Source organism: Macadamia integrifolia, unplaced genomic scaffold (assembly GCF_013358625.1).
Source record: "Macadamia integrifolia cultivar HAES 741 unplaced genomic scaffold, SCU_Mint_v3 scaffold559, whole genome shotgun sequence".
Classification (NCBI taxonomy): Eukaryota; Viridiplantae; Streptophyta; class Magnoliopsida; order Proteales; family Proteaceae; genus Macadamia; species Macadamia integrifolia.
The window spans coordinates 267,730-330,130 of NW_024870484.1; the positions used below are offsets into that span (position 1 = coordinate 267,730).

Below are 62,401 nucleotides of genomic sequence, written 5' to 3' on the forward strand. Positions count from 1 at the left end.
TTTTTTTTTTTTTAATGATACCAAAAAACCTCTTATTTTTCATAGGAGAAAAAGGTAACTGAGTGAAAGTACCTGAATCAATGGTGACATCAGTAGGAGAGGCTACAACACTGGTAGGTGAGGTAAAGTCATCATAAGTGATTGACTGGGCATACAGACAGTCAATCATCGTAGGTGATTGACTTATATAAATTGTATAAGTTGTAATATTTATTTCCTAATATGTCCCAATTGACCATTGATTGAGTTCTATTATGAAATTCAATATTTGATTTGATTGCCAATTAGCTTGGATTCTATTAAAGATACCCACCATATTAGTTTGGTTGCAAATAGGGAAGATTGCTTTCTAATTGATTGGCCTACCTTAATAGGAGATGGGCATTGTGTTATTAAAAGAGACTAGGTCCCCCCTTGTATGGTTATGTACTAATCTCACTCATTAGAGAAGTACATTGAGAAAATACCAAGGGGAGAAACCTACCTCCAACAAGAAGAAGAAGGTTGTTCATTCGTGCAAAGACGACATCAACGGCTGCATCAAGCTCCGCTGGAAACAACACGCCATCGACAGTGAACGGTATGTCATTTTTCCTCTTTTAGATTGAAATGGTTCATAGTGTATTGGCAAGATCCTTATTATGATTTAGGAATTATTTTGTTTTAAATTCCATTGTGAGATCGTGAGATGTATTTCAGACCTAGGGAAAGTTAAGGGACCATTTGCCCGTTTCCTCAAATCAAAGGGTATCACTCCCCAGTATACACTTCCTAGTACACCTAAATAAAATGGAGTTGTAGAAAGGCGTAATCGTACCTATAAGGATATGATTTGTAGTATGATAAGTAACTCATCACTGCCTGAGTTTATGTGGGGCAAAGCTTTGAAAACAGCTATGTATATCTTGAATCGGGTTCCCAGTAAGTCAGTTCTTAAAACTCCTTATGAGCTATAGACAGGAAAGATACCCAGTTTGAGACACTTACACGTATGGGGCTATCCAGTTGAAGCCAGATTGTATAATCCACATGAAAAGAAACTCGACCCTAGGACAAAGGTCAAAGGGATTCAGGTTCTATAAGCCCAAGCATAGTACTAGGTTTGTGGAAACTTCAATTACTAGATTCTTAGAGGATGGTGACATCAATGAGAGTGTCGAACCACGTAATGTGATATTTGAGGAGCTCTGGGTTACACTACCATCTCTTGTACATTATAATGACATTGTTATTCCATAAATTACCACTGGTAATGATCTTGTATAACAATAAACTACGGAGGATCTCCCACTCTATGAGGACGTTGTCACTGAGAACACTGTGGATTTACCTCCACCTCATCCGGAAGTATAGGGTAGAACTCAGAGAGTGAGGAGGTCTACTATTTTGGATGATTATATAGTGTATCTCCAAGAGTCTAAATTTGATATTGGAATCAAGGATGACCCCTTAAATTTCTCACAAGCTATGAATGATAACGATTCAAATAAATGGGTAGATGCCATGAAATACGAGACGAAATCCATGAGTGACAATAAAGTTTGGGAGCTCGTTGAACTACCTTCGGGATGGAAAGCGATTGGTTGTAAATGGGTATTTAAGACCAAGCGTGAGTCAAAGGGTAAAGTTAAATAGCATAAAGCTAGATTAGTCGCGAAAGGTTTCACTCAGATGGAAGGTATTGACTACCATGAGACCTTCTCTGCTGTTTCTAAGAATGATTCACTTAGGATCATTTTAGCATTGGTGACTCATTATGACCTGAGCTTCATCAGATGGATGTGAAGATGACATTCTTGAATGGGGATTTAGAGGAAGAAGTCTACATGAATCAACCAGAAGGATTTAGCGTACATGGAAAGGAAAGTTTGGTGTGCAAATCAAAGAAATTAATCAATGGACTTAAACAAGCTTCTAGACAGTGGTATTTAAAGTTCAACCACATCATTATGTCTTTCGGATTTGTAGAGAACACTTTTGACAAGTGTATATATATGAAAGTCAGTGGGAGCAAGTTTATATTCCTCGTCCTATATGTAGATGATATTTTGCTTGCCATCAATGATCTTGGTTTGTTAAAGGATACGAAAACATTCCTCTCTGAGAACTTTGAAATGAAGGACATGGGCTTGGCATCTTTTGTTATCGGTATCGAAATATTTTGAGAAAGATCTCGCCGGCTGCTTGGACTATCACAGAGAGCCTACATTGATAAAGTTCTTGAGAGATATGGTATGAAGACTTGCAGATCTAGTGTTGCTCCCATGATTAAGGGTGATAAGTTTAGTTTGAGCCAATGTCTATAGAATGATCTGGAGTGAGAACAAATGAAAGACATTCCCTATTCTTTAGCTATGGAAAGTCTTATGTATGCCATGACTTGTACTTGTCCAGATATTAGCTTTGCAGTTGGGATGCTAGGCAGATACGTCAGTAATCCTGGCATAGATCACTAGGTGGCTACCAAGAAGGTGATGCGTTATTTATAGGGAACAAAAGACTACATGCTTACTTACAGAGCAACTGATCTGCTAGAAGTGATCAGTTATTCAGGCTCTGATTTTGCCGATTACCTCAATAGCAGAAAGTCTACATCTGGTTATGTCTTTCTATTTGCTGGTGAGGCAATTTCTTGGAAGTCCAAGAAACAGACTTATGTCTCCACTTCTACTATGGAAGCAGAATTCATGGCATGCTTTGAGACCACATCAATGGCAATTTGGTTACAGAATTATATCTCTGGGCTTCGGGTTGTCGACTCCATCATGAAGCCACTGAGACTTTACTGTGACAATGTTGCTGCTGTGTACTACTCCAAGAATGACAAGCATTCTAGCAGAGCTAAGCATATTGGAGTAAAATACAACTTTGTGAAGGAAGTTGTTCAGGAACAGGAGGTGTCTATATCTCATATAAAGACAAGTCTAATGATTGCAGATCCGTTGACCAAGGCAATGGCGCCTAAGCTCTTTGTAGATATTGTATCTGATACTAGAGTTTGATGTATTGGTCACGTTTTATTATAGACACCCTCTATTATTTGTTATGATCATATTTATGGATGTTCCTGATCATTTCTCATTTCTATTTTTGTGTATACAATTATTGTGATATGAATGAGATATTATTGTTTGGATCGTTTATTAATTGTATCCCTATTTAAGAACCGGTTTGGGTGGGATTGTTGATACTGTGATTGTGAAAGTGAATGTGTCGACTAATAAATGATGCATAACCGTCATAGTTCTTATCAATAGTTTCGTTCATTCAAGGTATTATTGAATGCAACCAAGGATAGGGTGTTTTGTTAAAGTGGCCACATTGAGTTGCTTTCTAAAATGGTTGGAATCCAAGAATTGTCGTTTTAACAAACAAATCTTTTAACTTTTTTTTTAAATAAAACTTGGGTTGTTGTGAACTAGTCAAATGGTCAAAGTAAGAGATTGTAGGATTTATTTCCAAATATGTCCCAATTGACCATTGATTGGGTTCCATTATGGAAACCCAATATTTGATTTGATTGTCAATTAGCTTGGATTCTATTAAGGATACCCACCATATTAGTTTGGTTACATATAGGGAAGATTGCTCTCTAATTGATTGGCCTACCTTAATGGGAGATGGGCATTGTGTTATTAAAGGATACTAGGTCCCCCCCTTGTATGGTTACTTACTAATCTCACATATTAGAGAAGTGCATTGAGAAAACACCAAGGGGAGAAACCTACATCCAACAAGAAGAAGAAAATTGCTCATTCATGCAAGGACGGCATCAATGGCTACATCAAGCTCCGCTGGAAACAATACGCCATCGACAGTGAATGGTATGTCGTTTTCCCTCTTCTAGATTGAAATGGTTCATAGTGTATTGGCAAAATCCTTATTACGATTTAAGAATTATTGTGTTTTAAATTCCATCATAAGTCAGTTTGGTGCTTGAGAAGTACAGAAGTGCATAGTGTGTTAACTCTAACATGAAAGCCCAATCATGGTTGGGAAAAAGCTAACGATGTAGTTCTAGCTTATGGACCGTGGTGGGGGTAGTTTATTGCATACAATGGCCAAACGTTGTGCTCCTTCTTCACCATACATCCACCACATAACCAAGAAGAATGGCATCTTCTTCACCAATGACCTTTTGTTGACGGTGCTAGAGAGGCATTAACACCATCCCTCAGAGTCTTCCTACTACCCAAATCCTATCACATGATATGTTATTGGGAAACTATGAGGCTTTGTTTGGTTGTAAGGAGAATCAAAGTGATCTTCACCTTTGATTTCAAAAAATCTATATGTCGCTTTTACAGCCCGCACTACAGATCGTGTAGCACACCCCCCCACACTACAGACGAGCCAGATCCATGATGGATGGACATAGTTAAAATTAATTAATATTAGATGTAGAATCCAAAATAATGAGAATACTTACAAATTGGAAAGCTAGATTGGATTTAAGTATTCATGAAAACATGGGAGTTTAGAATTTAGTTGCAAATGGTCAGTTTTAGTTCATTCTTAATACAAGAATAAACTCGTATTTTAGCTCCCAGATTTTTAAAGAACAAATGTATTGGATTTTTAAAGAGCAACTATAATAAATACGTATTAAATGTGTATTGTATCATTGTCTAGGGGGTGGCACTGTAAATTTCTTTTTTTTTTTAAATACTATTGCCATATGGTCCACTTAATTGTTGTACGTATTCATTCTTGTATTATTGTTTCTCGAACTTGATTACCAAGTTGGTACTAGAGATAAACTTGTTAAGTTTCTAGCCGTGGATATTAATTCCCTGTGTCATATTGAAAATGAGTCACTCATGACATGTATTTTTCTCTTACTATTTCCAAACATATTTGGGCTGCCGGCCCATTAGGATTACGTACAGAACACCTCCGGTCTTCTTCTTTTATTCATCTCTTTGAGTATATAGTTGTTCACAATCTATCCCTTCTAAATATCTCCCTCGTGCTTTATCTGTTGTTGCAATAACTACGTATTTCATTTAACACTTTAGAAATAGATTTATTCTCCAGAATCAACCCTTTTTACCTTCTTAGGACAATAAAATTATTTTAAATTGGGTGGCAGATCATGCTTTTATTTCCTGATCATGTGTGTTTACCTGCATATATTAATGAATATTTTATGTCTCTTGTTGAACGAGTGATTATTCTCTGCAATGAGTGCGGTGGTTCAATGAGCATCGAATGATTGAGAGCATCCAGACACACTCCAAGATCTTCTCGACCATCCGATGCTCATCGCACCACCACACTCACCGTAGAGGATGTTTTTGTTTGCTGAATACTAAACTTTACGATATGGGGATCACCCAATTATCATTGTATCTTTTTCCTTTTTTTTTTTTTTTTTTTTTTTTTAAGAATCAAAATTTTACTATGTTTCCTTGAGTTATAGCTTTTCATGGAATGTGTCGGCATCATGCAAAGTCTGCACCAAGCAATGGCAAAAGGATGCGGGAAGATAGAAATGTTGGTGTATTAGTAAAAGGAGTCTAAGAAGAAAGAAGGATTGTTGAACTATGTTCTTGATTAATGCAGGGTAATCAAAAAGGATAACTGTTGGATTTATTTGATATTGTACTGAAAATTTCATTTTATATGACTAAACTGGATGTTATTGTACTTTGTAAGGTCAAGTATATGTTCTTGTGGCCACTGTTTTTATTATGTTTTCTTTTATTTAGCATTAAATATATGTGTGTGTGTGTATATATATATATATATATATATCTCAATCAGATGGAACCAAATTTTGTATACAAGCGTATTCAAAACAGAGTTTACCGAGTGGAAAAATAGGACATTGAAGAATCAAGACAATGGAAGAGTTCATAATAGTGGCCAGACTATGATATAAGAGGGTAGGGGTATATAATTGAATTGGACTAATCCGAACAACATCCTGTACATCATTGGTCTTTTTCCCTTTATCCAAATATGTTTTAGACAAACCAAACCGGATTCAGATCCTTTCCAGCCACACTGGGCAGACAGCATGCATCCGATGGCTGGGAACCCCTTCACAGGATGGGAAAAATGAACTGACTATCTAAAAGATAAAAGATAAAAGAAAAGAAAATGTAAACCTTGTGTTGCCTGAAATGCTGGATACACACCATTCTGGTGCTGCAAAAGAGCTTAAAAAGCTTCCAGCAAAAGTACATTCATTCTGTCTAAATATCAACAACCAAGCTCCTGTATATCATCACCCAACAAGGGTGCAAGGAGAAAAAGAAAAACATGGTGAAGCGCATAATCAGAGTCATGCATGTAAACATCCTGAATAGAAAGCAAAAAGATGGAAGCTCAAAGAAAAGAGCCAGAAGAATGTACAAATGCCTTCTTCACCACTGACAAGAAATTAAAAAGGAAGACTCCTTTTGTGAAGTTTGAATCAGCTAGGTTTTACCCAACCACCCAGAAGTTCAAGCTTTGTCACTGTTAGCTAGCATTTACTGTTGCTCTGTCATTTCCTCCTTTCTATCTACACAAAACTATTTCCTTCCCACTGCTCTCAAATGGACAAAGGGGGGAAATCATCATCATCTTTCAGATGGTACGACTGTACTGCAACCCTGCAGGTCCAAGCCAGAGAGAGCTCAAATATCATCCTGAATATGTTAGTGAATGCCTAAAATTTTTCCTAGGTCAGAAAATTCTCATACCTTTCCTGATTCATACTCAATGACGGTCTCAGTCTCTGTACTGTGGGTGATCGGAGGCTTGAAACTGAGCCCTGAGTGCTTGGAGAGCCAGGGTCTGGCTGCTGCCTGCCCACATCTGGCAAGCGCGCACCCAATGGCAGATTCCTAAAAGACCCAAATTCAAGTTTCTCAAAAGGGACTGAGAACCCATTGGCATGGGAGAACCCTTTCATGGTGGGGCGACCTGACTGAATAAATTCCAGTGTTCCAGGCTCCCCATGTCCAGGAGAAACCGGGATTTGTACTTGCAACTGCTCTTGAGTGCCTTTTTCAACCAAGTTTGTCTCACGCAGAGCTGCAGCCCAGTAATTGTTACGAGCTGGTCTCTGCAACTGATCAAGGGACAATGGAGTTGGATTATTTCCCCTCCCCATGGAAGATCTGTCCCTGTACGAACGATGATTCTGCAAAATTCCAAGCATAAAAGCACTTTGAGACAATGGGACCCCACCATCTGGGCAGTTCAACAAGAAACACAAGCTGCAAAATGAACCAATAAATTGACACAGAATTGCAGCATTACATGATTAAATTCAACATAATTCAAATTTCCAAAACACCCAAGAGCTTGAAGTGAATGTACCGTGACAGGAAAGTATGTGCCAGTTCCCCGTGGTTTAGGCACTTCAGCACCAAAAGCACCACCAGCCACCATGGGAGGATTCCCAGGATAGAAAGTTGATCCGGGGACAGCACCATTGGCATTAGGATGACAAAACATGTTTCTCTTAAACTGCAGAGACTGATGAAGGGGTTCCCAACCATGCTTATTGTGGAAAGAAGATGGTGGAGGAAATGGCATAATAGTGCACAAACGACCATATTGGAGACTCCTGAGGTGACTCTCTATGTCACCACTAAGATCTGCCAAAGAGACCATAGTTTCAGGGCTTCCAGCAGTGCCATTTGTATCTATAACCCTGCATCCAAGTGACAAATCTTCCAAGGGATAAACAATTGAGTTCACAAGTAGAATATCATTTGCCGAGCCAACATCAGTTGTATCTTCATGATTACCAAACGAGTAGCTTGAACTATTAGTGACTGTCTCACTCCCCTCCAAATCTGGCAGTAAAGTGGAGCTATTCTCTTCATCAGGAAAAAAAGGTAGCCAAGAAGACACCTCAGGGATATTTGTTCGTTCAGAACCTCCATTTCCAGACTTCACACTTCTTGGAGATGAGCGAGAGAAATAGAGGTGAGTAGCATGATGTCCTTTTCCAAATGGTGAAACACCAGTCTCACTACTTGGAGACATAGATTTAGAAGTCTCACTTGTGTTTCTCAGACCTAGAATTCTGGAGGTAGCAAGACCTTTTGCATCTCCAGCAAGACGATATCCTGAAACAGTATTTCCAGATGCAAAATTATCAGAGTCCAATGCCACTGGAGAGGGAGTCACTTTGATTGGGTATCTTTGTGGCTCAGTTGCAATTCGCATTCCAGGATTTGTCTCCGTCTCTGATATCTTGATGTTAGTGATTCCCTCACAAACAGTTCCCAGATTTTCAATGCTTGATTCCCCCACTGACCCATTGGAACTAACAGATGGTGATTCCGGAATTGTAATATCTTCCCTGCCTTTCTCATTAGATAACTGCGAGCATGTAGGACCGGGCCCATTAGCATCAAAAGTCGGAATAGAGTCCTGTACATCTGGCCTCTGTCCACTTCCAGGCCTATCCAAGGTGTTCATGAAAAACTTGTTGAGTTCACCCTCTATACTTTCCCCTGGTAGCAGAAGGACCCGACCAAGCTTTCGGGCCCCATATGTGAAAGCACTACGTATACGATAGAAATTGCCTACACAGGCAGTATGGATTAGGTAATTAGCAAACAGAAGCATCACAACCAACCACATGAATGTGAGAGACAGAGAGAGGAGGAGGAGGAAAAATGAACAGTTAGAATCTATTTCAAGGTTAAGCTCATTTTCCAAGATTTCCTCCTTGATCTTTATCCCAGGTGTTTTCTAATCTTTAAAAAAAATATCTTTAGATTTCAGTAAAATCACAAGGGAAAAAAAAGGGTACTTTTGCCTTCCAAAATTTTCAAGAGAACCAATGAATAGAAATGCAATTTTTTTTATGAGAAGACGGGGAATTTTAAATAGTACATCATGAATCAATGATTAGAAGATTTTAGTTCTCTAAAGCTAGCATACGTTCATTTCTTTTACTTAAATTTATCAGGAAAAAAAGGCTTAAAATCACCATAAGATCCTAGGATAAAATATTGCGCAAACATTTATATAGAATCAATGCACTAAAATGCAGCAAATCTTGTCACAAACAATAACTAAACCTCCCGGTCCTGCTCCAATAAAGGAGAAAAGCTACCTTTGCTGACACTACGTCCAAGGTTGTTATTTTCTTTCAATGGATCAATGATGTTAAGATGCTTCTGGGGAAATGTCCGTGAGTTGGTCTCAAACCCTCTTGGTGGCACTGAATACGAGTCCACACATCTCTTTAAAATTTCTTTACTAACCAACAAGTCAGCCCCACCATTATTAGGTGTCTCAGCTGCAAAAGTCACAAAAGGATATCAAGACACGAACAAGTGCACCCATCCAGCTTCATAAAGAAAAGGAAAATGTCTTACCCACTATTTCAGGCAGGGAAGATATGCAGACTGGACCATTTAAACTGATACAGTAGTTATCCCAATCAAACTTGCTGAAGTAGTCCAAAAATCTGTAAAGAACCTATAAAGAGGTAGCATGTTTAGTTAGCTAAATTAAGCATTGCGCAGGTATCATAAAAACTCTTATTCCCAACAAGCACTCACCGCTAGGGGCCCATTTAAGGACGAATGAAATAAATGGAAGATATACAAGACCAATGTTTCAAGAGCATATGTAGAAATTAGACCATGATGAGCACCAAGAATGCGGCTCTCATAATAGCACCAAGCTTTAATCAGTATAATACTGCGTTTGAAGAGATGGTCATTGCCAATGAGATGATCAATCTGCGAAAAAAGCAGCACAAATAATGTCAACATCAAAACGTAAGAAAGTAAAGATGTTGCAACCTTTATATTTGATGTGTATCCACCAACCCCCCCCCCCCCCCAAAAAAAGGTGGTCTGTTGCATAGGAACATACAGTAATCAGAATCTGGAACTTCTCTGAATGGGACTTCCAACCAAACTTAACAAATTGACTACAATCACGTCTATTTTCATTTATATCCTTGAGAAATTAACTCTAATTAAAGAACTCAGATTATTGGCACTGAGAAAGAAAAAGTTATAAAAAGCCAAAAGAAAGAGGGGGGGGGGCTTAAAAGTCTTTCCAATCACAAGGAATGAATTACTAAAGATGCAAGGTGACTTGGCTTCCTATAAGTTGGGCTGCCGTTTGCCTCCCTAAGGATGAGGGAGGTCTGGGCTTGAGAAGAATTAAAGAAGCTAACTCCCCTGGAATTCTAAAACTGATTTGGAAGCTTGCGGCTAAGAAGAAAACCATTTGGGTTGATTGGGTTTACTTTGGTCTCCTTCGCAATGATTCTACTTGGACAATTCCACTTATCTCTGATGCTTCTTGGGTGTGGAGAACAATGCTGAAACTTAGGCCTATCGCTCTTGGAGCAATTTCCTCTAAATATGATGATGGTGTTCCTACATCCCGTTGACCTGAAAATTGGCATCCTATGGCCATTCTCCTCCACCTTGTCGGTGCAAGAGCCATCTATAATTTGGGAATTAGCAAGCTGGCCCCAGTTGCAGCCATCACTCTAAACAATGATTGGGCTCCTCCCTTTTCAGTCTATCCCCTATTAGCCTCTGTCTAAAATGCCTTGCTCTCCATTCCTAGAATCTGGTCCTTGGTGTAAGAGAGACATCGTTGGTTGGTCAGCATTTTCTAATGGCATTTTCAGCTCTAAATCAGCTTGGAACTTCATTAGAGGTCAAGGCCCCTTAGCACCCTATACAAGATAGTTTGGTTCAAGGGTAGCATCCCCCGCCACAACTTCACCATTTGGCAAGCCACCTCCAAGTGCCTCCCAATGCAGTTATTTCTCATTCACCTCCAGATTCCGGTATCCCCTTGTTATCTCTTCCGGAATGCTGGGGAAGATGTGGACCACCTCTTTTTTGCTTGCCCCTTTTCTTTTACAGTTTTCGAAAGTCTTTTGGGTAAATGCTGGACTCAAAGAAGAAGAATCCTTTATTGATGATGTGGATATGGGTGGATGTGTCTTTTGCCGGCAAGATAATTTGCGACGTCATCAGTAAGCTTGCTTCCGGTGCCACCATTAACTATTTGGATGGAGTGCAACCTCAGAAGATGGTCCTCTAGCTCCAGATCCTTCGAGAAAATTTTCAAGTCCGTCTCTTCTGATGTTAGTAGAAAGCTATCTTTGGTCCCCCTCTCGGAGTGTCGTTGATTCCCCAAAGAATAGGCTTATTGTTGTTTCTTGGGACCTTCCCCCCCCCCTCCCTTTAGCAGCCCACTATGTATGCTCTCTCCTTGATGGCTAGGGTTTGCTTTGATCTGTATTGTTCTCTAGTAATGTCTTCACCATTTCCCCGTCTTTAGAGGCCCATCATATCCCTGATTCCCTTCTTTCTTTTGGTAATGAATTCTTTGTTCAGCCAAAACAAAAAAAAAAATTGCAAGATGAAAGAAAAGGAGGTATATACATTTTGAATAAAACAACTCAACAAATTAGATACATGTAAAAATATAAAATACGATATATATATATATATATTTCTTTCCTTTTTTCATTTGCAGTATTTCAAAAGAGTAGATACATAGAACTGCAATGTATACTAGAGGGACAAAGGAAAAAAGCTCACAACCGAGCAACAAGTGAACTATTAAAGAGAATAGGTTACAAATGATGCGTGAAGGAAGAAAAGAGGACGAGGAGCAAAAAATAGAAGAGGAGACAACTACAAAAACTATAAAAAATAAGGCGAGGGAAAGGAAAACCCTTCAATCTGACAACAAATGAATAACCATAATGCAGGAGTAGATTACAAGTAACTAACTCCGCAGTTTATAACCCCAAACAATACAAATAGGAGTAAGAAACAAAGAAATAATACCATCAAATAAATCCCCAAGGATACAATACCCATATAGGAACAAAACCAGCCCAAAACCTAACCCGATAGGAGAGAGAAAGACCTATTATAGAGCTGGAAAGAGAGAGGTGCGGCTAGGGCTGTAGGAGTCCGATTGAGTTGCACTCTTGCGCGTAGATAGTCCCTAGGGAGGGTACAAAAACCCCCAAAGTTAAGAGGATTCTGACGATTGGTTGTGAAGTTACAAGCTTTCTTGATTTTCTGACCTATAAGAGAAAACTGAGAAGAACCTGAACAACAACTGAATGCTTCCAACAGTGACTAGGTAAGGATCATGGGACCCTTATGAGGCCTGGAATACCCTAATTGAAGACCTGGTTGAACAGAGTACAGAAGAGAGAAAGAGAGGAGATCGATCTCTCTCCTATTCTCACTAGGATTGCTGATCGGTTCTGATTTCTACAGGCTTTTATCAGAATCTGAATTATATCTCTTGAATGTTACAGCAAATAAAATAAAAAAAGAAGAATAAAATAGATGGGGTGTTGAAAAGGGTGAAAGTGAATAAAGGAAGTGGCTATCTCAGCCTGGGCTTCTCACCCACAGCTATGTCAGCTGCTCTAAGCATTTAGTTGCAAACTTTCTTTCATAAATGCAAACTTTCTTTTATTCAAATCTGTCTAATAATGGTACATATGCCTCTCCATTTATAGAGGGGAAGTTTACAATCATACTAATACTAGGAGCTAGTTTCCCAATAGGACTAAACACTCCTACTACAAATAGGAGCTAATTTCCCAATAGGACTAGACACTCCTACTACAACTAGGAATTCAAAATAGGACTAGGACTTGACTTTATGACTCCAACAAGGAGTATGACTAACTAACTAATAGTCCATATAGGACTTTACAACCAACTAATGGCCTAATGGGCTTTTATTGAATTAAATAGCAACTAATTAAACTAATGAATAAAATCCCGTTTTCGTATCTTCTACCCATATTTTAGGTCTATTAAAGTGACCAATTTCAAAGAAAACCCATGGGATCAAAGGCCCAACAAATACATAACACAACCCAAGGCTTATTTGCAATAAAATAAGCCCAAGTGACTTATCTACATCAAACCACTTATACAAGTAGAGAGGAAATGAAAACACTTCGGCCATGATAACAAATGAACTATTAAAGATTGTAGAATATATTAATAACACAAGAAGAAGGAACCTGCAATTATACCATTTAGAAATTACCAGCTACAATAAATAAACCATCGAAGACAGATCACCAACAATGAAAGAAAAAGAAGAAAGGAAAACACTGAAAAAAACTGGCAATTATACCAAATGAAATATCAAGGACCAAGAAATGTTAATGATGCAAGATGAAACAAAAAAACTCCATTTGAAAATAAATCCTCCTAAAATATGTCCTCATGGTTGTAAGTGCATACAAGCTTCTACATGTGGACAAAATGGTTGTTTCTTCTGACCAATTGAGGCAATTGGAAAGCCAATAATGTAATGTTGAGACACAAAGGACCTAACCCCCAGGCAGGATATTGTCCAGCAGCAGATTTACTCCTCTGAATAATCTTTAGATTGATAAAATAAATAAATAAATAAATAAAATAAAATTCGAGAATAAGGAAAAGAAGGAGACAGGGTGGTCTCTCTCAGAATCAGGTCTCTCACCCACAGCCTTCCTAAGGACAATTGGGATGCACAAAGCAAACTTTCTTTCATAACTATCAAATTATTCAGGGACCTCTTAAGGGTCATTACATTATATAGGCATAAAACTTTCCTCACAAGAAAGAACAAAAATAGAAAACTAACAGAAAAGGAAACTAAGAAAGTCTCTCTAAAAAAGATCCTCCTTGTACAAGAAGAATCAAATTAAAAGGAAATTGGTAACTCTTAAAACTGGAAACTAAGTTGTTCGTCCTAAGAATAGACAAACAATTTTTTTACAAAAGGAAACAAATCTTTGGACAACGAAAGTCTTCGAGAAAGTCTCCATCGATAGCTTGCTGTCCAAGGCAAAACAGAAAATAGAAACTTGTTGAAACTAAACTAAATCAGAGATAAAAATGGACCCAAATCACTGTTCACATGAAGTCATGAACAATTCCTCATGTTACTGTTCATGTGAACAGTGTTTTCCTGAATTTTATTTTTGTTCTCTTCTTTTTCATGCTTGCTTTGATCTACACCAGCCAAGTTAGATTATCAGTCTCTTTTGGAATCCATTTGTTTCATTGGATAATCTTTATAACCAACCCCCCCCTTTTATTGTACATGACACGAAGCATATTTGGAAATGAGAGGTTTAGACACAAAAGCTTGATTTTTTTTTTTTTTTTTTTTTGGGGGGGGGGGTGTTGTCGTGGTAAATAGCATCCAAATACTTAATTGAAAGTTATTTTCCAATATTTTGTTTTATTCATATTTTTTCAAAAAAAATAAGAGCATCCCAGTGCACAAGGCTCCTGCTACTGCAAGGTCTGGGAGGGGCAAGTGCGTACGCAGCCTTACCCCCCACTTTACAGAAGAGGTTGTTTCCAAGTTTTTGAACCTGTGACCAACAAGTTGCAATAGTTCATATCTTCTTATTCCTACAAAATTTCCTTTTTCTATTTAGGCTAACTATTAAGAGAATCAGAATATGAACAGTTCAGTTCCTGTAAAATGTTATCCGTTGAAAGAAAAATCTTAGTGTCAAAGTTTCAATACATGTGTCGAACTCCAAGTAGTATGGTAAAATGAATTTTCAAGGGCTCCATTCAGTATAGATTTGGAACTGGAATGTGTCCAACTCCAAGTTAGATGGTAAAATGAACTTTTAAGGGAGCCATTCAGTAAAGATTTGGAACTGGAACATCAAGGTATGCACGGGTTATACCTGCTCAAGAAAGCATAAAGTACAGAGTCCTCCTACTTGATTGAAAGAGATGTCTACTACAATATTCTGTACCATGCATTTGACAAGTTTAACCTGCCACCAGAAATCCCAACATCTGAGCACAAATTAGATCAAGTTAGGAAAAGATAGTTGCTAAAAGGAAAAAAGGTATTTGTAAAATTTAAAACCTAAAGATTATCGGATGAGTAATGCTAGCAGCATCTTCAAAAGGTTGAAGAGGAAAAATGAGTTTCAAAAAGATCACATGAAGCATTGAACACATAAAAATACAAGGCTTTATAAGCAAATAATAAATATACAAGGCTTTTACAAGCATATAGAACTACATAAACACCTTAAGACCCCTTAGACAACACGATGTTGCAGCTGAAAGTCAAGGGTTTCAATAAGTTCATGGCTGGAAAATGGAACAATTTCGAGGTAGAAGCATCAGGAGCCAAGTTCATATGGTCAGGTAAGTCTATGACCAAGAAGTAAAATAAGAATGGTTAGGAAAAGTAAACTAAAACTCCACTAAGCCTTGTACCAACTAAATTGATTCAACTCTATATAGAACCATATTTGTTGTTAATCCTACACTATGCATGTCTTTTCCCCCCACTTCTACCAAAGTTACTGTAGGCCTACCACTAGTTCTCTAAGTTCCTTGGTCTAAAGCACATCTAATGCAGATAAGCCACTTAATGGACTTATTTTATTACAAATAAGCCTTAGGTTGAGTTATGTATGTGTTGGGCCTTTGATCCCATTGGTTTTCTTTGTAATGGACGACTTTAATGGGCCTAAAATATGGGTAGAAAGTAGGAAAACGGGATTCAATTCATTAGTTTAGTTAGAGTCCTATTTTGAGTTTATTTTCTTTGTTATTTCAATTTCCTAGTCAGTTTAGGTTTCCCAATTAGTTAAGGATTGGGTTAGGCCTTTCCTTTTAAGTGTTTGGGTCAATTTTGAGTCTTCTATATAAGTTTATAAGGGGCTACAACATTGTACACGAATTTGATGGGATAAAAAAAAAAACTGTGCTGGAGAACTGTGAGATGCAATGCTGTGAGAGACAGCATGCGTGAGATGCCCTAGGGAAGAGTGAGATGCTCAACCCAACCTATTCCCCTACCCCTACCCCCATTCTTCCCTTCATTCTATATTTCCTATTTTATTCATTCTATCGGTCCCTGAATTTGATTTTTATTGAATTTAGTAAAGATCCTACCCGGGATTGGATCACTTGTGACCCAATCTTATATCATTTGTATCAGAGCCAAGCCAGACCAAAGACAGAGCCACGTGAATTTCATGAGAAAATTTCTTCATACATATTCCTTGATTGGGTAAAGGAATTATACGTCTACTTTGATTCCTACAATTTGACAGAGGCACAACGACTTCAATATGCTTGTTCCCAAATGAGTGATTGTATTCGAATCAAATGGAGAATCTGTGAAAGGAGACTTCAAGCTCAAGGGCGTGAGTCTAGAACTTGGGATGAGATGGAATATGAATTAACAGGTATGTAACTATCTAAGTAAGAGCAAAGAATGCACTTCCCTCCACTAGATTTCCAAAAGCCACCCACAATTAACAAGAGCATGAAAGAATTATTAGCCTCTATTGCACAACGTATTACAAAGGAACAACAAAAGAAGACACCTCCGATCAATGAACCAAAGTCAGAAGTTGTGGTCAGTATTAACTCTTACTATCGAGGGAGAGTTAGTCATTGATGTTCCTATCAAAGAAATTAATGTAGACAGTCAAAAGCAATATAGTCATAGTTGTGAACAAGGAGATCGAACCTAAGGAGAATGATGCTTCAACATCTATGATGATTGTGAACAGCTAAGAAGAAGATCCTAAGGAGCTTGAGATTGAAATTGTGGAGGTCAAGAACACAGTGGTTGAAGGCGTACATATGGATGATCCCATACATATATCTGAGGTTGTTGAAGTTGAGCATGTGGAGTTCGTCATTCCATTAAAGAATCTGGAAGATCGAGCTCCTCACATTCTAGGATACATCCTTATTATCAAAGAGCTACCTGAATTTTTCTACAGCTTGAAGAGGGACGTATTCCATGCTATAATCACCCTCACACTCTACAAAATTCGAGGATGATTTTTTTCTAAGAGAGGGCAAATTGATGCAGATAAGTCACTTAATGGGCTTATTTTATTGTAAATAAGCCTTAGGTTGGGTTATGTATGTGTTGGGCCTTTGATCCCATGGGTTTCTTTGCAATGGGCCACTTTAATGGGCCTAAAAAATGGGTAAAAAGTAGAAAAACGGGATTTAATTTATTAGTTTACTTAGAGTCTTGTTTTGAGTCTATTTCCTTTGTTATTACAGTTTCTTAGTCAGTTTAGGTTTCCCAATTAATTAAGGATTGGGTTAAGCCTTTCCTTTTTAGTGTTTGAGTCAGTTTTGAGTCTTCTATATAAGTTTGTAAGAGGATACAACATTGAAAACGAATTTGATTGAATGAAGAAAAGAAAGTTTTGTGCTGGAGAACTGTGAGATGAAGTGTTGTGAGAGACAACTTGGGTGAGATGCCCTAAAGAAGAGTGAGATGCTCGACCCAACCTATTCCCCTACCTCCATTCTTCCCTTCTTTCTCTATTTTTGTTTTATTCATTCTATCGGTCCCTGAATTTGATTTTTACTGAATTTAGTAAAGATCCTGCCTGAGATTGGATCACTTGTGACCCAATCTTACATTAACACCACTCATCCTTCCCAGGTATTCAGAGAGAATGCTATCAAACAGTTAGGACACAAATGACAGTGTTGTCCGTGACACACTGTGTTTTACATTTTGGAGAGGGAATCGTTTATTGCGCGACACTAGACACAGAAAATCTAACCAAACCCCTACATTTTCCTCATAAAAAGACTATAGTAATTAAAAAAACTATAAAGTGCAATTAAAGCACTGTAATGTCAAACTTCTTGACCTCTTCTGGTGTTTATTTCAACAAACATAAAATAGAGTATAAATTTGGTGAGAAAGTTTTCAACTGTTCATTTGAACTTATAGTTTACATCCGAAAATAGGAAGCGTTTTTATGTACAAACTGCCTCTATAGTTGTTACAACCATACACCAAGAGTTTTTGAAGTGAACATAACCATTTGCTTGAGAGGTCTACCCTGCCAACACGGCTTTGAAAAGCTCATCTTCCATGGCTGCTAGCTTGGTAATGAAGACCTTCAAGGATTAGTGGAGTAGATTTGAGGGCCCGTTTGTTTAAAGGGGAGTTGGGGGTGAGGATATTGTCAGTATGGGACCCACATGTTAGTGAGGTGAAAGAAAAGGGAAGTAAAAGTGAGGTAAAGTTAATCTTTCCCACCCCAATAGCATTTGGTTAGTTTGGGAAAAAGAAAAGATCCTATAACTTTCCCATTCTGCCATTCTTATATTCGTTTGGTTGAAGGAGAGAGATGGAAAGAAGGAAAGAGCTGCCGGAGCACACACAGTCGGCATCATCTTCTTCTTCGATCTCATGGTCGTCACTCGAAACCCAAACAAAAAGTTCGCTTTCATCCACGACCCAACCAATGTGACCATGAGCTCCAGCGACATCGATTTCGGCAACAGAACTTTGTCGGCGTTTACCCACGAAACCAAAACACAACCGTTTTGAAGGAGACGGTGTCAAGTGTCGGTGAAAATCTGGACTTATCGGCATCGTCATTGAAGTCAGATCTGAATAAGGGTGGATACGAAGGTGAAGGTGAAGGTGAAGATGGGAGGTATGAAGACAAGTAAGGTTATGATTAGGGTTACGTGCAAGGGGCTGAAAGCAAATGTTCCTAAAGGGAAGATGCCGGCGACTTTGTCTTCTTCGTCTGAACAATATGAATTCCCCCCTTTTTCCCCCTTTTTTCATCTTTATTGTTTTGAACTGAAGTGGGTTTTCTTTTTCTTTTTTTTTTCTTTTTGTTGTTTTACGGGTTGAAGATCTAAAGTGTATGATTTGTAAATGGAGAAGAAATTAGAGACAGAGCAAAGAGAGAGTTTATAATTATGGTATTGAATTTGTTGTAAAATTCTTTTAAGAACTTACTAATCTTGGCCTTTTTTTTTTCTTTCCTTTTGAGATCTTTGTTTTATAACTCATTTAATCTTTTCAATCTCAAAGTTAGGAATTTCTGTGCCATTATAACAGAGAAGGCTATGACTCCTTGTGTTCTTTTTTCCTTTTTTCTTTTTTTAGCTTGCAGCCCAGCCACAAGGGCGGTTGAAGATGAAGAGCTGCTGGAGCACACAATTGGCATCGTCTTCTTCTTCAATCCCCTTTCTTTTTTCTCTCTCTTGAACCAGATGTTATTGTGTAGATTCAGGTATGAGAACATGCTTGTAGCAACTGATCTTATTCCTGAAGCAGTCTCTGCTGCAATGCATCGATCTGTGGCTGTCATGACCTCCAATGAAAGGGCATCTGGTTCGACAGCCTTCGTTTACGCTAGAAATGTGTTGAAGAAACATGGAAATTTGCCGATGGCAAGTTGGCAGCGGTAAGTTGCAGCGGCAGGGGTGGCCGGTGGTTCATGAATGCGAAGGCTGGGCATCTCCAACCGTTTTCCCTCAAAGTTTTCGATCAACGTCCTACCAATTTGGTGGGGCTTTGGGAGGGGTTGTGGTGGGAGAAATGCAGTGCCACATCAGCTGACAAGGAAAAAGTGATGTTCAGTGGCTGTCAACCCAAAATCCCACCCCCAAAAACCAAACAGTCTCAAATCACATTGGGGTGGAATAGTTCGTACAACTATCCCACCCCAGCAAATCCCCTCTAAACAAACGGGGCCTAAGTGATTCATCTTATCCTGGCTCAGCTGGAAAATAGCAATTAAATGAAGGATGATTGTGATGGGCCGACTTTAAGAGGAATTTTATCAAATATGATATGGACGGAACAGACAGATTACTATTGTAATTGATTCTAGGTCAAATAGAACCTTTTTTTAAGCAAAAGAGTTTAGATTTTTAAAGAACAGATAGCAGATCAGAATACAGGAATATTATGAATTTGAAAAAATCAAACAGCAGGCAATGTTGAATAGAACTGTAGATCAGCAAGTCCCATTCCAGCGAAGGTTTTTCAATCATCTGGTAGAAGAACAGAATAGTCATCATGTGATGGGAATCACTCATAGTTATCATGGCCAAGGTGATCAATAGACACCTTCCCACCCACTGCTCCCACCCCCCTGCTTCTTCTTTTTCCCCCGGGTGTGGTCTGGTCACCTTGACAGTCAAGGCAACTAGTCACTTTGGCCATCAAGGATTTCCTTATTGCCTAGTCAATGTCTTGACAGCTAAGGAGTCACTGAAAGAGACAGGTACTGACAATGGTAACAGAAACTAGAAATACAGAGGGAAAAAAATGCAAACAGTACCTGATTGATTTATATATTTATACTCGAAGTTTCATAGAATTAATGTGCATAATTGCAACTAAAGAAAGTAACCTGACCAAACCGTTAGCTTGTTATTAATATCATACTTCAGTGTAAGCGGGGAGGAAGAAAGAAACAGAGAGCATCCATACGAGTCAAAAGCTGGAGTATGATTTCCAACAATGTGTTAGCTAATCCCTCAAACTCACTGTATGATTACTAGCACACATTAAACAGTCTCAAAGGTTACAAATTCCAATCTTGAAACCATCCCATGGATTTTCTCACAATAAACTCCAAAGAATTATAGTGATAGCGAAGGTGTGGTTCATCCGGTAAGATAGAGTAGATGCCAAGGTTTGGATCAAAGATCTTCACGAGACTGGTTTCTTAGCGAACTAAGTTCAGAATCAACAAGGGTTCATAGAAAGAAAGGAGTGTACATCAGGGGAGCAGCCCCTTTTTTTTTTTCATAATATAGTGTACACAACTACGCATTAGCGCTTTAGTTATTGAAAACTCAAGAGAAGCCCTTTTGAGTATGTTTAGAACCTATGACACCCTAGAGAGCTCGTAAATTCCCGAGTTAGACATGAAAATAGGCTATTCCGGACCTTTTCCTCATGAAACGAGAAGACCGACGATGCCACTATCACCTCTTGGCTTTCCTTGCACCTGCACCAATGGAAGAATGAGAGACCCGTTCCCCAGCAGATCATGGCCTCACCACTTGGTCCCCGATGGCCAGCGGGGAATTCAGTATAGCAGCTCATGTTCGTTTACGCTGTGCGTTCCTAGACACATGTTAGTTGTAGGAAGTATGGTTCCGAAAGTAACTTGGGTTCGCTAGGCCATATACAGATAATGAAGAACCATAATGATGAATTAATTACCTAGGATGCCTGCACCCATAATAATTCATGGAGCCTCCTATTAATAGTAACAGAACTCTACGCTTTCCGGCCCATAATCAAGTTACCACCACTTGATCACTCACTACCCAAAACATCTGCTGCATTTTCTAACTATAACAGAATATTACTACTGCAATTACATTCTAAATCCAGAATAGATCGAAGACAACATGATTCTAGGCAGATACTTGACATGTCTCCCCCACCCCCAGGTCCATCACAAGGGCCCAAGGGAGTGAAATTTGCTTTACATTGGATGTACAACTTATCTTGCATCACTTATTAGCATATTCAGTGGCTAGAGATGGTTGGGAAGGGGATCCTAAATTCCTAATTTATTTAAAGTTCACTTCCCTTGAATAGGATTTGTTTTGTTGTTTTCACTTCTTTTAAATAAACTCCATCATTAATAAGAAGTTGAGAAACAATTCTGGAGTGAGTAAAACAAATCATAAATCACAATTCACAAATATGGTGAAAGGTGTCCTGGACTGCAGAGTCTAGAGGGTTCTTCCTGGAGTACATGCTTGGTTCTGGCATATGTAGACAGTTGAACTTGGCATATGTCAATTTCATATTCATATTCAGTCATATACCCTTCCAAGTATTGGCATGCACCCTCTTGGTGGTCTTGGGATTTTTTTTTTTTTTTAATGCTTAATTTTGAAACTTGACCAAGTACTTTTGGGCTGAAACTAGACATGTGAGCAAGGGACTTTGAGGTCAAATTGTTTACAAAATTTGAGCCCCATCCAACCTGCCACAGGGCAGAACCAAGTGTGTAGTCCAGGAAAATTCCCTAGAATATGCCGACCAGGAAAAAAGCCCCACAAATATAATAAAAATGGAAGGAATAATTAAGGCAAAGGGTACCAAAGACCATAGTTTTAAAAAACTTGGATGAGACACGCCAGTCAGACTGGGTTCAAACATAAGCAGCCTCTTTACAGTTTGGTCAAAATGCCAAAGCCATGATTACTCCATAACCAGTAGAAAAACTGGGTTCACAGTTCACCCACTGGTTTTCAAAACTATGGTAAAGACGTGCAACTAGATGGTGAACTAGATTTTTTTTTTTTTTTTTGTGGGGGGGCGGGGGTGTGTGGTGTGGGTGCGTGGGGGGTGAGGGGAGGGGGAGGTGAGGGGGAGGACCTGATCTATATTCCAACATTTATTTTACATGGGTTACTCCAGGAACATTGAAAGATTACCATGTAATTGTCAAAATGGAAAGAAAGCATAATAAAGACAAAGGAGAAATCAATTAATCCTTAGAAAAATGCTTGAGAATATAATTGGTAATATATGTAAGATCTAGTCAGGGACAGCATATTGGCACATGGCCTAATGAAAATGAAAAAGGCCATATCTTTGCTAAACAGCAAATAATACCCTAGGATATGACAATATTCCTCTAACTGCTAAAAGCTATATGTCAACACTCCTCACCACACAAAAATAAAGATGTTTAGAAGGTTCAAAGTGAAGAACCTCTGCGTGAATGTATTGAACATCCTTTACTTCAAACTCAGCAGCCTCATTCTGCTCTTCTCCTTCAAGAACACCACGAACATCATTTGCCAAAGCACCTTCAGCATTTTGAATGGTAAAGGCAGTCAAATCAATATCTCCATCAGGAAGATAGGTCTTCAATGGCACAGAACCAAATGGGAAGACCTGTAAAAGTGCAAAGATAATTTATCTATAAATATTGAGAAACAGTTCAACAAAATGGACCGTCCCTTACAATATAGTTTTGCTTAGTTCTTGGAAAAGCATTTGATGTGGTTCAGGGATATAGAAGGAATTCTAGAAGCAAACCAGTGCTAGAACCAAATAGAATTTTAATGCACTTTCAGATAAATGAGTTAATCTAGAATTTACCAAACAGCAACTAAGTGCTGTACATATCAGTAGACAAAAGTTAGAAAAGAAATAGGCAGTAAACATGGACTGGAGAAAATTGAACTGTAACATTTGAAAATTAACTAAACTGGGATGTAAGTCTAGAAACAGGATCATTTGGTCCTAATATATTAATCCAAAGCAATAAAAAAGTAAAAGGAATTAATAGGCAATTGAAGTGTATCACGATTGACATTGAGAGGGTGGGGAACTAAAAATGGGCAGGGGAGTTAAAAGTCTTGTAATATGATGAACTAACCAAAGCTAAAATAAAAGTTGAAGAAGAGCTATGATAAAGGTCAACCTTAAAGTTTCTAAACAAAAGAATGATTCAGCTGGAAATTTAGATGAAATAGATTCCAAGAAACAAAGTACTGCCCTTCGTCCCCCTACCCCCCCCCCCCAAAAAAAAAAAAAAACGTAGAGTCTAATAAGAACAATAGGGAAGAATAAAGATAAAAAAAAAAAAGATGAGAAACTGGAAGGACACCAGCCTGAACTGGGAGGACAACTAGGAGTAGAAAAGAGAAAGATGAAGCTCCGGGCTGGCCGGCTGGGACTTTCACCAGTCTTACACAATCAGAGCACATCATATAAAAAGTAGACAAATCTTCATCAAACTGTAAAATCGCTGGGGAGTTTACATAATTAAATTGACTAAATTTTGTACCAAATGACTCTAAGAAGGGTTCTAATTAGACCCTCAAACAGACACTAACAATTTAACTAAGAACAGGACAATCAATCTGCTCCCAGCTTCTAAGACTCCCATAATGTCCCAGACACAATTACCGGATGACTAAATGCTAAACCAAATACTTCCTAAAGACCCAACTACTCTTTCTGCTGCTTCCAGACCCTTGTGGACCTCCTATGCTAGGGCTTAGGGAAGGTTTAAACCCAGAGACGGACACGGGATTGGCCTCCATGAATTCAAATAGGATCAGAATCAGAAAAAAACCTAGAAAATGGAATCGGGAAGAAGAGGCAAACATTTCTACAAATCTTTGATTTCTAGAGTTTTTTATTTAAAGGTCGTGAAAATCTACAAGCAGTTCCATTGATTTTCTTCTATTTCAGTGACTAAAAGAGGAAAAAATAACAACAGAAACTGAAAGTAATAATTTAAGGTCTATAGCAGAGCATGAAACAAGCCAAATAACCAGAAATTAAGCTGTCACCATAAATAGCAACTACGTTGCTTGGATGGAACTGAAGTTCCTGTTGAACGTAGGGGCTTCTGGTTGGAACACTCCTTCAAAATTTCAGCCAACTTCAATGATTGGATACTGAGATATCAATAGGCCTCAGAATTAGAAGGTTAAGTTCAAATTTAGAAACTTATAGGTATAATCACCACCGAAGGAAAGGTTCAATGAGGGTAATTTATTGACAAAACCTGGCTGTATTGCCTGGCTGGATCAAGAGTTACAGCCACTCAAAAATCCCTGCAGAATTCTTCAATAACAAGGAGCTGCAAGGAGTGAAACTGGGATCTTGAAATCTTCTTTCAACTGGACCCAATGGACTGATCTTCAACAAGTCCAGCACTGATAATAAGACCTTTGAATGCTTCGCTGATGCTTGAGGTTTCTGGTTTAGAAAGGAAACAGAAAGTAGGGTTGATGGGGAAGAAATAGAAGAAGAAAGATAGAGGTTCGAGTCTCTCACTCGCACCTAGGCCTCTCACCTCACATGGGACTCTCTCCTATACTGTTTCACACAGCCATTGGTAAAATAAATAAATAAATAAACAACAACAACAACACAACCAAGCTTCATTAAAATCCGTTTGGGGGAGGGGGGAACTCTCAATGGTCCATATATATATATATATATAGTGATAATTGCCATTACAAGGAAGGGAATAAAGCAAAATAGAAAGTCCCTTACACAATGACCTAACCAAAGTCTTAGCTATTAACTCAAAGGGTAAACGAAAGCTCCTTGTTCGCGCAGCCCCTGTGCCCAGACACAGAAAACTGCGAAATTGCTAACCTTATCAAATAGACAAGGAGGATGCCATTTATTCGTTTGAGCCTGTTACACTTTAGGAAAATGAAAAAAATGTTACAATGTGTGGAGTGAAATTGCTAACCTAATCAAATAAACAAGGAAGACATTTTCACTCTCTCCTAATATAATATTACTGTACCATTTTAACTAGAGCCAACAGAAAATTGAATTGAGAGAAGAGTCGGTAATGCAAATGGTAGAAGTTAAGATCCTCCTCTTGACGTCAAATTGATACCATGAATTTCTGAGTATGTGCTCTTTTTCATTTATTTTATAATAAGTAATGTCTGTGTATATTCCAACACAAGTTTCCCCATGTTTACTTAACAGAACAAAAACCCCCAAAAGATTTTCCAATTCAACCACTCGAGAGTACAGTCAAATGAAGTGCAAGGAAGGCTCCTAAGTAAAACCCAGCAGAGAATGCGAGAAATAAAGGGGGATAATTAAAAAAATAAAATAAAAAATAAAAAATACTAATGCAGAGACAAAAAGATTGATAATACTAAATAAATAGCTGGTAAACTTCATGAAATGGTATATTACTTAGGAACAAGAAATTAAACATTATTATTATCCAGAAAAAGATCAATAAGATAGGCCGAAACGAATCTCACCTCGCTTCCAAGGTAATTTCTAATCAGTCTCTGTACATAATCGATTACTTCCTTCCTCCTCTGCTCAGAGACCACAGTGGGCTGAATCCGGCAAAGAATCTCATGGGTCTTCTGCTCGGCTTTTATCCAGCTTTCTTCACTAATTGACAATGGGTCTGGATTGCATGAGGAGGAGGAGGACGAAGACGACGATGACGACAACGACGAGGAGGAGGAGGAGGAGAGGTACGGACCCTCTTCGTTTAAGACGCCGCCGTCTGGCTGTGGAGAACAAACTTGAAGATCTCCCATGCAATCGGAAGTGGAAAATCACCACCACCCAGCGAAAAACCGAGAAATTTTCTCATACCCAATTCCGACGGTATTCGTCATCGCCAGCGAAGAAAATCGAATCAGAAACATTCGGGATGTCAAAAGATGACAAGATTAGTCGAAACGGCCATCAGAATCGAACAGAAACATGACGACAATGCCAGAAAACGATTGATAACGAGTGGTGTTTTAGGAAAATTTTGATCTTTGGCGGATAAGGAATTAAATGGATAGAGATTGCAGATACGAAACGACAAAAATGATTTTGAGTTGTCGAAATTGGGGTTTGGAATTGGGGAAATTGGGGTTTGGAATTGGGGCGATCCAAGGTGCTGTCTTATGCTGTTTTCGAAACGCTCTACACAGAACAACACGTAGCGCTCTCTCTCTCTCTCTCTCTCTCTCTAATTTGCCGATACGCAGTAAAAAACCAAAAAAGTAAAAGACCAGAGGAAAAAACCAGGGTTTAATTAGCTGCGCCAATGTCCATACCTTGGGGACGCATGTCTACCTAGTCTCTCAAATATGGTATGTACATGCTCCCTCCCCATCTTTTTTTTTTTTTCTTTTTGGAAAGTAAAACTTCATTAAAAAAGGAAAGTGGGAAAATCATAATATTACAATATTACGAAGGGAATTTGTTCTATGTTGATAAGCTAACCAGTGAGGCAAATATATGCTAAAATTAACAAACTCCTCTAGATAAATATTTCAAGTCCATAAAAAGGTGAATGGTTCTCATGGCCAACATCTCTCATTTGTAAGTAAAATATTAGCAATCTCTTCACAATCAGTCCAAATTGTGGCGTATATGAATCTTACTCGTTGTGCCTATTGAACTCCTGCAATAATTCTTCTGATTTTTTACTCTTGAACGGTCCGTATAAGGTCATAGATAATAGAAGCACAATTTCAACAAAAAAAAAAAAAAAGATAATAGGAACACAACAATATGATCCATGGATGTAAAGCATTACTGTCCAACCAACCTTAAACTTTTCTTTCGCAAAGCCACCATCAATAAGTGCATCAATAAGTGTATGATGTGGTTGAAGGGAAACCCCAGGTGTTTAACAGTGTAACGGTGTAGGGATGAATCAAGACGATGAGTGGCCATTTCCGGAGATGGAGGATTAAGAAGGTTTAAGTCATGGATCCACTTGTTGATATTAGATAAGGTTTGAAGGTTGTTTACCTTGCTTGATGCAAAGATTCCAAGCCATTCAAATGAAGTAACATGAGATTGTGAAAATTAAGAAAAGAAAAAAAAAAAAATGGGGCATTCCTTTTCTGAAGATCCGAAAGGAGATTCTGAAACGTACATTTTTTTTTAGGAGTCATTCATAACGTAAGCCTAGACAACCTACAACCAAAAATCTCGTAGAAAATTCACAGTCCAAGAAATATATGCCAATTAGTTTCTTTGTTTGAAGAACACAAAGGACAGAGAGAATCAATTGGAAACCTCGTAGCAAGTTAACTCTAGTAAGGAGACCATCCGTTAAGAGTTTACAGAGAAAGACGTAAATTTAGAATGAATTGGATACAAAGAGAGTGTTTGTAGCTATCTTAGTGGGCAGAAAACCTGATTTGGAAATGTGAGAAACAATGAAGTCATTATGAGGTGTAAGAGTTAATGAAATAGACCTAACCAATGGTGTGCTCTCATGATGACTTCATCGTCTGTCATATTTCAAAATCAGGTATTTTGACTACTAAGATAGTTGCAAACGCTCTCTTTACATGTGCCCCTCCTTGATAGAATTTTCATAGTTTATAATTACATTGCATGGAATCTACAACAATATTTGAATTATTGTACCATAAGAATATTTCAATTTAGGAAAATTTACATGCCGCCCCCCTAGAGAATGCCACTATTAGAGAGACACTCCTTGCATAACTGACAATTACGCTCGGACCCTTTACTGTTAGTTTCTGTTAGGGAATATACCTTAAATGCTGAAATCAGCTGGCCTATTTCTTCTAAATACCAAAATACCCTTCTAACGAGTGAAGTACCTAATATACCCTCTTATGCCCCTAACCCCAAATCGAATCTGAGCTCCTTCATCCCCAAATTGTTTTCTCTCCATGAAGAGCATCAGTGGATGGGGATTGGATGTATTGCGGTTGCAGCAGATGGGGATTGGATGTATTGCGGTTGGGCGCAAGAAGCTTAGATTGATTAGCTTGAAGGGTTGATTTGGTGTTACTCCATTAGGTGTGGGTTTGTTTGCAATCAAAACGGTGAAGTGCATTTGGTATTTGTCGATGCCTATCTGATAATCCTCAAAGGCTTTCGCATATGTTTCTTTCTCCTTTCGAACATCCCTTGGTTCAACCTGTATAACATGGGCAAGACGATCTGACCACTCTTGTTTGTTATCTGATGGGTGATAATGGAACTACTTGAACCATAAGAAGAGACATGACGATGAGCTTCCGTCATTCTATCAAATTGCTTGAGATCAACTCTTTCAAAATGGTATGATATTCTTCCATCACTATTTATATTTCTACAATCAACAACTTTTTCTTTTTTTAGGGGGGATAGACAATTAGCAACTTCAATGCAAGCAAGGAATGGCTCATTCGTATATTCTAGAAAGAAAAAGTTAATGATGGAAAAGAGACATCTATGGTCGAAAATGTTTGCGCAGTGATAGAGAAGGGGAGAAGGGTTTTGCTCCTCTCAAACCCATGGTGAAGATGAGGGGTATTGAGGGGTTAGTTTTAAATAGGATGGAATTATTTGTTTTAGTCAAAAGGGTAAAATCGTTATTTCAAGGCCTCACTTACTGATGCTAAGGGGTCTGAGCGTAATTTTCAGTATGCAAGGTGTCTCTCTAATAGTGGCATTCTCTAGGGGTTGGAGTTATACATTTTCCTTCAATTTATTTATTAATGATGTGTGCACAGAATAAGGAGGAGATAAAATGATACAAGATGAAAAAAAGGGAGGGAATTAACGAGATATAATAAGGATTCGTTTAACAGACCAAGCTTGGGGTATTGGCTAAAGTAGGAGGAAGCTGACCTCCTCTCCATCAAAAGAAATTTTAGGGATAATTTTCTCCTCTCTTTCCTCTTTCATTCTACAATAAAATATGACTCTTTCAAGAGGAAGTCATTACAATCATATCCACTTTCCTATTGAGACACATTACTTCCACAAACAAACTATAACCCACAACCCATGATGACTCACACACTTCTTCAACTACTCTCCTACTAATAACACCAACACAATAACTTACTACACAATACAATTGTAACCACCCAAAGAATGTGCAGTGACAATCCATCCCCCATAAAATTAATCTTACCCTCAAGATTGAAATACAAATATAATCCATAATTCCACTAGGATCCAAAGAAAAATTTTGTCAAAGAAAATTTCATTTTGCTGGAGCACCACCAAGATAATAAAGAGACAAATCTTCAATTTGGAATATACATTTGGTGCCCTTAACCGAACTCAAGTTGAATAGACTTATTCAATGGTTTCCGTTAACCGCTTTTGGTCCCAAATCTTTGGGGTTGCTTTTTCCAATAAACGTCAACAATCAAACCAATCCATGAACGAAATCACTTAGTGCCACCATCAATATTTGATAAAATATGAATTTTCACGTGTCGTAATATTTCATCATTATCTAATCTTGCTTCCTCCACAACTTCAATGATTTTGTTTAAACTTAAGTCCTTCATAGGTTCTTTGGTCTTGTCTAATATGACTTCACGAATTTGACAATATGATTCTTTTCTCATCTCCTTCCTCGATCAACTCGGCCAAACGCTCATCGACAAACTTTAGCAATCTCATTGGAGATCATCATCATGTCCTGAATGGATGAATGCACAACCTCGATGATCTCAATCTTCGTACCCGTAATCGTAGGATCGACCATGTTGTGATACTAGATGATGCATGTATATGATAGTGAGGAGATAAGATGAGACAATATGGAATAGGGGAAATAATTAATGAGATAAAATAAGGATTCGCTTAACAGACCAAGTTTGGGGCTTGGCTAAATTAGGAGGGAGACAACCTTGTGTCTACCAAGAGAGTTTTTGGGGATAATTTTCTCATCTTTTTTCTCATTCATTATGCGATTAAATAGGACTCTTTCAAGAGGAAGTTGTTACAATCATATTCACTTCCCTATTAAGACCCACTACTTCCACGTACAAACTATAACCCAGAACCCAAGATAATTCACACACTTCTTTCAACTGCTATCCTAATTACTCTCTTACTAATAACACTAACATTTTTTTTTTTTTTTGCTAATGATGGATTTCCATGCCTTTAGTCTGACTAGTCTTGCGGGCCCATGCTAACCCCACAACCTCAGGGACTAGGTCATAATGGGCTTGAATGAGAACCATTCAACTTTCACTGAAAGTAGTGAAGTGCACTAAACACCCATGTGTGAGTGGCTCAAGGAGGTAAGAGGAGTCGAACTCAGAACCACACGCTACTAATAACACTAACATAATAACTTACTACACAATACAATCGTAACCGACCAAAGAACGTGCATGTAACATAACCTTGTGAAAACTCATCCTATTTAAATTTAGATGCCTTTATTCTTCTTCTTCTTCTTCTTCTTCTTTTGTTAATGATTTTTATCACTCTCTTATACTAGGCTTACATGTACTTGTATTCTTCTATCCCAAACTTAAAAAATAATCCCCTTCCACAACCCCTTTATGTAGCATCCCTTGCACCTACCCCTACTAGATGTATTTCCCCCTTCTACAACCCCTCCATCATGGTATCCCATTACCTCTCCTTCACAACCATTTTCACTTACAAATCTTTGGCACTATTTTAAACAATCCAAAATATAGAGAGATCCCCGAAATGTACATCGTCAATAAACAAGCTTGTCGTCAGGGGTCTGCCTCACCCTTCATCATCCTTATGACCCATCAGCTCCTTCGTTGCACTCCACCCATATAGAGACATCGATTAAGTTGTTCTTTTCATTCTCCAAGCACCAGCAACAATCATCTTCCTCTTTAAGACTATTATATGGGGCTTCATGTGTACACATCGTCTTGATTCTCTTAGTAGTTCTTTTCTCTTACTGAAACGGATGGCTGAAATCAATCTTTCTCATAATAACTTGACCTTTACTTTCCTCTTCCAAGCTTATGACAATGTGGATTACACCTCCTTCGAATTAGGTAGGGAATTCCGTTCATTGGTTATTAAATAAGTTTTTTAGAATGGATGCGCTCATCCGTAATATGATGATCCAATTCTCAATTTATGGGAAATTGCAAGACCCATATAATATTTGATAAAGCAAATGAATTAGGCATCATGTCATTGGACTCTCTAATTGTTGCATACTCAAGGAATAGTGAGATTCTAATGGCTCTTGATGTTTTTGAGAAAATTCAATAAAGTAGAGGTTTCCTAGTAAAGTCTGATTGGTGGGGTGGTTGACACTTGGTTATATTGATGATGTGTAACAACTCTTTACCCACATGTCCAATAGGAGTCTAGTCTTATTGGTTGTCATTAGCTTAAAATATTCGACAAAGTTGTAGACATTGGATTTTGTCACCTTTGAGGACTCTCCATGCGATGATGAATTGAATCCGACATTGCTCTAAAAAATCGTATGGTAAGAATAACCATTTTGCCCCTGGGGTGACTGGATCTTATCAGAATAGTCTGAAAGTTTTGGAACAACTATGTTGTATCATTTTTTAAAGCTTGAATCTAGCTTATGGTGTGAAGGGGACACTATTTGGCCATTATGTAAAAAAAAAAAAAAAAAAAAAAAAAAATCTCTTTTACGGGTTTCCAACTATGAGCGGAATTTTGACTATATACATAGTAGAATTTTTTTGGCCTATATATCACTGGATAGTATTAAAAAAAAACCTTTCCGATGGTATATGGATCATCGAAATCCAACTGTTAGATATTTAGAAATCGTTGTTAAAAAATAGTTAGTAAAGTAACATTTTTTAACAAATAAGGGTATCTCAGGCCAACCAGAGGATGCTATGTGGCAGGCCTTTGGTGGTACCCCAAACCACTCTGGTGGTATCATTATATATGAAATTACAAAAATATCCTTCTCTAGAAACCTATAAATAGGGCCTAGGTATATTTTAAAAAACACACAGCATATGCAAATCACTGAAATCAAAATCTAAGTGCTCTAAAGAAGCCCCAAATCCATATACATTTCTGAAAAAAAAAACCCTGAGAGAAGCCTAGAAAATACTACAAAATATAAAAATACCCTTGAGAGAAGAATTCTATCCGGATCACGGCATGAGTGTCAAAACTCTAAAAAAAAAAAAAAGAGCAACCTAGTGCATGAGGCTCCTGCTACTGCAAAGTCTGGGAGGAGCAAGTGTGTACATGACACAATTTACAAGGCATCTTTTGCCAAAATATTTCTTTTTTTTTTCTCACCTCTTATTTTAATTGAGTTATTTATTTAGTTTAATTAAATGTATAAAATTAGACTAGCTAAGAACTCTAAATAGGGTTTCTTCCCTAACAATTGATTGTTTTAGGGTTTAAATTATGTATATTATTATAATGATAGGATAACATAGTATATATGCATGTACATTTTCAAAACCCCATGTATGACGTATGTTGTTATAATGAAAGTTTTCTTTTTTAAATACTATCGAGCCATTAGTACGTTGGAGATAAATTGAAGGACTTTATTCCTTTTACCGCTTGTTGACCTTTATGTAAGCAGTGTAATTGGCACTTGTTTTCTCATGTCCTATTTTTAAATGTTTCTTCTTTGCTTGATCTATTTGTATCCTTGACTATTGATCCCGATCTATTGCATTATGATAAAATTCGTATCGTGTCTATTGTTGCAAATTTTGACCCATTTGAATGTAGCGGATAATAGTGGGGCTTGAGAATTGATGTGTATTCGAATCATAGGAGCCAGCAATTGTCGATATGCTATATTGGTGACATTATTGTTGCTATAATCAAAGAAGCAATGCCCAATATCAATAGAGAAAATAAAAAATAACAATGTGGAAAACAAGACAGGGATTCTCGACAATGACACAGTAGACCAATAAAAAGGAATGTGGCGCAGCTTGGTAGCGCGTTTGTTTTGGGTACAAAATGTCATTGTTTTCTATTATTTCTTGTTATTAAGAAACAATTGTGTGTTTAAACATTCATTATTCTCTCCTCACATAGTTGTTAGTATTATAAAAAAAAAAATTGATATAATCTGTCGTGTCTTATGGCTCGTGATCAATTGGATTCCCTATTTAGGGGTAATGGGAAGCATGTATCTCTAATAGATTATTTGGGTGTACATTTTGGTGATCGGCCTATTTTGATATATGATGTTTTTTTTTTTTTTTTTTTTTTTTTTTTTTTTTTTTTAACTCTAGTACCTTTATGCTAGATGAGCCCTAGTAGTTGTAAGTTTGACTCTGCTCTAGTGAGTTACAAAGTTCCATAGGACATTTTGATATCGAAGCCACAAGCATTTTGCATGGGTTGCAATAATTGCTGGGACAAGGGTTCCATAGAATACAAGTTTGGATTAGTAACAAAAAGCTACCTAAATGGTTGAATCGAGGATTTCAAGAAGGATGACTAGCGGAGTTATTTAAGCTCCTCTTAGATGTGTCTTTTTTGTTTTAAGTTTTTTGATACACCTTTTCAAGTTAAGGATTATATGTACATGTGCTATAGCCTTTCATTTTAATAATTTAAGGACAATTGCGTCAGCTATACTATACTTTGGCCTAATTACGTATGGACACCAGTAATTTAGCAATTACGCCCCCCTCCCCTAAGACTGACAGTGTTAGTCTGATGTTAGTTTTGAAATGTAAAAGACAATTTTATCTCAAATTGAAAGAGCATTTTACCCTTTTGTTCAAACCCTTGCTCAAACAATTAGCCAATGATCTCTTCGCCGGAGAAGTTGCACCCCCCTTTGATCGACAATGTTGTATTAGTAATCCCACCATCAACCAAACCTCTATTGCAGCCTTTCTAATCTGCTTGCCTCCCTAGATTTTGCTCAATAACACAGAGGACACACACATAAAAGCAAAGCAATAGAAGAAGAAGAAGAAGAAGATGGGGAAGAATGAGTTACTGGGGTTACGATTGCTTAATGTTTGAGGGCTCACTCTGTCCCTTGACAAAGCTTCAGGTTATGGTTCCAACCTAACAACGACTATTTGTTTGGGAAGATTGATATGCAGCTCAAGCTCGTTATTGGTAACTCCATTGGCACTACCACCTCCTCCTACGGCATCCTACCGCAACTTTAGTGCTAGTGCCTGTATGGTTTTCTTGGTCGTCTCTTTGCAATTCCAATTCTCCCTTCTCCCTTCTCCCCTGCATCCGGCAACAACTAGCTCACACTTCACTGAAGATGAGGAGTTAACCAGAGGTAGAAGAGGACTTGAAGTTAGGGTACTTTGGCTATTAAATGGATTATTGTTAGATAACATCATCACTTAATTGATCCAACTTAATAGGCACTAACTGAATGGGTTTACTTTTTTTTTTTTTGGTGAAAGAATGGGTAATTGCTGAAACTACTGGTGTCCAGATGGTGTCCAATTGTAATTAGACAAAATTAGAAGAGAGGGACATAATTTTGGATTAGGCTCCTCTTCAATGACTGCATCATTCAACGCCCCTCCAACAATCATCCAAGGACTGCAGGGGCTTGGTCACACATCCTAACACCTATCAACATTTGAGGATGTGTGACCAAACTTTTCCAACCTTTGGGTGGATCGTTGGAGGGTCGTTGGTGTTGGAGAGGATCCCAATTAGGGGTGTCAATTTGTGGCCCGACCCGACTAAACTGACCAGGACCGATCATTTATAGACCGGCCCAGATCGATTATTAAACGTGTCGGGCTTGAGCCCAGCCTGTTTATAAATGGTCGGTCTCTGTTTTGCTACTTAGACCGTCGGGCGCCCGACCGAGACCGACCGAATAACACCCGACCGAGACTGGCCTATTGTGCACCGGCTTGGCCCAACCATTTAATGATTGTAGAATACCTATTTTACCCCCAAAATTAAAGAGAAAAAACAAAAAAGTAAAGACATGTTTATATTTTAAATAATGGTTATATTTGGTATCATTTATTGATTTATTGTCATTTTTTTGGGCTTGCATGAGTGGGCCGTAATATAAGAGCACATTTTAAAGAGGGTCTGTTTAAAAACTGGTTAAAGCCCATTTAACATTAAACATGTCCGTAGCCCAGTTAAAGTCCGACTAAAGCCTGATTAAGGTAGCCCGAGGCCGACCGACCGAATATAAAGTGTACCATGCCCTCAATAACTAAGCCCGATTAATTAAATGGGCCGACACGGTGTAACCTTTGAAAATCTTCAAGCTCGATTAAGCCAGACCGAAACCGGACCAGCCTGACCGGTTGACACCCCTAATCCCAATCCCATAATTTTCTCATAAATTTATTTCAATTTTCATTAAAATATAAAAAATTCGGGAACCGAGGAAACACGCTGGAAAATCTGACGATTTGACGCGCGCGTAATGATTGGCGTTTTCTCGTCTGAGCCCTAAATCCTCGTATTTCACTTTCCCTCCGTAGCTCCGAAGCTTTTCTTCTGCCAGGGGTGTTCGTCGGAGAAGCATTAGCGATGGCGAGGAGTTGCAGGATTTACTACACCGCAAGAACAGCCGTATTATTATTTTTCTTTTTGATCCTGTTCGCATCGATTGCTCATTCTTACCGGTCTGGAGATATCGTTCCCATGAGCAAGATGGGTCAATACCATGCGGTATGAACAAAGGAAATGTAATTCTTTTTTCGTCATTTCTCCGTCCGTGTTAGGATTTAGCGAACATTTATCATAAAAAATTGTGTTCTTTCTTCCACCAATTTCAGTCCAGAACTCCTTGGCATGATGTGATCGGTCGCCATTGCCCAATCTTCGGTGTGAATCGTGAGGTATAATCCTTTAACTTAGTATTCAAACCTAATAGGATAATTAGTTTATCTTTTCCTTTTCTGTTTAATAATTTTCTGGTCCTTCTGTTAATTACAGGTATTGATGCCCATAGCGAAGCCTACAGGTTACACTGGTGCTGATCCCTATAAAATGTAAGAAGAGCTTCTAGCCCGTGTAATTCTCCACTTGCTACTCAAAAGTTATTTGGAATTAAGGTGCTGCACATTGGGTTTTCTAGATAAGCACATACTACGAGATTTCTTTTTCTCTTAGTTGGATGATAAGTGTGTTACTTTATCAGTGAAGAAGGCCCATGACCGGGCACTACAAAGTAGTGAATATGATTTTGCGTGACGGGGAAATAAGAACGCTAGAGGATTTAAATAATGAAAACTCCTCTAAGAATGATGCTGTCATCAACTTATTCAGATTTTCAGTGTATCATAATTTATAAAACTTGTGGACTTTGTAGAAGTGCAGAACTGGATATGTGAATAGAGTGGTCCCTGGGTTGTGGGGAGTCTTGGAATGGTCACTTGGTATTGCTGAGCCATTTTAGAGAACCAACTGCAGAAAAGACTACCAAACCCTGGTTCTCCTTTGATGCAAGACCGAGGGCTTTCTGTTTGGTCATAGGTCACTAACATGCTGTTTTGGAGTAGGCTTCAAATGATAATTTGGTTGAATTGTGTGGAACCTAAGTTAGTTATTTCATGCATGCAACGACTCCATCAAAGGTGTGGCCCATTAAAAATTACTGGGTTTCCAGTTAACCAATAGAACAAAGGAATTAGTTCTGAAATAGAATTCGTCCGAGTCTTGGAGAGTTGAGAGGGGGACGACGGAAGAGGAACGAGCACACCAGTAATTGAGTCCATAAACCACAAAGTTCTGGATCCTATAGGAGAGTATAGACTTCCAGGTTCTTAGAATGAAGTCAATTAATACAATTGGATTATCTACTTTGTTGAATTAGTACCCTCACTAGGATATTAAATGATGCTATTTGGTAGGAAGTGGGTTTCCTGTTGTCTAGAAAATATTCACTTGATAACATTGGCAAGGTTGTATATGGGTAAGGCATGTCGCTACACTATCATGTTATCCTACTTGGTGGTAATCATAGATCAGAGGTGTCACAAGGTCTATTTATACCAGATGCTATAAGAAGCTGGCAACCTGGAATATTTTGTGTTATCTAAAGAAGAAGAACTATCTGCACTTTTTCAATATTAAGAAATCTCCCAATACTCAGTCTTTTATGATGGCAGGTAATGTAGTAAGAATGTTGAACAAACCCCCGAAAATTTTGTAGGGAGAACGTTTTCTGTATTGGAGAAGTGTTTGGGTTTTATTTCGGAAGATGGTTACGAAGAATGAAGCTTTCCTGGGAAGATGGAAATGGATGTTCTCTACAAACTATGATGTTCCTAGAATAGCACTTATGTAAAAGGTTTCATGTTGTTTCTCTCTAAGGAACCTGTGCTCATATGGTTATTGGAGTAATAAATAATATTATGAGTGATACATCAATAACTGTTTTGTCCTAGAGCTTCTTTACCCTGTGATTTTATGGGTGTTATGGCTATTTGGTTGGCCATTACTAGAAACTGCAGACAGTCGGAGTCATCAATTTAAAGTTATCTGTCAATTGATAATTTAATTGTGCCAGAATCCTAGATCCAAATATGTATTTGACTGTGGAAACAAAAGCAACAAAGGGCGTGCCCAGTGCACGAGGCAACAAGTCCTTTTAAATCAGTGTGGTTCTGTAGAGAGGAACCTATTATGAAGAGTTAGCTAATGTAGTATTGATTGATTACCTATTAGGATATGTAAGCAGCCCTATTACTGCATGTTGATGGAGAACATGTACGGTTTTCTAAGGTCATGACTATATACAAGGTTTTGGAATATCCATAACAATCAAGTAGCAAATCATGTACAATCTTAGGGAATCTGTCAACATCATAATCAATGAAAATAACAATATGGCTTTTGTTTCTTCCCGAGGGGCTTTTGTTGTATCCCCCTTTTATGGATGTTTAGTTTTCTTGAGTTAAAAAAAAAAACCTATCACATCAGTATCATGCATCCGTGGTCTTCCGAGCAAGATGTGCGTGAGCTTCATAGGTATCACATTGCACCACACATTCTCTTTATAGCAATGTAACTTTAGAGGTACTGAACAACTTTAGTTTACCTCCAATGAATTGCCATTTAGAAGGGAGACCTTATATCGTTGTGGATGTTTCTAAGTTGGTAGCTTTGCCCTTTCCACAAAAGCCTTTGAAGTCACATTTATACAGCTGTCACTGTCAACAATGACCTGTAATCTGTATGGAATGATTTCCTGAACGCATACAACTATAGAGGATAGAAGATGCAGTGATGTTGCCAATCCTCTCCCTTGGTTTCAGCAACTGAGGTGCAGCTAACCACATGAATGCCATAGGATTCTTCCTCATTTGCATCGGCTTCTTCATTATCATTCCTAGTAATGTCTTAGTCTTCAAGTGGGTATGGAAATAGATTAGCACCATCAGTGTCTTCCTTCATATTAACAACGGCATTAACTCTAATGTTGTGGACATTATTTTGCAAAGTGCCAAATTCTTGATAGTGATAGCATTGTATCTTTTTATTGCTGGTCATCAGTGCCTTCTCTTTATTGTCGAAACATGTTGGGGCTGTGGCATGTGTAGGACCCATATTCGTGGGTGCTGGAAAATTCTTCTGGTTCTCCCCAACTTGAAACCCAAATCTTCTTCTAGAGGATGCCACCAGTTCTTCTGCACGTATAACTTTCGCAAAGCATTCCTGGAGACTGAAAATATCTGTGACGCTGATTTCCTTAATATCTAGTTTCAATCCAAATTTGATCCGAGATAATAACTGGATTTCCTCTTCTTCAATGCTTATACGAGAAGAAAGAGAGTCAAAGTTTTCCATATATTCAGCTATTGATATATTCTCTAGATGAAGATAATTCAGTTGATCCTGTAGTTGAGCCCTAAATGTCTGTGGTTAGTACTTTTCCTTGAGCTCTTCTTTCATCTCCTCCCACGTACTGGGTGATCTGCAATAGTTGTCAAGGTTCCTATCACAGGTCCTCCACCACTCATGTGCTGCGCCAACTAACTTAATCCGAGACTGTGGGCCAGCTTCATCTTTCTTGTTTCAGAGAGTTTGAACTAGTAAAAACAATCATCCAGACTTGCCAGTCATAAAATACCTATGGATCATGTATCATTGTATTTCTTCAGTTCAAGCTTGGCCTTTTGTGTGTCATCGAAGTATTGTTGGGTTACACCATTACCATTGTACACCATTAAAGGAGGTTCGCATGTGGTCCTCAAAAGTTGGTTGGGGTACATGAATCCTCTGTGGACCTCTATCCGTGAATCGGTGAGTTTGGTTGTTCACTGTAGAATGTGTCGGATTTCTTCGCCTTCAGGAGGTGCATAACTATCTTGTATAGGTGTAGGATTTTGGTTCTCCATTGCTGTCAACCGATCTTATAATCGCTGTAACATCTGCAATACCCTATTCATAGGATCAGATGGTTCTGGAGTTGGTGGATTGTTCTCTGCCATAGCTTTGATACCATTTGATGTAGATTTGATTTTAGAAGTTAAAGCAGTACCAAAATGTAATGTTTTCACAGAGAGACAAGCGAGTAGTTTTTGGAGAAAATTCATATAATAGAATCGAACCAATGGATGGGCATAAAATTCAGATCAAATCCTCCTAATACAACAAGGAACCTTTGCTGAAAATCCAGAGTAATCTAAGGGGTCGATCTGGAATTCTGACGTAATCCTACTTAACACTAGGAAAAGGGTAAACCTGTCAATCCACAAATCAGAATACTAATCAGACATCAGAATTATAATTCCCAAACAAAATTCATGTTATGGTATCAATTTCAAACAGTCAGATCAGTAATGATAAGTTATCGAGTTCACCATTGAAAAGGAGTTTTCAGTCCTACTCATAGTTAGCAAATTCGGATTCGGGAATTATTCGGGCGGAGAATTATTCGGAATAATTCGATTGATTAATTTAAGGATTCGGTCAAAAAAGCGGTCAAAAAAGCTTATTGGGTTTTGTTTTGTTTGTTTGTTTGTTTTTTTTATTTAAATACTGTTTAAGTGGACCGAATAATTCGGTTTAATCCGGTTCGGTCCGAATTATTCGCGTTTTATATTCACTTTTGAAAAAATCGCGAATTGTACCGAATTTTATTTTTAATTCAGATTTGGTCAGAATTTTTGATTAAATTAGGAAAAATTCGGTTCGGCCGAATAATTCCTGAATTATTCGGCCGAATTGATAACTAGGGTCCTAATGGAGATGGTAGGACTCCATTAATGGTTTGGCAGAATCTGAGATTGAGAACAAATTATGAAAGAGAAAAACTCAATTGAAGAATTATGTGAACAGATTTGAAATCAGTATCATGAATCTATCAAAATCAAGCAATCCTATAAGAGTAGGATTACTGAAAAAGTGAAAATAGCCATTAGATTCTGAAATTGGAAACAGAATCTGATAGTATACAAGATCAAATCAAGGTACTGAAATCAAAGCTTGAATCAAGTAAGCATCACAACTTCAAATCAGCATTATCAGTGAATAGATTGAGGTCTCGAGCAGAACATTAATGGATCAATAGATGTTTTTTGTGCTATGAAGGAGTTACCACCAATTCCATGGCGGAGTTTGCAGGCCTTCATCATGTTGTGGATTTAAATGTGAGAAGATTATGGATTGAGTGTGATTCACTGGCTGTGGTGGTTTGCTTCTGGGATGGGAAAATCCCATGGCTTTTTCGAGAAAAATGGTGGTTCTTTAAGTATTACCTGGAAGACACCATATGGTTTATCACACACTGCTACCATGAGGCAAACTTTGTTGCTTATTAACTAGCAAAGTATGCGGAAAAAACAACTCTTTCTTCTAATTGGGATGCTTTCCAAATTTTGTAGATGTAAGCTAGGATGCACAAATGAGACCCAGATACAGATTCTCATAATCTGATTTATCAGTTTCTTTTCATTGATGGGGATGTTATTCTGCTGATATCCATGCCGAAGGTGGATTAGTATCTTAATGGTTGTTTTTTCCCCCTCACATTCTGTTGATATTTCTTATATTCCTAAAGTTCACTTGATTCTTAGCTCCCCCCCACCCCCACCCCCCCAAAAAAAAAAAAAAAAAAAAAAATAAAATAAAACCTTAAGAGAGAATATAGAGTACCACAACTAGGCTTCTCGCCCCAAGGTGTTTGATTGGATCTGATGCCAATCTAAACCTTGATCACACACAAGGGTTATTGAAGGAGTAATATAGACTAGAATAGGTGAACCAACCAAGTCCCAACTGCAGGAACTTTTAATCAAAGAACAACCTCAACATAATAGGAAAGAAATAGAACAACTTCAGGCAATAAAAAAAATACTTCAGATCTGTAACAGTGAAGTATCAATCTCAACAAGACAGTGCTACTGGTCAGATCAGAGTAACAGATCACAGGGCTTAGCAAGGGTCTCAACTAGGTTCAATTCACATAAGAAACATGAACCGCTGGTCAAAAGATCAACAGAATATAAACCAGACCAATCGATCACCATTCTAGACACTACAGTGCACTAGAAGACAAAAATAGGGTGATTTTTAATAACTTGCAATTGACAGGTCAGATCCAGCCCAGGTTTGGATCGAGTTTCACTGTAATAGTAAGGAAGACTCGACCAATGTTTCAGCCTAATCTGAAGGCTGCAGGTAGTACAGAGACAACCTACACACTCATAAGAGCAAACAGCAACATAGCCTTTCATTCATAAAAATCGCGGGCTGTAGTGTATGTGCCCTTCTTTATTTATAATGATGATGGGGGTTACAATTTAGAAACTAAACTGTAGTTACTAAAACTGAAATAGGAAACTTACAAAATAGAAAGTCCTTTAATTACTAAAACTGGAAATAGAAACTAGGAAATAAGAAGTACTGAAATTAGAAACTAATTAACCCCATCAAAGCCCAACTAAAAAGGAAACTAATGAAAAAGGAAACTAGCTAGTAATCCTGTATGCATCCTTGGAGCCCCTCTTTAGACCCATAAAAGTGGCCTATGACACTCAAAACACATGGGATCAAAGGCCCAACATGCATGAAACCCAACCACCCTAGGCTTATTCCTAATAAAACAAGCCTATTTTGGTGATTAATCTGCATCAAGGAGCCGCAACTTCGTTGTTTTTAAAAATCAAATCATGGGTGCAAGAATGATCCCCACACTTCCTTTTATTAATGCCATAAAGATAGAGTGGTGTTGGTTTAGAAAATCCCGTAAGTGATCCAATTACAAGAGAGAATTCCCTTTAAAGTCTACTAGCCTAAATCGACTTTAAAAAGATGTGGATCCGATAAAAAAAAAGGAGTTGAAACAATAACAGAAAAGAAACTACAGCTCAACATAAATTGAACGAAATTGGACCCCTGTTTCAACTGGACCAAATTTTGAACACTTAAAGGAAAGAAAGACTAACTTAAGCAGGAATTAAAAAAGGACACAATTGGCCACACTAGGCTTGGCCTCTCTTGGTTCTCCTGTGGTAGGTCTTCAGATCTGCATCATATAGCCTCTTGCCTGCTTTCTTCCTCCAGTCATCTTCTTAGTGGCTATAGGCTATCTTGTTTCTCTAACATTTTGGCATAATGTTGCAAGGAGTTGGTTTGTGCTGCCAAGAACCAATAGGAATCTCCTAATCGCACCTGGTTGCCAAGATCTGGATGGAACCACCATACTCTCACCAAAGCTTCCAAGTGCTGATTGAGTGACCTGTCTTGCTGGACCCTGTCTAGATCATATCAATGCTTCTCACTTACTATTAACCCCTTTAGATTCTTAGAATGTGATAAATAAGAAATTTTCTCTACTTATATGTTATACGTGGGAAACGGGTAGTCTTATCTATTCATGTGGTGGCCCATTTCCTTAATAATGGAACTACCTATGATTTTCTATTTTCATATTTTCATATTTTCAAAATTTTTTATTTTTTATTTTTAATTCTTTTTTTTTTTTAACAATAGCACTTGGAACCTTTTGGATGATGGGCAAAGTCCTTTGGAGGATGTTGTTTCATGCTGTTTTCATCTGTGTTGGGGTGGCAGCCTGATGGCAAGGAAAATATTTTTGGAAAGATATGGCCATAGTATCTGTATACATTGGCAACCTTATCTAATCATATGCCCAGACCCTGTCTTGGATGACCTTTATCTTGTAGGTTCACATGTTTGGGAATGCTATTGGGAGCTGGTTTTTCTAAGGCACTCATAGGAATATTTGTATATGTATTTGAGAATTTTTGGGTTCAGTTAATGAAAGACTTAACCAGAATTCATTGGAGACTGTATTTTCCTTTTGCTTTCTCAATTTTATGTTGATTTTCCTGTTAATTGAATCTAGTTCTAATGTTCCACGATTTTTCCCTCCTGTAGTTTCTTATTGTATATTTCAAGTTCATGGTCATATGCATATCTTGTTTTTAACGCAAAGGAGTAAAAAATTTATCAAAAGGGTTGTCTATGCAGATCATTTCAAGTCGGAAGGGAGAAGTTCCTTATTCCATGGCTTTTTGTAATTAATCGGAAGAGCGCAGAAGTCCCAATGATTGACGTCCATCTGGTAACGTTTGCATATGATAAGACAGTTTTTTTTTTTTTTTAATCATTATAAAGAATATTCAAACTCAGAAAGAAATCAATGAGAGATATTGTTATAAGGTGAAATGTATAGAATGCAAGAAACCGATCCATGACTCAGCCAAACCAAAAATATCCAAGAAGCTGTAAAAACTAATCAAGATCCATAAAACACCCATGTGCTTTAGCTGCAGACTGGAAAAACCTTCAAGCTTCAACTGATGGTACGTTAGGGGCCTATTGACATTCCTTTTGATGAGCCTCTCAGTGATGAGGTACCATCGTGGAGGTCCAGCCTCCCCATTTGATCAGCAATCAAAAGGAGACCTGATCTTTATGTCCCTTTATGTAGGAGGCTCTGCAGCCTTGTCTGTGAGAGCTCAAGGGACCTGTGGATCTCTATTCAAAGGAGAGGGGCAAACTGAGGAGGTTTCAAGCAGAAGAGTGTTTTTAGTTATAAATCTCTAGCTGGGATTACTCATATACGACTTAGCAGTTGAGGGCAAGTTGTAATTTTGAATTTCTATAAAAGTTCTTCTCGTCATGTGGTCACAGGAGAATCAAGTTTCTGTATGGTGATAGTCTACTTTGGTAGTAAGCTTCTTTATATTTTTTTCCCTGATGAATAACGATTGTATTGAGAAAGAGAAAGTTACATAGATGATGGCAACCCCATCAGAGAACAGGCCAATAATGCATGCAAGTATGAAAATCCTAAACTTAGCCTGCCGTGTGGTCCTAATTTCTAGATAGAATGCAAGGAAATAGGACAGAAATGAGATTGGAGTGAGATAATGAGAAACCTAGACAAAATGAACTGAGTTCTTTTGACACTATCAGTAGCTGAAAAGGTTTTACTCTGCGCAGAGAACTAATAATATTGTTACAGAATTCAAGAAAGATAAGAAATCTTATTGAATGTTTTAACAGGATAAACAGTCCAGAAGAGAGGAGTTTAAATCTGTAAATAAATAGCTAATCTGTTGATGAAGGAAAGGGACTGCTCCTGCTGTCAATGTTAAAACACACATACAAAAAGACACAAGGGGGGGGGGGGACCTGTATCCCATAACAAGGGAAAAGAAGGACGAAGCAGATCTGACTGGAGAACAAGAGCATAGGAACAGATCTGTAAGTTGGGTTCCAGACTTAAACCCGTGTTGGAATTTAGAAGATATAAAGAGAAAATAGTTGATGCGATCTCAGGGTCAAAATACCCTGTTGGACTTTCTATGGGCCACCCAAAAGCCAAATACCTAAGTTACAGTTAATGATTGGCAAACCTGTAATTTATCACAAGTTTTCAAAAGGGGAATGGAAAACTTGTAACAGACCAGAATTGAAAGGGCTATTGGGTAACTCTATAGGAAAGGATACAAGTGGAGATTATATTTATTGTCTAGGGGTAGTGATGTAAGGTTGGCTTACACTAGGTAAATAACCTTAGTTGATGACCAAACTCCAACCCCAATCTCAGAATACGGTTCAAACTTAGGATTCAAAATAATAACATAAACTGAAATTATGGGCTGAATTGAGAGAACTTAGAGAATTCACACAAGCAGGTTCTGTTGGGCCTCAAATCAGGTCTTAGTACAACTAATAAGGCCCCCAAGTAGACCCCAAAAGATGGCTGGGAACAGAACAGAAGGCAGGCAACCAATTGGTGAACCAACTTAGGCAGATTAGGGTTTTGATGGCACAAGGGAGAAGCCCTGCGGTTGCTTCAGCAGGCCTTGGATGGCCCTGTAGTTCTGGTTGAAGGAGCCTCCTAGGTCAGGGAATAAAAACCTAAAAGGGCCCTTGATTCTGGCCTGTAGTTGGGGAGATCCAATGGGGATCGATCAGCCTTACCAAAACCCTGACACTTCAATCGATCATGTGCTTCCTGGCTGAATATGACCTCGATCTTTTGAAACGTCTAGGGCTTCAACTTGATGATAACTCACACTCAAAACACTCACAACAAAGTAAACTTAAATAAGGAACAGAAAAAAGAATCGATGGGGGAGGTGAGAAGGGGGAGAAGAATGGTGATTGGGTTAGGCATCTATCCCCTCAGGTTTAGGCATCTTGCCCTCTCAAATTCAGCCATCTCAGCCATTAGTTTAATTAACTCTTTTTTTTTTTTTTTTTAACAACTTCATATTTGTCCTCTTCATTAAATCGATGAGCTTTAAATAGCCTTACATTTCTTACAAAGAAAAGGAAACTAACTAAACCTTCCTAATTCAATTAATTGTTGGCCAAACAAATGTAAAAATAGAAACTACTAGCTAATGACTTTGTCTAATAAAAGGAAACTAACCTAATGAAACAAATAGAAACTAACTCGTCAAACAAGACAAGAAATAAAACAAAAAAGGAAACTAAAACATAAACTACTAGCCGAATTCGATGGGTGCCTGCTGTGTTCTTCTTCATGAAGCTTCTTTCTTCCATTAATACTCTAGAAGGTCCACTTGAAGACAAAATTCTGGAGATCCCTTCTGATTGAAGGAGGCAACAGTGCTCCTTTACAGCTGGCTCGATGGGGCCTGGCTTGGGTTGGCTGGTCCAACATTGGACTTGATTCGATGGGGGCCAACAGCTTCTTCCTGGTGCAAGCTTGAACTACAGAAACAACCAGTGGCAAGTCAGTTTCGTTTCAGGCCACATAACTGCCTCATTACAAACCGATTCTGGTTGAAACCGTGGGATTGGGTTCATAATCCATTATCCTCTTGATTCCAACAAGCATCAGACTAGAACAGCAGGTAATAACTCAAGGAAAATTCTGCAACCAAAACCTGGTGGTATTGCAGGGGCATAAGTAGTTCAGAGTATATTTCTCACAACAGAAGAGGATTGTGGAGGCAATAATCTAGGAACGGGATTGCCCAAGGGAGGACAACCGATGCCTCAAATCTCATTTTGAAAAACAGGAATCAAGAGAGATCGATTCCACTCTTGCCATTCCTATATTGCACGCCAGAACAGAGTATTTCTAGTAGGTGGAAATAACTGGAAGAACTGGAGAGAAAAACAAAAAGAATAGAAGGGGAACGAAGCAGACGTAGGAAAGAGGAAGGAAGTTATAAAGAAACTCACTGAAGAAGGAAGGGGTGAGAGGGTAGCACACAACTTCACCGCCATGAAGAACCAACAACAACTCAGCCTTATCCCAACTACATGGGCTCTACATTAATCCTTGCTCTCCAATCAGCTAGTTGATGTCATACTTGATACAAGGCTTAAATTATGCTTGTCTTTCTGCTCTACTTCTCCTAAGATCATTTTAGGTTTGCCCCTAACTCTTTAGTTCCTTCAATTTGAATCAAATCACTCCTCCATATTGGAGCATCCGAAGGTCTCCATCAAACATGACCACACCACCTCAAATGAATGTCTCGTAGCTTATCATGTATCGAAGCTAATCCCAGTCTAGTGCTAATATGATCATTCTTAGTTTTACCACTCATCATTGTCAACTTCTTCATTTCTACTACACTGAGTTTATCTACATGATGCTTCTTAACTGCCCAACATTTTGCACCATGCATCATAGCTAGATGTATAATTGTCCTATAAAATTTCCCTTTAAGTTTTAAGGAAATACATGGATCTCACAACACTCTGGATGCCCCCTTTATTTCATCCATCCTATTTTAATTCTTTGTGAAACAACATCCTCTATATCACCTTGTTAATTCATCCATGATAAGCACAAATAATATCGGCATAAAGCTGATCCTTGATGTAACCTAACTGTAATTGGGAATTCACTACCTTGACTCCCCACAGTTCTTACATTGGCCAACACACCATCATACATATATTTAATTATGTCCACATATTTACTTGAAACACCTTTCTTCTCTAGTACTAGCCAGATTAACTCTCTAGGGTCTTTGTCACATGCCTTTTTTATGTCAATGAAGATATGGAGATCCTTCTTGCAATCACTAAAACTTTCCATAACTTTCTAAGTAAATAGATTTTGTCGTGGATCTTCCTGGCATAAAACTAAATTGGTTCTTCGTTATAGTAGGTTCTTTTTCTCAGATGGGTTTTAATAAGCTTCTCTTATAATTTCATAGTATGACTCATTAGTTTATGCTTCTATAATTATTGCAGCTTTGAATATCACCTTTATATTTTGTAAATCAGAATCACAATGCTTCTCCTCAATTCATCTGGCATTTTATTTGTGTTCATAATCTTATTAAATAGCTTGGTTAGCCAATATTAACAACAAATTCCTAAGTGTTTCCACACCTCTATTAGGACCTCATTTGGGCCTTGTGCCTTGCCTACTTTCATTCTCCTTAAAGTTTCTTTACTTCAAACACCTTTTTTTTTTTATTTGTCTATAACATGTGATGTCTTGATGGGTAATGCAGTCTTTTGGGACATTATTACTAAGTGTCTCCATTTAGTAGGTTGCAGAAGTAAACTTTCCATCTCTCATGTCCTCATATCTTATTAGTACTTTACCATCTTTACTTTTAATACATCTAATATGGTTGAACCCTCTACTCTTCCTTTCCCTCATTTTAGCTATCTTATAGAAAACTTTTCCCCCTTTCTTTGTGCTCAGGTTGTTGTAAAGATCTTCATATTTCTTTGCCCTTGCTTTTTCCACAGTCTTTTTAGCTTCATTTTTAGCAAATTTATACCTTTGTAGATTCCTATATCCTTAGTAATTTGCCATGTCTTGAAACTAACCTTCTTACTCTTAATGGTTGCTTGAATCCCATCATCCCACCATCAAGTCTCCTTAGAGAAATAATGTTTTCCTTTGATTTTCCTGGGACATCTTTAGCAACATTTTTAATAACAAGTGGTCATTTCGTTCCACATCATATTAGTTTTTCCCTCAAAGTCCCATTTTACTTGTTTGAGCACTTTTTTAGTAAGTGATTTTAAAGCATCCTCTTTTTAAGCTCCACTAACTTATCCTAGGGAAAATAAGCTCACATTTCTTACAAATTTGTATAGAGAGACACATATCCATGATTACTAATCTAGGTTGTGTGGTTAGGCTTTCCCTTGGTATTAACCTTACAGGAGAAATCTATTCACTGCTATTATGCCCACTTGATGGTAATTAAATGCTCCTCTTCCTTTTTAAATTAAGTATTTACAATAGACAAATTATAAGCCACAAAAAAATCTAGAATTGAGATCCCTTCCTCATTTTTCTCTCCAAAACCATATCCTCCATGTACACCTTTGTAGCTTCTACGGTTTCTCCCAACATGTCTATTCAGATCACCCCCTATTATAATATTTTCTCCTTGACTAAAACCTTACACTAATCCATCCATCTCTGTTCCCAAAATTGTAACTTACTACTTTCATCCCACGCTACTTGAGCTGCGTAAGTACTAATTATATTGACAACCTCCTTCTCCAACACAAGTTTGATGGATATAGTATTTACAATAGACAAATTAGAAGCCACAACAAAATCTAAAATTGAGATCCCTCCTCATTTTTCTCTCCAGAACCATATCCTCTATGTACACCTTCGTAGCTTCTATGATTCTTCCCAACATGTCTATGTAGATCACCTTGACTAAAACCTTACACTAATCCATTCATGTTTTCCCAAAATTGTAACTTACTACTTTCATCCAATGCTACTTGAGGTGCGTAAGTGCTAATCAAGGTTTAAGGTATTGGGTTTTGACTCTAAGGGAGATCGAAATTTTGGTCGAAACCTGGGGAATTTTGAGGAAACCAGGGAATTTTTCCCGGTTTGGTGGAAACTTAGGTTTCAACCTCCAATAGTGTTTTTTTTTCTGATTTTTTGTGTACATCATATTTTAGACATTTCTAATACGTTTACTTCATTAGTTTCATAAAAAAAACACATAAAGTCATACTTGTGTGGTGAACCAAAGGTTTGGTAATCATTACGCTGAGTTGATGACTGAAATATGTTATAGGTAAATGCATTTTCAAAAACAAAAAAAAGCATTAACATGCAAAAAAAAAATGCGTAGATCGGGTCCTCCTAAGTAACATATAAAAAACTTACATAGTTCTACTCTATTTACAAGTATATTCTATAAAAAAAAATGATTTTTGGGGAAGTTGGGACTTACCTTTTTGGTCCAAGCTGTCTTTCTTATGTAGATGAAGCAAGAACCACCCTTAGATTCAATTTTGTTAGGCAAAAAATGGAATCTTCACTGTTTTCCCAAGTTTCCCACTCCTAGGAGGAAAAACTAAGAGGGAGGGTCGAATTCTACTAAAGAAGGCTTGGGTTTCTTTTCAAACTAACTTATTGATGCAGTTGGGCGATGGAAGGAATCTTTTTTGGTTTAGAAATCTGTTTGATTTAATTTCCTTTTTTCAGTTAGAAATTAGTTTGGTAGTATTTTATTTAGATTGAAATTTTATTTCCAGTTTCCAATTAGTTTAGTTTCCATTTGAGTGAACTTCCAATTTTATTGCTTCAGTTTTCTTTTATAAGCCATGTAATTCACTAGTAAGAAACAGATATTGAGATTTTGAAGAATAGAACTTTAATTAAGAGTTGTTGGATTTGAAACCATGGCTGCCGATTCCCCCTCCTTCTTCCTCTAAAATTTTCCAATCTCTTCTCTTCCATTCTTTTACTTCCCCTTTATTTCTTCTCCTTCCTCTTTAAAATTTCTGGTTTTCTTCCCTTACCCTGCTCTGGGTGATAGTATCAGATCTAAAGGAAGCTTCACTGAAGCTTGGTCTCCAATCGAATGACCCTGAGATTTGGGTGGACTGAAGGACCCTCTTAGGCGATCAGAACCCTGGGGTTTCTCCCCCCAAACCATCCTCTGTATGAACAAATCAACCGATTGCAGGTTCTGGTTTTCCCTAATACCGCCAGGTCTGAATAGCAGGGGTTACTGTACCTCTTTGCTTTCTGTTTGGGGTCTTCTCCTGTTGGAATCACGAGATCGGAAGGTATCCAAGCTTCGACTACAAATTTTGGGCTGAAATAATGGACCTGGAAGGGCCTCTCAGTACCGCCAACTTTCCCTCTTGCTGCTGTGTTACTGCTTGTGTCATGAGGTTGAAGACAACTCATAAAAGTAGGTTTACACCCTTATTTTATTAAATCCCAGAATTACCCTCTATCTTTTGCTTTTATTCCCCATTTTCTTTATTTATTTGCCATTCCAATTATACCCGTTGTCACTAACGTTTACATTGCCCTTTCCCATCTTTTCATGACCTAAAGTTCTAGTAATTTACTGTTCTGCCATTACTTGTTAAAAGCTTCCTCTTATTTACTGAATTGCCATTCTCTTTGGTATTTGGTTAAAATTTGTGCTATTTATTCATTAAGTGGGCCCTAAGCGATCCGATTTCAGTTCTTGGAATCCGAATCCGCATCACTTATATAGGACCTGGTTCAAGTCGAACCAATTGGTTTGGTTGAAATTTCTCATGTTTCTTCATCGAAGCATGTCGAAACATGGTCGAAACCTGTGACTTTTAAAAGTCATAGGACATATCGTTTCGACCCTTGGGGATACGGTTGACCGAGTTCTTGAACCATGGTGCTAATTATACTGACTACCTCCTCCAACACAAGATTGATGGATATAATCCTATCTTCGAATCTTTAACATCCACCACAGCATTCTTTAAATATTTGTCCACTATTATGCCCACTCCACTTCTATTACTTTTATCCCCCGTATACCAAAGTTTAAATTCGTCATACTCCTTTGCTTTTTAACCTTCCATCTATTTGAATTTAGGCTATGTTAATCCTTCTTCTCCTCAAAACATCTATCAATTCTAGACTCTTACATATTAATGATCCAATGTTCCAAGATGCTAATCTAGGCCTACGCTTTTGGACTGGCTTATTTACCTTCACTCGTCCATAGTGCGAGAAACATTGCTTACTGTCACTGCATCCAGGCGCCGACGTGGTGCGTCACTTACAAGGGATGCCCTAGCTAACTCTTGCCCACTTTTCACTACACCCGGGTCATATAGTGTAGTGCATCACTTATTCTGGCGGGGAGTGCCCTAGCATAATGTTTATAATATGAGGTTGCAGAATCCATGTAAAAGGGTTTGGCTACGGTTTTTTCTAGTGCCGGCTGCTGACCTGATGCACCAATCCTCCTCCTTTATTGGGGCCTGGGACTGGCAGCAAATACTGGAGGAGTTACCACCATGAAGAACCAACACTCAAAATTTTATTCCATTCTAAAACTGGTTTCGTTGGTTATGTTGCTCTGATATATAAAGGAAAAAAACCGACTACTAATCATACTCTTAAAACTAGAAATAGAGTTTCAAGCTAGTTTGGACTCTCATTCTTACATAGCTAACACAAATAAAGAAATAATTAAATAACTTCAAATAGAAAATACCTTGGACAGCCCCTATTGAACCAGTCTAAATGGGGTACAATGTACAAAAGAATTAATGAGATTGGACCACCAGAGTCCAATCCAAGAGGGATAATCTCTTTAAATTCTTTGGCAGAAAGAGATTTTTCAGGTTTTTGCAGTGATGAATGCCAAAGAAGCTTTTTGTGATGCAGGGAAGTCGACCTTTATAAAAGTTAAAATGTATCTGATATTATAGGAAAAGAAAGCATATAATTTAACTGATAGAGCTTAATATGGAGGTTGTATGTCATGCAGAGGTATTCAGGGGGCGATATACTTGGCGTCACGGCTAAAGTTGTGGACATGCCCCATCATTGTATGTGAAACTGGAATTTCATTTTCCTTGCTGTGTCTAATCTTTCTTGTATATCTATTATGTTGCATGTATTCTTTTTCCCCCAAATCTGGCTTCATGGCATCAACTTTTTAAGTTGGAGATCCAAGATATTGTCATGAGCATGGTTCAGATTGCATGATCTTAATATTGTTGATGCCTAAGTGTTGACTAAATGGTAGTAGTTGTTGGATACTGTTTCCACCTACCTTTGTTTGGTAATCCATTTAAGCTTTCTGTTTCCTATCACTTGGGTCATATTATGATTCTGTCCTATCTATGCTAGCGGTTGGATTGATAAGGAGAAGTGAACTAAAGTATTTTAACTCACTCCTTCATTGTTCTGAGCAGATATTGAAATTCATCCACAGATACGTAAGCAGTTCTGGGATCCGCAACATTGGCCTAAACATGTGCTTCTCAGATATACATGGTTAGTTTCATTATCTCATTTCTTGTAGTTTCAAGACTTAAATGAGATGACTAAATGCAGTCTGAAAATCCAGATTATGGATTTCAAATGCACAACCAATAATCAAATCTGATCGGATAAAAGAAGCAATTGCATTGTTTAGGAAATAAATCAGATCGATGGAAGGGGAGGGAAAAGAGATGAGATCGGTCTCTTGGAAGGAGAAAGAGAGGATGTCAGGTTTTGGAAAACAATCTCATATGCACTGCTCAACAACACCAGTTTTTTTTTTCACTCAAATCATCTCAATTGATGGGGATGTACTACATAAATAAAGGGGAAAAGTACATGCATCACCCCTAAAAAAACTCCAAAATGACAAGTGAGTGACAACATTTTGCAAAATCACAAGCGCTCCTATTTTGAATGATGGCGTTTACTTTTTTTGTGGGTGAATAAATAAATTCATATCGTGATCATCTCTAACCCCACTCCACAACCCACGGTTGAGTCTACTAAGACTCGTGCACTTAGAGAGAAGGTTCAGAAGTTAGATAGTGCCCTTAAGAATGTCAAGGGCGTGGAGGTGCAGGTTGCTCGAAACTGAAGGAATGTCCTTCTTCCCTGAGGCAAAAGTACCTGAAAAGTTACCAAGGAGAAGAATATACAGAGGAAAGAGGGGGGTAATGTAGTAGTAGAGTACAAGAAACTAACCCCCACAGTTTATAACCCCAAACAAGACAAATAGGACTAGGAAACAAAGAGATAAGACCCTCAAATGAACCCCAAAGGATACAATATCAATATAGGAGCAAAACTAGCCTAATACCCAACCCGATAGGAGAGAGAAAGACCTGCTATAGAGGTGGAAAGAGAGAGGTGCGGCTAGGTCTGTAAGGCTCCAATTGAGCTGCAAATTTAGTCGATTGTAGGGCCCAAGGAGGGTACAAAAATCGCCAAATATGAAGAGCTTCTGACGGCTGATTTGAGAGTTATGCGCTTTCTTGATTTCAGACCTAGGAGGAAGAATGAGAAGGATTTTGCAAGAACAGAGCTATTACAAAGATCCAACCAGGGAGGGAGAGAAATCGGATAAAGAAGGGGGACGGGAAGAATCACTCACAGCCCTAAGGCTCTCAAACACTAACTCAATTCATCATTCTTTAAATATGAAATTATGAGTACATAGGCTCCTCTATTTAAAGAGGGCAGAATAACAATCCTATCATAACTAGGAGCTAGTTTCCAAATAGGACTAGACACTTCTAGCAGGACTTGGACTCATAATAGGACTAGGGCCATAACTTCAACATGGAGTAGGTAACTAACTAACCTAAACTGACTAATAATTGAAATAAGAAAGGAAATAGACTCAAAACAGAACTCTAACTAAACTAATGAATTAAATCCCGTTTTCTTACTTTCTACCCATATTTTAGGTCCATTACAAAAAAACCCATGGGATCAAAGGTCTAACACATACATAACCCAACCCAAGGCTTATTTGCAATAAAATAAGCCCATTAAGTGACTTATCTACAATAGGGGGGAGAGCCAAAAGGAACAAAACCTCAAAGGAGGCAAAGCAAAAGGGGGACCAAAGCCCCATCTAAGAGAGGGGATACATCGGGGGTGGGGGAGATGATGGATGGGGGGAGTCCCTAGGAAGAGATCATCAACCTATTTCTAAGTCACGAACATGCCTCTGACGAAGACAACCAATTTTGGAGCCGACTTCAAATTAGGTGGCCTTCCAAATCTTATCATATGAACGAGAATTTGTAGTTCATATGACGGTGTTAACTTAAAGATTTAGAAAAGAGGAAAAGAAGATGTTGAATAATGCATTATTTCCCACTTAGACTACTGTAAGTATTAGGACTACTGTAAGGACTAGGACAACTATTTTTGCTATAAATAAGGGAGGACTGTGCCCATTAATGCACAAGTCAGAATTTACCCAATTCTTTATGGTATTAGAGCAGGTCTGATCACCAAACCCCAAAACCTTAGTCCATTACCTTCTTCCTCTACATTTTAGACCTCTTAGCTGTTGCCAAACCCTATGCCTAACCGCTACATCCAAATACTTGCAGTTCCAGTTGCCTAACATTACCATTGCACCCAAACCCCCTGCTCCATCACTGCCAATCACCCCACGCAAACCCAAACCCCACCAATCTTCACATGCGCCAGAACCTCTGCATCTAAGCTCTTGCCATGACCTCCTTTGCAATCTCTCGCGACCAAAAACCATAGCATCCTCTGCAACCTCTCGCCACCAGAACCCATCTGATGTAGATAAGTCACTTGGGCTTATTTTATTACAAATAAGCCTTGGGTTGTGTTATGTATGTGTTGGGCCTTTGATCCCATGGGTTTTCTTTGAAATGGGCCACTTTAATGGGCCTAAAATATGGGTAGAAGGTAGAAAAACGGGATTTAATTCATTAGTTTAGTTAGTTGCTATTTAATTCAATAAAGGCCCATTAGGCCATTGGTCGGTTGTAAAGTCCTATATGGACTATTAGTTAGTTAGTTCTACTCCATGTTGGAGTCATAAAGTCAAGTCCTATTCCTATTTTGAATTCCTAGTTGTAGTAGGAGTGTCTAGTCCTATTGGGAAACTAGCTCCTAAGTAGTTGGATTGCTATTCTGCCCTCTATAAATAGAGGAGCCTATGTACTCATAATTGGATATTTGAATGAATGAATTATTGAGTGATTACTCTTTAGCTAAAAAAACTGTTATTGAGAGGTGAGATGCCTAAACCTTTGAGGGGTGTGATACCTAAAACCTGAGGGGTGAGATACCCATTCCTTTATTCTCTTTCACCCTTCTCAACCCTCCATCGATTCTTCTTTTTCTATTTTTATTTTTTGTTTATTGTTATTAGAAGTTCAGACCTGTGAAAGCATACAAAATTAGAATCAGCCAGCCAAAGAGTTCTTGTTCTTGAAGCCAATTGACCCTCATTGCTGCCCAAGTTTGAGATCTGATCTACAGATCCTTTGGAGGACTGGTTCTATACTCTAAGAAGATCAATCGATCCTCTCTTGAAGGTTATCTGAAGAAGACAAGTTGATGTTCCTGCAGAATTCTTCACATTCTCTCTCTTAGGTCTGAAAATCAAGAAAGTACGTAACTCCATAACCAGCCGTTAGAAGCCCTTCATATTTGGGGATTTTTGTGCCCTCCCTAGGGACTATCTACACCCAAAAGTACAGCTCAATCGGACTCCCACAGACCTGGCCGCACCTTTCTCTCTCCAGCTCTATAGAAGGCCTTTCTCTCTCCTAATGGGTTGGGTTTTGGGCTGGTTTTGCTCCTATATGGGTATTGTATCCTTGGGGGTTTATTTGATGGTATTATTTCTTTGTTTCTTACTCCTATTTGTATTGTTTGGGGTAATAAACTGCAGAGTTAGTTACTTGTAATCAACTTCTGCATTATCATCGCACCCTCCTTTGCAACCCCTCTCGATCAGAACCCATCGCAACCCTTCCTCGCCTGAACCCTCCTTTGCCTCCTCTATCACCTCTCACGACTAGAACCCATTGCAACCTCCTCCTAAACCATTACGAGCAGAAACCTTCCTCGACCTGAACCCTCCTCTGCCTCTTCTTGAGACCAGAACCTATTGCAACCTCCTCCTAAACCATTGTAACTAGAACCCATCGCAACTCTTCCTCTCTACAACCTCTCGCTTGTATCGACTAGACCTGACCCCATCCCAGTCCTAAACCAAATAATCCTAAGCCTAACCCCACTACTAAACCACCTAGACCCAACCCTAAACCAACTGGCCCAACTAGACCTCACCCAACCCAATTATCACATGCGCTAGTCTATTCCCAGCGTCCCACCACAGAAAAAAAGAGGCTCTTTGTAAAAGGGTGATTTTGCCTCTCCTTGGTTCTCTTCTTCAGTGGTGAGTATTCTCCCACTGGGGGCCTTTGTCTTGGGGTTACTTATGCTTGCTTAACTCTGGATTGGTTGTCCTCTCTTGCTTATTAAATCTGCACCTATGGCGTCTGAAGATTCCTAAAAAATCAGTTACTCAGTAGGTAGGAGTCATTCCTCTGGTCATGATTACCCTTTCTTCCCCACCAGCACCATCAAGTTGGATGGGAGTAACTATCTGATCTAGTCTCGGTCTTATTACTTGTCAATTGTTGGTCATGGTTATGCCAGGTTTCTCACATGAACTTCAGAACGTCCTACTACTGCAGGTTCTGCTCAGGATAAATGGGACGCTGTCAACTCGATGGTAATGTTCTATTTTATTAATTCTGTGTCACCTTCTATTGCTTGGACATATTTTTATTACTTGATTCTGCTGCTAAGATCTGGAAGGCCGCTAAGGCTACCTATTCCCATGTGGGCAAGCTTGCCCAGTGTTTTGAACTAAGGAAGAAGCTTCATTGGGATACTCAGAAGGAGCTTTCTATAGCTCAAGATTACTCTGATCTGCAAGGTATGTGGAATAAGATTGATTATTATGAGACTTATCAACCTATTTGTGAGACTGATGTTGGGTTTAAGAAGTGAGGAGGAGCTCCGTATTTATGATTTTCTGGTAGGTTTCAGTGTGGAATATGATCAGATTAGGACTAATATGCTTAATCGTGATCCATTAACCACCCTTGAGGAAGCCTGTTCCATCATTCAAGTTGAGGAACAGTGTCGATCTGAGATGTTACAACTTCTTTCTCAGGATCGATCCGCTTTGGTTTCTGCTACACTACTTCCTCAAACTCTCACGACAAACCAGTTGTCAAATGTGACTAGTGTGGCAGGATCGTCATAGTAGGGAGACTTGTTGGAAGCTCCATGGACGTCCTGCCCACTCTCGTGGGCATAATCAGGGTTGTGGGAAGAAAACCCAAGCGAATCAATTGAAAACTACAACTGACTCTGATAGCTCCACTATTGTACGTACCTCCTTCTCTACTGATGAATTGGCTATGATTTGTCGTATGTTAACTCAAATAGGATCCTCTACTGCTGCTGTTGCCTCCTCTATACCGACAATCACTACTTCCCACTCCGCCCACTCAGGTACCATATTTTGTGGCCATAATGTATTTGTAGCTTCCCCGTCTTGGATAATTGACTCTGGGGCTACTGATCACATGGCTGGTTTATGCACTTCTTTTTACCTACTGTCCCTCTTCAGGTATACCAAAATTCATGTCGCTGATGGTTCCTTTTCCCCTATTGCTGGATTGGGTTCCATTTAGTGCTTCCCTTCATTATCATTGTCTTCTGTTTTACACGTTCCTAAGTTTACTACTAATTTACTATCCATTGGTAGTATTGCTAAAGATTTGAACTATAAAGTCACTTCTTTCTTACTTACTGTGTGTTTCAAGACTTGGTGACGGGGGCAACAATTGACAATGGTAGAATGAGTGATGGTCTCTATTACTTGGACACTAGTCCCTCACGGGCTCTACACACTTCATCTGATTTGGCACTCTGTTGGGTTTGCGTCGTCGTCTGGGTTACCCCCATGGGGCACTTTATCTAAATTATTTCCAGCATTAGTTAGACATTGTACTATGGATCAGTTTACTTGTGATTCGTATGTTTTGGCAAAACAAACTCAGACTATCTATCCTCTTTCTGATAATAAAAGTATTGTTCCTTTTGCTTTAATTCATTCCGATGATTGGGGCCCTGGCCATCGAGACTTTGTTTTTGGCTATAGATGGTTTCTTACTTTTATTGATTGCCACACTCGTTCTACTTGGATTTATTTATTGCATTATAAGAGTGAGGTATTTCAGTGCTTTCGGGAATTTCTTTGCATGGTTAGGACACAGTTTGATGCTAAAATCAAGATACTGCGAACTAATAATGGAAAGGAATATGTGGAAGGATCCTTCCAGTCTTACTTGGTTGATCATGGGATCATCCATCAGACTAGTTGTGTGGTTACTCCAGAACAGAATGGTGTGGCTGCATGCAAGAATCGTCATCTACTTGAGGTTGTTCGCTCCTTGATGTTTGAGATGCAGGTCCCTGCTTCCTATTAGTGTGAGGCTGTTTTCACTCTTGCCTATCTCATCAATAGGATGCCTTCATGGATAATTGGTTTTAAGAGTCCCATTGAGTTGTTATTTGGGTCTCGTACTTTTGTTGTTCCTCCAAAGGTTGTGTTTGCTTTGTTAGTAATCATCAAGTTCTGAGCAAGCTTGATCATCGTGGATTCCGATGTATTTTTGTGGGCTATTCTCCCACTCAGAAGGGATACCGCTGCTATCATCCACCTTCTCGATGGTTCTTTGTTTCAATGGATGTGATCTTTCGTGAGACTGAGGCTTACTTTCCACCTCTTCAGGGGTAGTCCTCTGGTGGTGAAGAGGTGATTTAGATTCTTATTTTTTTATTGTCCTTTATACCTTACCATAAATGATGGTGCTACTCAGAGAGGAATATTGGAATAAAGACTACAGGTTTAGAGGTTCCCGTTTCCAGAGGATACCGTTCAAGGGAGCCATCAATTCAGGAGCTGAAGGCTCCCATTCAAGGGGAGTCACAGATTCAGTAGAAAACATAAGATGGTCCAATGATACAGGTTTTCTCTCGCAAAAAAGGAGAACTGAAACTACCACTCACACTACCACTGCTACTCCATTGCTTCCTAATCCTGAGTCTTCCCTTCCTGGTATAACCTTTCCCCACTTTTGATCAATCTCTTGATATTCCTGTTGCTCATAGAAAAGGTAATAGGACTTGTACTCAACATCCTATTTCTAACGTGGTATCATATAATGCTCTCTTCCCATCATATCGTTTATTTGTGTCTTCCTTGTCCTTTGTTTCTATTCCTAAAACCTGGGAGGAGTTAAATGCAGAACCTAAGTGGAAGGAGGCAATGAATGAGGAGATGAGAGCTCTTCACAAGAATAACGCATGGGATTTGGTTGTTCTGCCCCTGCAAAAGCGATCATTTTGGCTGCAAATGGGTGTTCACAGTCAAGCATATGCTGATGGGACTATAGACAGATACAAGGCAAGACTGGTGGCAAAGGGCTTTACTTAGACTTATGGAATTGACTACCAGGAGACCTTTGCCCCTATAGCAAAAATGAATACAGTTCGAATTATCATCTCCTGTGCAGTGAACCGAGAATGGGAGCTACAACAACTAGATGTCAACAATGCTTTTCTTCATGGGGACCTGACTGAAGAGGGGTATATGAACATTCCACCTGGATACTCTAGTTCAGAAACACAAGGCAAAGTGTGTAGACTGAATAGAGTTCTGTATGGATTGAAGCAATCTCCTAGGGCATGGTTTGGTCATTTTCACAAGGCTATGATAGTTGTTGGCTTTACCCAAAGTAACGCTGATCATACACTGTTTATTGAAAGGGTGGGTGATCAAATTACTATATTGATAGTTTATGTGGATGATATTGTTGTTACTGGCAATGATACAGATGAAATTTCTAAGCTCAAAGCCTATCTTGGTAAGGAGTTTGAGATCAAGGACCTAGGAAGACTGAAATATTTTCTTGGTATTGAGGTGGCACATTCAACCAAGGGTGTTGTTCTCTCCCAGAGAAAGTATGCCTTGAACCTCCTATCAGAGATTGGTTTGTTAGGGTGTAGACCCTTGGATACTTCTATTGAGACTAACTCTCATCTTAGAAGCAAGCAAGGTTATTAAGGCGATGAGGCGACTGAGGCGTTTGAGGGTCTTTCGGAGCTTTTTTGGCGATAAGGCGGGTATAAGGCATCGTCTTATTGAATAAAGCGTTCCTGTGTTATTTTTTTTATTAACCCATTTTTTTTTACTCAAATCCTAGTTGAATCCTACTACTTATATGCTAAATAAATATTCAAGGTTCATACTTCATACCAATGCAAGATATTCATCAAGAAAACAAATCAATAAAGTGAATAAACTAAGTTCATCTTCATCAATCACTATCATAACATATTAACATATAATATAAATACATAATTATGAAACGAAATTATAAATACAAAGCAAAGAAGACTTAAAATATACAAGTATTTTGAGAGAAGGGAGAGGATAGAACTCCATTCATTGGTTGAATTGAGAGAAACATGCAGGAACAGAAATATAAAGTAAGGAACAGAATAGAAGGTAATGGAAGAATTCAGAATTCATATATCTCCATAAAAATTGGCCTTGGTAGTTAGTTCCTTAGGACCTCCATGTCCATTTGTAAAAAAGGAAGAAGAAAGAAGGGAGAAGAAAGAAGAAAAGAAATAAAAAAAAAAAAAACAGGTAGAGCACTGAGCTCTCGCTGTAGGATGAAGAAGAACGAAAAAAAGAAAAGAAAAAGGGAGAGCTCGTCGTAGGATGAAGAAGGAAAAAAAAAAAACAGTTAGAGCTCTGAGCTCTCACCGTATGATGAAGAAGAATGAAGAAGAAAGAAGGGAGAAGAAAAAAACATAACATACCTAGAGAAGGGGCTATGAAGCTTCGCCGGAGAAGAATCCTTGCCGCTGTAGTAAGAATCGAAGGAGGAAGCCTCGCCATTGGCTTGTAAACCCTTGAGAAACTCTTGCATTTGTGAATGTGAAATTGTGAATCGTGTTTCTCCTTTGGTTGAGTTTTAAACTTTAGTTTTAATAGCCTTGATCCCATGCAACTCAAGTGTATTCTTCTTCATACACTTGCCAATGATGAAATAATATTTGGAATCTATGTAAATCAGTTTTAAAAATCAAGTTATTTTTAAAATGTACATAAGGTGGCCGCCTTTGACATAAGGCACATAAAGCAACGCCTTATGAGCTACAACTAAAGTGGCCTACTGCCTTACCCTCTTGGAACCGTCTTAGCGCCTTGGCGACACCTTAATAACTATAGAAGCAAGGAAGGTGAATCTGTTGATAAAGGTCGGTATCATAGAGTGGTTGGAAAACTCATATATTCTATCTCATACAAGACTAGACATAGCTCATTTAGTAAGTTTGGTGAGTCAATACATGAGGATTGAGGCATACACTGATGTTGATTGGGCAGTTTCTCCAAATGATCGTCACTCTACTACTGGCTACTGTATATTTGTTAGGGTAACTTGGTTACGTGGCACAGTAAGAAGCAGTCAGTTGTGTCTAGATCTAGTGCAGAGGCTGAGTTTTGAGCTATAGGCACATGGGATTTGTGAGCTACTCTGGTTGCAGAGTCTCCTTCATAACCTGGGTGTGTCTATCCATGTGCCGATGTTACTATATTGGGATAGTCAGTCAGCCATCAGCATTTCACACAACCCTGTTCAACATGACTGTACCAAGCATGTTGAGATCGATAGGCATTTCATCAAGGAAAAGTTAGAGGAAGGACTTATCTGTATTCCTTCTGTGCGAAGTGAATATCAAATAGTAGATATTCTCACAAAAGGACTTAGTAGTAAATCTTTTTATTTTATTTTATCCAAGTTGAGTATGTGTGATATCCATGCACCAACTTGAGGGGGAGTGTTGAATAATGCATTATTTCCCACTTAGACTACTATAAGGATTAGGACTACTGTAATGACTAGGACTATTATTTTTGCTATAAATAAAGGAGGCCTGTGCCCATTAAGGCACAAGTCAGAATTTACCCAATTCTTCAAAAGATAAAAACCCTGTTATCTCCTATATAACCCATCCCAAAAGTTTGAAACCCCAATTACTTACCGTTGAAGACCTGCAATACCAAGTGTTCTCCATTGAAGTCCT

The 62,401-nt window shown here is 38.4% G+C and overlaps 2 protein-coding genes across 4 annotated transcripts; one reads left to right on the top strand and one right to left on the bottom strand.

Moving 5' to 3' along the window:
- Window positions 1-6,091: 6,091 nt before the first annotated feature.
- On the bottom strand, window positions 6,092-26,244 carry LOC122069225. Of its 3 annotated transcripts, XM_042633196.1 has the most exons (9): window positions 25,545-26,240; window positions 22,498-22,683; window positions 14,678-14,770; window positions 9,522-9,704; window positions 9,336-9,438; window positions 9,071-9,256; window positions 7,315-8,534; window positions 6,693-7,135; window positions 6,092-6,602 (listed from the first exon to the last, which is right to left on the bottom strand). In XM_042633196.1, the coding sequence occupies exons 1-9, from the start codon at window positions 25,833-25,835 to the stop codon at window positions 6,542-6,544; spliced, it is 2,766 nt and encodes a 921-aa protein (XP_042489130.1). In that variant the 5' UTR covers window positions 25,836-26,240; the 3' UTR covers window positions 6,092-6,541. The 3 variants fall into 3 exon arrangements, with proteins under 3 accessions (XP_042489130.1, XP_042489132.1, XP_042489131.1); XM_042633198.1 differs by lacking the exon at window positions 25,545-26,240 and having other exon boundaries at window positions 14,678-14,792; window positions 22,498-22,670; XM_042633197.1 differs by lacking the exon at window positions 6,092-6,602 and having other exon boundaries at window positions 6,944-7,211; window positions 25,545-26,244.
- A 9,139-nt stretch (window positions 26,245-35,383) lies between these two features.
- LOC122069222 lies at window positions 35,384-52,708 on the top strand (the record flags this gene model as incomplete). The annotated part of the gene is given in 6 exon segments (XM_042633187.1): window positions 35,384-35,673; window positions 35,781-35,843; window positions 35,941-35,996; window positions 43,447-43,540; window positions 52,197-52,257; window positions 52,627-52,708. Coding segments are annotated over 6 exon segments (497 nt in total), but the record flags the coding sequence as incomplete, so codon positions are not given.
- Window positions 52,709-62,401: the final 9,693 nt, after the last annotated feature.

Coding starts and splice junctions, on each gene's coding strand:
- LOC122069225 (XM_042633196.1), bottom strand. CDS start 25,835: ATGGGAGATCTTCAAGTTTGTTCTCCACAGCCAGACGGCGGCGTCTTA. Junction 9,705..14,677: donor CTTTATGCTTTCTTGAGCAG/GTATAACCCGTG, acceptor CTTTTTTCGCAG/ATTGATCATCTCATTGGCAA. Junction 6,603..6,692: donor TTGAGTATGAATCAGGAAAG/GTATGAGAATTT, acceptor TTGGACCTGCAG/GGTTGCAGTACAGTCGTACC.